This window comes from Taurulus bubalis (assembly GCF_910589615.1).
Source record: "Taurulus bubalis genome assembly, chromosome: 11".
Lineage (NCBI taxonomy): Eukaryota > Metazoa > Chordata > Actinopteri > Perciformes > Cottidae > Taurulus > Taurulus bubalis.
In genome coordinates, this window is record NC_136599.1 from 15,247,065 (window position 1) to 15,319,153 (window position 72,089).

At 41.1% G+C, this 72,089-nt stretch overlaps 6 protein-coding genes across 6 annotated transcripts; 2 read left to right on the plus strand and 4 right to left on the minus strand.

Moving 5' to 3' along the window:
* Nucleotides 1-9,493: 9,493 nt before the first annotated feature.
* LOC306743305 (putative E3 ubiquitin-protein ligase DTX3) lies at nt 9,494-16,117 on the minus strand (the record flags this gene model as incomplete). The annotated part of the gene is made up of 4 exons (XM_079225809.1): nt 9,494-10,625; nt 11,337-11,554; nt 12,692-12,861; nt 16,078-16,117. 4 exons carry the CDS (start codon nt 16,115-16,117, stop codon nt 10,547-10,549), a joined length of 507 nt encoding a protein of 168 aa, XP_079081935.1. The 3' UTR covers nt 9,494-10,546.
* On the minus strand, nt 16,011-19,490 carry dtx3 (deltex E3 ubiquitin ligase 3). Its single transcript, XM_079226167.1, has 4 exons — nt 19,445-19,490; nt 18,111-18,913; nt 16,493-16,710; nt 16,011-16,253 (listed from the first exon to the last, which is right to left on the minus strand). Exons 1-4 carry the CDS (start codon nt 19,455-19,457, stop codon nt 16,178-16,180), a joined length of 1,110 nt encoding a protein of 369 aa, XP_079082293.1. The 5' UTR covers nt 19,458-19,490; the 3' UTR covers nt 16,011-16,177.
* Nucleotides 19,491-25,356: 5,866 nt separating this feature from the next.
* On the plus strand, nt 25,357-29,165 carry ptges3a (prostaglandin E synthase 3a (cytosolic)). Its single transcript, XM_079225650.1, has 8 exons — nt 25,357-25,472; nt 26,346-26,459; nt 26,659-26,728; nt 26,818-26,916; nt 27,457-27,546; nt 27,642-27,698; nt 28,015-28,042; nt 28,439-29,165. Coding segments are annotated over exons 1-8 (480 nt in total). The 5' UTR covers nt 25,357-25,470; the 3' UTR covers nt 28,459-29,165.
* Nucleotides 29,166-32,288: 3,123 nt separating this feature from the next.
* Nucleotides 32,289-33,501, plus strand: mipa (major intrinsic protein of lens fiber a; the record flags this gene model as incomplete). The annotated part of the gene is made up of 4 exons (XM_079225782.1): nt 32,289-32,648; nt 32,830-32,994; nt 33,120-33,200; nt 33,316-33,501. 4 exons carry the CDS (start codon nt 32,289-32,291, stop codon nt 33,499-33,501), a joined length of 792 nt encoding a protein of 263 aa, XP_079081908.1.
* Nucleotides 33,502-36,091: 2,590 nt separating this feature from the next.
* Nucleotides 36,092-47,452, minus strand: stat6 (signal transducer and activator of transcription 6, interleukin-4 induced). The gene is made up of 19 exons (XM_079225641.1): nt 47,239-47,452; nt 46,382-46,527; nt 46,089-46,233; nt 45,618-45,698; nt 45,071-45,254; nt 43,744-43,844; nt 43,397-43,545; nt 43,186-43,302; nt 42,827-42,994; nt 42,221-42,308; nt 42,017-42,139; nt 41,687-41,779; nt 40,495-40,698; nt 40,320-40,414; nt 40,101-40,234; nt 39,323-39,472; nt 39,165-39,225; nt 38,911-38,985; nt 36,092-37,910 (listed from the first exon to the last, which is right to left on the minus strand). Exons 2-19 carry the CDS (start codon nt 46,513-46,515, stop codon nt 37,850-37,852), a joined length of 2,163 nt encoding a protein of 720 aa, XP_079081767.1. The 5' UTR covers nt 46,516-46,527; nt 47,239-47,452; the 3' UTR covers nt 36,092-37,849.
* An 8,310-nt stretch (nt 47,453-55,762) lies between these two features.
* fignl2 (fidgetin like 2) lies at nt 55,763-67,698 on the minus strand (the record flags this gene model as incomplete). The annotated part of the gene is made up of 2 exons (XM_079226658.1): nt 67,665-67,698; nt 55,763-57,822 (listed from the first exon to the last, which is right to left on the minus strand). Exons 1-2 carry the CDS (start codon nt 67,687-67,689, stop codon nt 55,763-55,765), a joined length of 2,085 nt encoding a protein of 694 aa, XP_079082784.1. The 5' UTR covers nt 67,690-67,698.
* Nucleotides 67,699-72,089: the final 4,391 nt, after the last annotated feature.

Sequence of the window (72,089 nt, forward strand, 5' to 3'; positions counted from 1 at the left end):
CTTAGAAAAGTTCTTTGTCTCCTATACAAACAGTGGGTCATTTTGACGAAGGATTACTGTGTTGCCATGGACAAAAGCCGGGAGAGGGAGGGCATTTTACCAACACAAAGCCAGTTTAATGGGCTGTAAAACACAGTGGATTAATTCTGATTCCCACACATGTTTGATTAATCAAAATATCAATCCACATCACAAAATGTAATTCATAAAAGTGCGAACATCATTATCTATCTTTCGTGACATTTAAATCGATCAATTAACATTTAGATTGATGATGGACAATGCACCAACAGGCATTCTCCTATTTGTTGTAGTTGTAGTGATTGTGTATAGTTAAAAAGTATGCGCAACCAAAACACAAATAGGATTTAGACCTGGCAGCGTAGTACAATGAGTCAGTGTTCAAGCTGGACAGTTTTCTGCTGGTCTGGACGGTGGTGTACAAAGGGTGATCTGAGGCAGCACTGAGTGGACAGCCCTTAGTGCTGTTGTGTACTATTTACAGCTTGTTCCGGGTCCGCACGTAACTCTGCAAGGACGCGACAACCCAACAAGCACGTTCCAGAAGTAACCAGTCACTTCATGTTTCCTTTTTGTGTGTAGGCAGATTCAACTCCTCCATGTTGTCATCTTGAAAAAAGAAAAAATATTTGTGCAGATGTGTGCAGATCTGTGATTACTGATGAGGTGTTGAGTCCTGCAGTGCTCTCTCTCTCTCTCTCTCTCTCTCTCTCCCTCTCTCTCTCTCTCTCTCTACCTCTCTCTCTCTCTCTCTAGCTCTCTTTCTGTCTCTCTCTAGCTCTCTTTCTGTCTCTCTCTAGCTCTCTTTCTGTCTCTCTCTAGCTCTCTTTCTCTCTCTCTCTAGCTCTCTTTCTGTCTCTCTCTAGCTCTCTTTCTCTCTCTCTCTAGCTCTCTCTCTCTCTCTCTCTCTCTCGCTCTCAATGAGACACACAGACACCAGATTCTCTGCCTCTGCCGCAGTGCAGGGCAGGGCCGGAGTATCCAAACCCATCCATTTCCAATTCAGCCAGTATGCTCTCAAAAAGGGGTGGTACAACAGGATTTAGCAGGACATGATCACAAAGTATCCCTTTTATCCTCACTATCTCTAGAGAAGCTCCTAAAGCTTGCAAATGTAGTTCAAGAGATATCATGTTTTAGATCTCAGAGAAAATATTGTATAAACTCCTTCTTTTTTTTAAATGGTCTATTATTCTTTTTCTTGTTGGTTACTTTAACAAAATCCTCATCCTACGAACACATCCTCAGCATCATCCTTTTACACGCACAGCACCAGTAGCCGTCAACCCGAACAGTTCTTTATTCTGTTTCAGGCTCATTGAAGACCACCACCACCACCTCTCTGTGTGACCCCTGACCCCAAACTCCCTCCTGTGGTTTAAACCTACGGCTCCCTCGAGCTCTCTCTCTTGACCTTGTGTTTCCCTGGCAGCACCACCAATGAGCTCAGTCAAATGTGAGCAATTGTTTAATGTTCCCTGTGGCCAAAGTGGGTAAGCACAAGTTGTGCTTCTGAAACTGGATGCTGTTTTTCAAAGAAATCGAGAAATCGGGGTGTTGTTTTTAGGACACATCGTTGTGCATCAACTGTGATGAACCAGAAACATGTCTGTGGCACAAGTCATGCAAACTGAACAGATGTGGGCTGGATGAGTATTCATCGGTTTATTCTAATCCCTATACGCTGTTTGTGTGTGAGCATTCGCTCTGGTATGTTTACTCACTTTTATTTGCCAGAGGAGCACATTTCCTCAATCTTGTTTCCGTGAAATGACAGATATTTGTTGGTAGAAAATAAAAATACATACATTTTAGTCTTGTTCACATCATACAAAGGTTGTTATGTTGTGCATGCAGTTTTAATGTTGATATAAAAAGGACGGCAGATGAAAACGCTGGTGTTATACATCAAATAATAATGTTTAATTTTCTACATATTTTCATCATGAAAAAAAAGATTGTGATGTATATTCAAGGACATTTCGTTTCTTAGGTTGTGTTTGGAGACTCTTTTGTGCGTGTTTTATACAGAGGATGTTCCCCATAGTGAGTGGACCAATCCAAAACTTACATCCAAAACATAATCACAGCAGGCAAGCACACACACACACACACACAAACACACACACACACACACACACACACACACACACACACACACACACACACAATGTGCACATGCTCTATGCCCTTCTTTGTGATCACTGGGCAACCGCACACAAAGGCAAAGGCGTGCTCTTCTGTGCACGGTGAGGATGAGGATGAGGAGGAACATTGGGCCGTACACTTAACACACACAAACACACACACAGTGGATTTGGCAATGGGCCACATCCCGCGTGTGTCTGCACAAGCCAAAATAACATAGAGACATCCAGTACATCACGGATAAGCGCCGTTCCCTCAGCTGCGCCAGTTCAGGGTCCGACGCTTTGTCCTTCATGCTGATTAAAACGTTAGATTAGGTCAGCTGCGGCAGACTGAGAGCACAGCAGTGATAATTACTCCATAATTACACCATATTGTGTCTCTGCTGTGTTTCACCACCATCATTTTACTTTTTACTCAGTAGGCAAAAGCCTGACATCAAAGTACTGAATCCAAATGTGGCTGCCTAAGTAGATGCTCTTTAACATCAGCAGCCATTAAACATCAGCAGCCATTGAAAGGACCAATGCATTCCTCCAAACAGAGCACGTCTCTATCAGTGATCAGAGTGCATGCATGTGCGTGCATGTGTGCAACTGTTATCCCGAAGGTCCCTGCAGCTATGAGAGAAGTATTAGCAGTGGGGGGAAGCATGTGAGAGAGACAACAGGGAGGCCGAGGCTACTACAGACAGCACTCTGCTCATTTTTGTCTTTGCCACTCCTCTTTAAGGAACCATGGCTACAGGCGGGAGCATGTGCCTTTAGTGGTTTGAGGGAGTGTGAGGTGTGTGTTCGGCTTAGTCCAAGATGCATGTGGGTGCAGAGGGCACTCCCACTGAGCATTAACTCTCCTGCTCTTTCCTGGGGGGTTGGGCTGTAAGAAACAAGGAGTATAGGCTGAGGGGGAGGGTGTGCGAGAAGATTGGCGGATATCTTCAATAGCCTAATGTCTTTAAGTCTAAACCTAATTTCTACCTTATCTCCAAATGAAGTGGATTTAAAAAGGGAAATGCTTTATGTTCGCCGTGCTGCAACATATACGAACACTGGAGTGTTAAAGAGAAACACTACAGCCGAGCAATGACATTGATCCTTTGTGACAGGGGAGCTGTAAAGCACTGAGAATACACACAGTTGGGATGTTCTCGCATGTACATACTCAAAGGGGGAGCTGAAGCATAGAGCCAATGCAGATTACATAAGCACTGCATTGGGAAGAGGTCTTTGCTGTCAGGCAGCATCAACAGGAAGCTGAAATGAGCTAAGTTGCTACGAGCAACGATGCTACGATGTGAAGATCAAACAGAGGAAACATACGAGAGGCTTATATGGTCACTCTTTCTAGCGCAGCTTTATTTCAGTGTAACTATTTGTAATTCAATGTGCTGATCTTAAACAATTTCATTGCAGGGATTTGTTGTCATGACAACAACAGGTAGCTGTTTTATCTGTGATAAAAAAGCTTTTTTTGCGTAAAGTAAAGGAAGGGGCAGATGTAAAATGCATGCATTTTTTTGAGGGAAACAGTTGAGCTGCACAGGTGCCTTTTTAACAGAAAATGTACCAGTTCTGTTTGACATTCTAACTGCAGAGCATCCGCTTGTCTTACAGTATAACAGAGGTGTCAAGAGCCTGGAGTAGATTTACAATATAAGCCTCAGTCACTGACTCACAGCAGTATTTTCCGCAGCACGTGAAGTGCAGATACTGAAGCAACATTATGATGCATATGAGACAGTTGAACTCAGTCAACATATCCTGCATGCCAGAGTCTGCCAATCCAACGAGGGAGAGGCACATTGAAGACGTTCTGGCTCTCATCTTTTAGCTGAAATGTGGAAGGTCACGACATTTGTCTGTGGAATTTTCCCACTTCTGCAAGTATTCACTTTATTTCTCAACTATGAAGATTATGCAAATTAGAAAGAGAAAAAGAAGTCTCACACAACAATAAAACTTGACCTCCTGCAGATTTACAGGTCAAAGTTCGCATTTGTCAGACCAGCAGCTGCAGCATCACTATCAAGCAGCGTGGTTTAGTTTTAGAATCTGAATCTGAATCATTTGTTGCCACATATGTTTTCACATACAAGGAATTTGTCATGGCGGGTGATGCATAACATTAAACAATAAACAGAGTGCAAGAAATGGGAGAATGTTTAAATTTACAGCAGTGGTGCATGGTTTCATATTTGAAATCACATGCCACATGTTTTAGTTTGGCATTCTATATTTAAGTCACGGCCCTGTTTGGGCATGCATCATCACCTGTAAAAAGGTGGAAAATAAAGTACTTTGGTAAAAGAGAAGTTTTTAATCAATGCTTGGTCTAGATACTTGTATGCAGACTGTTACTATGCAACACATCAGCTCCAAAGATATTCCCGTGGAGGATATTCATCCGCCCTCGGTCTGTGTCCTCCCTCCCAAAACTGTTTCTTCTTTACCTCTGTTTCTGCTTTCCCGTCTTTTTGACTCACATATTCAAGGTTTTTGATTCACAGCTGCTTTGGAGGCGTCTTTGTAAATATGCATCTCTTCCCCCCCCCCTCTAGACGGCTTAGAGGCACCTCAGTGACAGGAATCAGTATGCCACACTGGCTATATTTAAATGCTCTCTCTCCCTCTTTCCCTCTCTCTCTAATAACTGAGATGGCTTTTGATGTTTAAAGGCGCTCTTGAGTGGAGACGAAATATTCCGAGCTATACATTGAGTTTGAAACATCCTATTACGTTATACACTCATAATTGTTTAGTGATATTTAAAACACTTTTTCATGAAATGAAGTAGGCAATTTGGGACTTTAATTATGTCTGCAGTTGATTTAAATAAATACAGTATGTATGTCAGGAACTTAACAGAATGTTGATTATGAAAACATTTTTCCTCAAAGATAAACCCCCAGCTTCTTTTAATATGTCCTGATTATTTTTCATATAACCTAATCAATCTTAATTTTGTTGGGCTATGAATATGAAAACGTAGCTTATGACTCACTCTGATTTATGTATAATACGAGGACACACAATAGCAGGAAGGGTACTCACACAACATCTACAACTCCTGCTCTAATTATCTGACATGATTAAGCTTTTTGATCACTCTTATTATTCATCGGCTGAACTGCAACGTGAGCTATTTGTTGCCATAAGGTGCAGCTGCTCCATTTACTAATTGTAAGAGGCCCTGCTTGGCCCTCTGGAAGTGTGACGTCTTTACATCAACAAACCGCAGGTGAAGCAAGGTACCCACTTCATAACCGCAGGGATTCTCTCGTCTTCTCCACACTTAACCTTGGTTTAGCCTGAATTTCTTATGGATGCTTAACCTGAAACATAGTACAAAAAATAGTGACAACATCAAGGGTAAACTAAATCTTTGTGTGTCAGCAGGTCAGCTGCAGTAGAGAATGTGTTTTCAGTCAACACTATAGCACAAATAAAAAAATAAATATATAAAAATATATAGTGTCTTGCAAAAGTCCCCCACCCCCTACTTGCTAAAAGAAAAGAAAAAAGAAATCACACGTGTAGTTTGCCAAAAGGTATAAGGAAGACTCCAAATGTGTTTTCATACTTTTTTCTTTCAGTAACTTTTTTCTGGGGACTCTGTTAAAGTCCAGCTCTGGGGAGTGTTCGACTTAAAGTGGTCATATCGACAGATACTCCAATCTACGCTGTGTAGCTTTTCAGCTCCTTCAGGGTCTCTTTAATCTGTTGTTGCCTCTCTGATTGATGTCTTCCTTGCCTGCTCCATGGTGCTGCTTTTTTTGGCAGGTTGGTTGTGGTGCCATAATATTTACATTTTATCATAATATATTTAATGATGCTCCGTTAGATTATGTGACAGGTCATCTAACACTTAAATTGCACACAGGTGGACTTTATTTAAATAGCTATGTGACTTCTGAAGGTAATTAGTAACATCATATCTCATTTGGGGAGCTTCATAAAGGCGGTGAATACATATGCATGTACCACACTTTATTTTTACTTAAAACAAGTTAGTTTATTTTAATGTTACACCTATTCTGACTATTTTGTGTTGGTTGGTCCATTAGATAAAATCTCAATAGAAATCTATTTTACTTCTATGCCACAAAAATGTTTGTGCTTGAACAAATCCCGTTAATGCTTGTTCACAGGATTGTGTCTGAGCCCAAGTCTTTATATAATTATGATGCTTTCCCTGTGGCATCTGCAATTTTTCATAAAACAACAAATTACATTAGCCCTCCCTAGTCGACAGGTTTAAATAAAAGAGGATGAAATCCAAACACAGGATATCATATATCATATGTAGTTGTGAGCAAACTGTACTTTCTATTCACTTCGATACGGTTTGCTGCTCTATATGAATGAGGTAAAAGGAGTAATTGCTATTCAAGCAGTATCACAACTGGTGCCTACAAAGTCTCAATTGGGCTCACATACAGTAGGGGCCACTTGATACAACCTTCCTAATGTAACATGCTGCATTAATACTCCTTGAAATCCACAGCTGATTATGGATAAATGATTTGTCCAGTGTCTTCAGAGGGACACATTTCTGCCAGCATTTTGTCATAAAAAGAAACACATGATCCACTAATGTAAAAAAAAGAAGCTCCAGACAACTGTTGCAGTTGCTCAAAAGAAAGATGGGCCTTGGTTGAGATTCCCGTGACAGAAAGGTCATGCTAGTTGCCATGACAGCCACAGCTAATTGCTCTTAGATGAAGCAGTTTGAGAGTGGATGGCCAAGGCTGAGGATGCAGACGGGAAAGACAACAAAAGAGTTTGGCCTTCCTCAATGCACCCAGAAAATATGTCCTGAAAAGTTTCTTTTAGAAAATATGTCCTAAAATGTTTCTTCTATTAGAAAATATGTCCTAAAATCTTTCTTGTACGTCCTTTCTTTTGCAGGGGATTTTGTTTAGCTTTTGTTCAAAAGTATCATGTTTCACACACATTAGATTTATAAAGGTTAGGTATTTTGTGTGATGTAAACAAAAACACTTGATTTAACTGATTTAAGTGTTGGTGATTACAGAACATTTTAATCTTGCTTACAGAGGACAGATGATGGAGCTGCTATTCTCATCTATCGGCTGTCGCTAATGGAGAACAGCTTGAGCAGAGCATTCAATCTGTGACGTTGACAAGCCAGCCAAAGACCCCAACAGTTGCCAGCTCTGCTGTTGTGTCCTGTCTGTAAGGTAAGTCAGTAAATCTGTCAGCATCACTAAGAAAAGCAGAGGGTCTGTTCTGCTAAATCAGGCAGACAAAAAGTTGTGTAGACCCGGCTATGAAACAGAGAATAGAATGTAAGAAACTGCCTCAATAAACACACACACAAGTATTCACTAGTGCATATCCGTACATACTGTATGCACAGACGCAGTCAAGGGCATCAGACAAAAGCCACAGAAGCACAAGAGCCCACACACCCACCTTCACTTTGCTCTTCATACGCAAACAGCCTCAGGCTCAGTGAATGAGCATGTCGGTGGTGGGCTGACATTCTGTCACACAGTGTGTATGGAAACAGATGCCTCCTCCTGTACATTTACCTCACATACAAACACAGCCTGAAATAGCCTTGTGCGTTTTTCAGGATTCGGATATGGATACTTTGAATCCAGAGTAGACCGAGAATCTCGAGACCGAGAATTTTTGTCAACTTTGGAATTAAAACAGGAAACTGTGTTAAAATATAAAAAACATATACCTTCAAAGGTATGCAAAAGTAGGCTACACCTGGTGAGTTGATTCTCATTACAGTGAAGGTAGACAAAGAGGAGCGTGCTCTGCACCCACATAGACAGGTATCTTTGTGATAGGGTGGCTTTACCACCAGAGGATGAGAGGATGAGGAGGCAGGCAGGCAATGTGCCAGGGTTCTCCCCGCAGCCAGAGACACTCTAATTAAGGAGCGCAGTGGGGAGAGGGAGCGAGAACAACAGCTCTGCATTGTCACATAATGATTTTCTTATCATCTCTAGTACAGGAAATGCTGCACATCTCTTATCTGAAGGGGATGCACGTCTGTGTGTTCGTTGGGAGCCCCTCCTGAGTGGCCGTCTATATAGTCACACCTAGAAAATGCAATCCCCACAGCCTTGGTGCTATTTCCAGTGCCTGACGGAGAAAATATTCCAGTCATCTACCACAACAAAGCAGAGCGACGTTTGATGGGAATGAATGTAAGCAGATACAGATGCATCGATCTAAATCCATAGACTGAGGGCTTATTTTCAGTCTGTCATCAATCCATTTTATTGAGGAGGCTTGTCACCAGCCATTTACATTGATGCATGTTGAATCCACCCACAATGTTGCTCTGCATAATCAGTGATACATATTTATATCTCTGGTTACATTTGTGTAATTCGTTGCCCCTATTCAGGTGTCCAGATGGACAATGACAGGAAAGGGAAATGCCTGCAGAGAAGGGCAAAGAGTCATTCAATTTCAATGTAAATTCTGAAGGCAAAGTCTTTATAAGTGAGAGTGCAAACATAATGTCAATGATATTTTCTTTAAGTTTAAGCAATATAATTTGCACTTTTTTTGGGAAATGTTTTCAGCATTTCAAATGGAATATTGTGTGTTCAAATGTAGGTTACATTTCCAGAGTACCTCTCTACTCGACTACTTACAGAGACAGTTTTCCCATCTATCCCTTTAAGTCATCCTTGTGGTGAAATGTCTAAAACATAATATGCAAATAAGTAATGAAATGTTCATGAAGTTTTATCAGGTGTGTCCTACAGCAGAAAGGAAAATAATTAGTAGATACAAAAAAAACACAGAGACAACAGTTAATAAAAAACAGGGACGAGACAGGAAAAAGAATGATAAGAAATAAGCGGAGTAGTGGACTGATGAATTATGGGCGAAAAGGAAAGTGTGTGTGTGTGTGTGTGTGTGTGTGTGTGTGTGTGTGTGTGTGTGTGTGTGTGTGTGGAGGGGGGGTTCCATTTGACCAGATGGGTCCTGGTCTGCTTTGTGAGAGCAGCAGATGCCCTGAGATCCTGGGCCACAGAAATGCCTCCAGCCACTGAACACCAGAGTGCTAAAGAGGCCGAGCCCAGTCACTCCGCCTTTTCGCATGTGCACTCTTTCTGATATAGAAATATAGGTTAAAAGGTAGTTCCTCTTCCCATAACTCTGTACTGTTGCCACTAAGAAGAAGATAATCTGGATATACTTCTTTTCAGTTTCAGATAGCCTGTTGAAAAGCAAAAACAGAGCGTGTGCGTCCTGCATTGCTGCATGAAAAAGAAATACAAATACAAATGTTTTTTTTCTTCTGTTTTATTTGTGTTAGTGATGACAAGAAGCATGTGACTACCACAAGTCAGCGTTAAACCGTGTTTGCACTGCAATCAGACAGACAGAGACAGTGGTCAAACACAAGGCGATGAGTGTCACACAGTGTGAGCACGCTGCTGCTAAATCTCCCCCAAGCACCTTAGAAACACATGACTCATCATCTATAGCAGATGCTCTGCTCCTCTCACTGACTTTGGGCGATGAGGTTTGGGAGGTGCTGCAGGACTTTGGCTTTTTGATGAAGATACAGCTGCATACCAAGCAGACGCCATCACATGGTCTTCCTGTGGGAGAGCAACGCCCTCTAGTGGACCAGACAGGGAAAAGACAGGACTGGAAAATATCTAAGATGTTTTTGGACTAATAAACTTTGATAGATACATGACTGGACTTCAGATAACTAATTTTGCTCAGCCTGTCTCTGTCACTCATCGCTGAGCCAATTATTTATTACTGGAGATATACATCTTTAAATATGTGTGTATCTGTATATATCTTTATTTTAAAATATCGTTAAAGTATCCCCTACAACAGCTGGATACTATAATTTGGAACTAATGCTACTCAAACTGAAGTAAATGGTACATTTGTTGGGGACTGTTTTCAGCCAGGGGTGTGGTGCATTAGTGAATATTAACAGCAGCAGAACTGTGTATGTGGGATCACCTTGATACAAATTACAGTGTCCGTGTTCATGGTAGTCCCCTACACATTTATTGTCTGCTTTCAGGCACCAGACCTGTGATCCAATGTTACAAAAGATACTTATATGATTACAATCTGATGATTGGTAGTATAATCCGCTTTATTAACACACTGTGATCTTTGTTTTGTTGGATCACATACTGTTCGGACTCAATTCTTTTTTCTTTGTTATTTTTTCATAGTTGGTTGACAGTTTAAAACTTTTTGGGAAAAGCCATGAACCTTCATAGAATAAAAACATCTCAGTGATGATGATCCCTGCTTGAGGACTGCAAAACATGTAGATCAGAGCCTTTGTACCAATACAAAGAGTCAAATCTATTTGAAGATTGTCTTCTGATTGTCTTCACCCATCAGTCATCCTGTGTTACTCCTTTAAGACGAAGCTCCTCTTGAACCCTGAACAAATATTCTGGATCTGGATATCCAAAACTGGAATGGAGAAAGACAAACAAATGTAAAAATGTAGTAAGTACATCTCTGGAACAAGGATAAAAAAAAAAGTTTACTGAACCTGTATTTTTTTTATGTATTCAATGACATTACATTTGGAAATCCTTTGCAAGACTTACGGTTGTGGAATTAACTCCTCCCACAGAGAACTACCAAATGTAAAACTTAGACATCTTAATTTTTCTTTTTAACTTCCCATTACTTTTAACGTAGCGCCATCAGCAGGTCAAAATACATTTTTTTACAATACTCTGGTTTATGACCAAATTATTGTGACGAGTAGGTCTGGAGGTAGAGCTGTCTGAGGAGGACCAGCAAGTGGGAAGGACCTGGCTTGATCAGAGCATGTGTATATATATATATATATATATATATATATATATATATATATATATATATGGGATTGATTTAAGCGTGAGCCCTTTGCACTATACAGCAGAACACTGGACTCACTGTTTGTCTGAGGGGAAATGTGAGATTCCCTGCTCTTACTATATTTGTTTGCAGTACATTGATGCTTGAGTTATTTGTTAAGTAGGAATTATGTTTATTCTTGTCAGTTATAGAGTAGCTAATTTGCTTTGAAAATAGTTGTATGGGGATAATACATACAACATTTTCTCCGTTTAGAAAAAAACAGCATTGAATGTGTGTGTAAATATATATTCTACACAGCAATGATGAGCATACCATTGTGGACCACCAGTCATGCTGGTCTTGTGGTGAATGTCGTTCCAGGTGATGACGTTATTGAGGCCTGTGGTGACAGATCGTCCGATGGTGAAGGTGACTCTCCTGTCGAAGGCTTTCCTCAGCAGCTTCAGGACTTTTTCACCCTCCTCGCTGGCTGGCAGAAAGGCCGTACGAGAGGTGCTGCTGTACCCCACCCCAGGGTTTGGGTGTTCAGGCTGTAATATGGTAAACAGCAGCATTATTGTAACATACACTGAACAGTTGTGATAACACTTAACTATTGTGATTAGGAATTGGGGCAATACAGTTTTACATGACCAATACATTGATGCATTATTGTATTAGATTATGTGGTGAGCTCATCCTCACATCTCCCGATAAGGAACTAAACAAGGACATATTTTGGGATTGTTCCTACACTCCCAACCCTCTCCGTTGCTTTCCCTCTCCTAATGCGCGCACGTGCCTACACACACACACACACACACACACACACACACACATACACACACACACACATACACCTCTTCCTTTTATATGCCTGTAACCTGTAGAAAATGTTGAATACAGGGTTGTTAATGAGATGTTCATCGTTGTAGTTTTTTTTTGTGCACCCAAAATGAAACAGTTAAAGTAGAGGTTGACTGATTTAAACTGCGTCAACAGGATGTTTTAAAAACGACGGCACGAGGTCACAGGTGGCAGCCATCTCCATTCCCATGATGCTCACAATATATGTGTGCATGTGATTAATCTCGTATAGTAAATCAAACAACTGTTAAAGAACACAGAACTTGTACTTTGAGACCAGGAGAAAAAAGTTATCACTATCATCTTTTAATCAGTATCAGCCATTTAATCCAAACTATCGTTATATCAGACTGTATACATCCAATATCGGCCAACTTCTAATTTGAGGACCTCAATTTGGACTCGATGAAACTCGGGCCGACATTTGTTTACAATTATTTGATTCATAGACTGAACAAATATAAATAATTCAAGAAAATAATCAGCAGATTAACTGCTAATAAATTAGTTGCAGCCCCAGTTGACTTTTGGCTTTATCTTAAATGTTTTTTCATGTAACAGAAAAGTGTCTGCTCATTGTTATATTTGTCAGTATGTGGAAGGAGGTGCTCTTCAATTTATTGAATACCCCAAACTGAATTGGCCGCCATTTCATCAATCACTAATCCATGCTTTAACGTGCACATGCATATCTATCGACTTGTAATCAAAAACGAAGCGCGCCCTCTGGTGGACAGATGTAATATCTAGATATAGAGATGAGAGACGCTCTGTTGACATGTTGCCTCCTCGAGTGGCTTCTAGCTTCCGTTAGAGCTCACCCCTTGTGTCCCTGCTGGAAAACTGTACTGTATGACAATAGATCCGCAGTGCTCGAAGCCCGGCAGGCGCTGCCAGCTGTGCATCGCCGTCATGGTGCCCTCGGGCTGCGTCCCCGTGTACTCTCCGTGGTAGCTGTTGCATATCGGACAAGCGGGCTTAAACTTGAAAACTGAGTCGATACACGCAGAGCAGAAAGAGTGAGAGCACGGTAGTGTTTTCTTCTCCTGAATTGTGTCCAAACAAATGGCGCAGTCGTTCGTACTTTTACAGACTCGTGTGTTTTCCATTATTTCCGGGTATGTGACGAGTGTTTTCTTTTCCGCATGTGTGTGCAAATGGGTTGGTTTATCCCTGAGCGATGCGTGACGTCAAAATAACAAAAGTACACGCACGTCCATGTGGTGTAAACAAACACTGACCCCTGATCGGTTTGCATTTGGTATTGGTGGACAGCAGCACATTTCATGAAGCAAATGTAAACACAAAGGTAACCCCCAGCGGGGGAACATTTTCTATACAATTCTGAGGTACTTGTACATTGCTTGAGTATTTTCATCTTATGATGCTGCCATACTTCTACAGCACTGTGGAGATAGTTATGTCTATGCGAGACTATACTAGAGGGACATTTTGTAGGCATACTCTTACAACACTACTATATATATGACAGCTACTTTGTTATAAGCTATACTTTATTATATTACAGTGTGCTTTTGCTACGTAATGGTCGACAAGTTAACCTAAAATGTGCAAATAATGCTCAGGTTTTGTGTATATCTGTAATGTTTTCAATTACATGAGACACACAATGCAAAAAATTCTTCTGTAACTCAAACTCTTTTTCATTATAAATGACGATACCTGGAATTTATTTGGCCCAAGAATACTGAATGGTTCCTAAGAATCTGAATGTGCAATAGGCTACTAGTAAGCAGGCAGCAGGGGGAGAGTAGGTGCAGGTGAGAGGTCACCTCAGCCACGAGCACCACCTTTACCTTCACCACCAGGGGAGGAGCTCTGGCAGTTGCAGCACACTTGTGCATCAGTGTTGAATTAGTTTTTTTCATGGTTAGCTGAAGGATTGGGGAAGGTCGATGTAGAATCTGGATGGGACATATTGCATCAGTGGGACACCATTAATTGTTAGTTTTGCCGACCCTTTGTCTGCGAAAGTAAGTGCCCTGGCATAGTTTGTGCGCTCCAACACATTACCAGGATGCACGGCCTGTAGTGTGTTGTTGGATACCATCCAAGCTGTAACAACCTTTTTAAGGCTGGTTTTAAACATGAAGTTAATCTTATTAAAAGACCAATTTGAATGATTCGTATGAAATAAGGTACACATTTAGGATTCGTACGAAATAAGGTACACATTTAGGATACAGTACAAGGTATTTCTGAGCACTGTTCACTTTGCAGTCATGATCCACTAGATGGCACAAAGTGCATTTGCAGAGTTAAGAATCTTGAATGAAGAATCTTTGATACCAAAGGAAAGCAGCTCAGATCAAATCTTGATTAGAGGCCACAACCCCAACTCATTCCAAATGGACACAAGTTTGATATTCAGTTGCTTATGGAGCACCTGGTTTATTCAGGACCTACATTGAATATCCAACACAAACCCAAACATAACTTTTTATTCAAGTATTAAAATGTAAAGCACATTATTTGGAATATCAACAAAGTACGAATCAACACAATTAGAAAAAGCAAAACTCCAACTTTTCCTTGACAATCAATTTGTAATATGTGAAATCTCTACTATTCGTTCTCCTGGCTCCTCCTCAGACATGTAATGCATAGAAATGTTTGCACAGTAGCTTTAGTGAACTACAATCCTGTGTCCCAAAAATATTTCAGTTGGTCCCTAACTAAAATACAAAGGGGATGAAAACATAATAAAAGGGTATTTGATGTATGGATCTGACCACTCAAATTAAGGACAAATGTCCCACTCGCCAAGCAGGTTACTGCACTCAGCAAAGCACTTTCACACATACAGCTGTATCAGTCTGAGTGGTTTTCAGCTAATGGACAAGAGAATATTCATGAAGGAGAAGTTAATTTAACACATATGTTCATGAACTGTGTAGTATTTGTACTTAAAGCCAGATAGTACAGCTACATAAACATAATGTCGTTTAGCTATGAAATAACACCGAAATATGTCCAAACTGCTGACCGTTCATTAATAACATCATGCTTGATTTTATCAAAAGGGAATATAAGAAAAGGCACAACAAAATGAGATCAACACCCCAACCTAAATCAGATCAATTGTTCCTACAACATGTTCTTTAGTTATTTTTTTCTATGTGTATCGTAGATTATCCATTTAGATAAACAAATTCACAACAGTTACCTCATTTTAAATGAGAACATTAGTAGGCAAATCTCCCAGTTTGACAGGGACAGAGGCATAGATATTTAAAGAGCTTTGTGCCTTTGATTTGGTTTAAGTGGTCTATATGCCCTTTTATATTTGACATCGTTATAAATCTGGTAATTAGATGAGCTCATTACCAACAACTGAGGTAATGGCCTCAACACCTGGGAGACATCTTGAAATAACAGGACTGACCAATGAATGAAAAAAACTAAACCCAGGGGAATGTCCTAATGCATGTAGAAGAAAAAAAAGTGCTGCAGTGAGCCATAGTTTAACATTCTTCCTATTTAGGTAACATGGAGGAACAAAAAAAGATTGCACGCAAAAGAAGAGTTCCAAGCAATTGACATCAACTTGTAGCCACCAAGCTAATAGCTGATAGCTGCACGAACCTGTTTGCTTCGAGCGCTCTTCCACACAGAGGAACCAAAAACCATGACTCTGACTTCACTGAGGAAAAAAAAACTCCCTTACAAAAGTGCCTGCGAGTGCTTTAGATTGCAATAACTTCGAAAATGAATACTTTCTACTTAAGCAGTGCTATTTTGTCATATAACCCAAATAATATCCTTACAACAGGTAATTTAAAATCAAATTAGAAACTTACTTAAACGTTACTGGGGAGATAAAACCAAGAATGTGTGCTTGTAAGAAATAAAGTAATCCCCACAATAGAAATAAACATTAATATAACTGTCTTTATAAGATATAACTTAGATTTTCTAAATAATATTTTAGTAACATGAATTGCAACACGATGCTCTTAAATAAGTGCATCAGATATAGGCCCTGTTGCCAACAGTGACAGGTAGAGGATTGTGTAATACAAGAGTGCACTGCACTCAAAGTATTTTCTTCCACATGTAGCACAGGAATATGCTGAACTATGCAGGAAAACGGAACAAACAGAGGAACAAGTACTGGAGTGAAGTGGGCTATGCTGCAGCATTAGACGCCTGTCTGCCGAGGGCCTCGTCTTCAGCCATCCCTTACGGGACGGGCAGTCTCGGAGCACAGCCTGGAGCCGAGTCATGTCCACTGTAAGGACACTCGGAAAGTCCTACAAAGTCTTGAAAGAGTCATTGAGATGCTGTCAGTCCGCCGTGATGCCTTTTTCTCTGAGCTCCTCTGTCACTCGCACCAGGTAAGTGGGGTCTGGGTAGCCAAAACTGTCAGGAGAAATAAAAAAAGCCATCACTGCATCTGTATGAGCTCAGGCAGCAACAGTGCCATCAAGTCAAGGACATCGACTGACAGCACTTCCTTGTCAGGAATTTGAATTACAGCGGTCAGTCTTTACTGAGCCACTCTCTAAGCTACCACATCTGTTAGGGAAGTTGTTAAGGCTAATAAATCAAGACTCCCTGGCCATTTGCCTCCAGCTAAAAGGCCATACATACATACATACCAGCGGGGCCCGCCCCATATTGAGGTCTTGTGGTGAATGTCATTCCAGGTGATGACATTTTGCATGCCCGTAGTCATGGAGGTACCGATGGTGAAGATAAGGCGCTGTTCAAAGGCCCGGTGCAGCAGTCCCAGCACACGGTTCCCCTCAGGGCTGTCAGGGAGGTAGGCCACGCGGTCAGTTCCTGGGTACCGAACACCTGGGTTGGGGTGCTCTGGCTGTTAAGGAGTTAAAAGAGGATATGGTTTTAAAAGGGGTATTAATGGGTTTATAGCTATTTTTTCGGTCTACTGGGGCCTGGGACTCTTTGCTACTACAGGGATCGTGTCGACATGGTCATGTCTCGTATTTATTATTTATCGGTTTTGAGAGTATGATCGAAAGTGTGTTTTTCATTTTTTTGTTGAATGTCTGTGTGACATGTCTGAATTAATGCAGCAGTTCCTTAAATTCAAATAAATGTGTCAAAAACTATTTCCTGGGAATGGGGAACTCAGTTTACAGTATGTCTCAGGGGAAAGCCTGTAAAAATAAGTCTTCTCGGGTAGGAGCGTTGAAAAGTAAAAATAAAATAAAATGCTGATGTCATCAGGGGTTATCTCGATCTGGATGACACATTTTATAACAGGAAGCCTGCATTATAAACTGGAGTCATGGAGTTTGAAAAATGGCATTTACCAGGCAGGGACTAAAGAAAAGATACTATTAGTTCCATTATGGGACATGTAGGATCAATCAAATGGACAAAAAGTAATGGACGATACAATAATAAAGAACACGTGAAGATGCATAGTCCACACTGATCAACAAATGGCAGTAATGTACCATTGCCAGCGAAAATACTTTTTTTTTTTAATTCTGCTTTTTATGAGGAAGGAATTAACTCTCTTACTTACTTTAACTCTACACATTTGTTAGACTTCGGAGATACATGCAGTGTATGTTGGTGAGTAACACTGAAAGTAAATGTCGCTTTTACTTGTTTACAAGAAAACACAAGTATGCCTTTAAAAAGGTAAACGTTCCTGTGAAGCAATTGGAGGAACACCTTGCGTCCTTGAATCTCTGAACAGCCCTACAGGTCTTTCCAGTTAATATTGTTGTTTAAATTAGAGCTCAGATTTAAAAACAAAAGCATTAAAAAAAAACTATATTGTGTAATTGTCTCGCGTCCCTCCCTGCATTAAAAGATCTGTCAATTAATTTGAGAGCGACAGCTAGTTCAGGTCATGTGTTTTGAGTTGCCCACTTTGTTTACAGTTGGATCAGAAATTGTACCTTTAAGTAATGTATTTAGTTTTTGGGTGTAAAAAAGAAGGGGCCAGAGCCTTTAAAAATAGATTGTGGTTTAATGTAATACATGATTGGATAAAATACATGATAGTACATTTAATTAGATTTTATTCCAACTTAGACTCGTGCCTGAATGTTTAGTTTTTTTTTATATTCTATGAATTTCTAACATTTCACAATCTTTTATGATTTGTATTATTCATCCAAAAAAACTGTGAGTTAGGTTTTGATTACACCCCTAGATGGTTATCAAAAGTAACAGTTATCCCAGTAAGAATGAGTGTCACTTACAGTCTGCCTCTGCACATGTTCTTGGTCTACTCACCGCCTGTAGGCCAGGAGGGAAGCTGTAGATGATGCAGATGCACCCGTTGCCTTCATGGCCAGGAAGCTCCAGATCAGAATCTCGCTCTACGATCATTGTACCATTAGCAGGCTGGTTCCCAATCAGCTGGCCGTAAACTAGCCGACACACAGGACACGCCTTCTTCACCTTAAAGGCTTGATCCAGACAAGAGTGACAGAACGAATGGCCACACCTCTCCAAGGTAGTCTTCTCCACTATGTCCCCCATGCAGATTGAACAAGTGCTGTTGTCCTCTGCCTCATTGTGGGAAGCCAAGCTGGATTCCATGTCCTTCCTCTGGGCGGCCTCGTGGAGCACGGCGCAGGCCTCCTCATCGGCAGGCTTCCTGAACCTCTGCTGCTGTCTCTGGGAGCGCCGAGGCTGAGGAGGTGGAGGCTGAAGCAGGCTCCCCTCTCCGTTTGGCTCCAGGACTCCGACACAGGGCAGCAGCGCCCTCTTCCTCTTGGGTCCCCCGTCCTGTTTGATCATTTCTTTGCGGGCACAGCGGCATAAGTCAATGAAAGCCTTCCGTGTCTCGCCAGAGATGGGTCCATCCATCACCCCAGCTCCACCGTTCCTGGATCCCTCCACCGGCTGCAGCCTCACGGCGCAGCAGCCCCCCCTCTCCCCTCGCCTAATGATACCAGCACTCATCCCCTGCTTGTGCTGGAAGTCAATGAGCCAGGGCCGCCCAGCTGCAGCCAGGTAATCCCACACCGCCTGTGAAACCAGCACCTCATCACTGCCCTGGCCAGCACGCACACTCATCTCATCAGAGGAAACTGCATGGAGGGGCAAACAAGAGTCATTAGCACATTATTGTATTAACAACCATATTCAAACAAACATCATTTGCACTTGTGTTTATGGAAATCCAGTTAGAGAAGTTGTTTTGCACTAGTCCCAATTGCTATTTTCAAATGCATTATGGAGGAATAACTATGTTTTGCTCAGACTCTACAAGAGAGTTTTTGTTTCAGATTGATGTGGTGGCTTTACTTTTTCCTTTTTTTCTACGTGGGCATAGCTCAAGCAATGCAAATGCAAATAATTATATATTTCAGTAGTTTGGTTTGAAGTGTATCGGTGCATGACAAAGTAAACCTAACATCTCAACATGAGCAGCTCTTCGCGGTGGCTGCAGCACGTCAGATAAATACACAACAGGCAGCATCGCTGAGGACGTATCAGCTGTTCAGAGATTCAGACTGTAAACAAAGGAAACTAAACCCCGTCATCCGCGGAAAACATGAAAGCCCACCGACAGCCACATGCAAACACAACGGTGACACTTCTTCGGGATGAAATATTACCTTGTGATCCCATAAATCCCTTCAATTGTGAATAAAGCGTCCTGTTGAACAGAGAAAGGAGAGGAAGAGAAACTGAAGGACTGGAACAAACGTTATCACAGCTGCTCGGCGATATTTTGACTGAGCCAGCTTCCGCAAGGAGAGAAGGGAAATTCAGCGATTTCGCAACATTAGCTCAGACTTTGGTACATTTCGCGTCAACATTGAGCTAAGTGGTTTCCCCGCTGATTACTTCGGTACCTCACCCTTTGCCGTAGCTCGTCGCTGCCCGTCGGGGAGGTTTCCGGCTGGATTAAAGAGCACAGCGCTCCATCAGAGGAGGCCTTTATTCTGACGTGCCGCTGCAGTTTATCCGCGGATAATTAGTCTTCTGTAGTCAAGACATGATATCCAAACGTATTCCCAGCTCATGTCTCTTTAGGTTTTCAACAGCCCCTTTCCTGGCTCTGACGAATGCCATCCAAGTCCTGCACCTCGTCCCCAGTCTCGCTTGTGTTTGCCTGCCTCGCACGTCCTTGGGCTAGGCGGAACACAGAGTAAATAGCATTTGGAGTTACTCTTCTTATCTGGCTCAGACCACGCTAGCTGTGTGACAGCTTTCTCCGGGCCAATAATTTGCTCCTTCTTCTCATTTTGAGTGTGTGTGCGTGTGTGTGTGTGTGTCTGCGCCTGCAGCCCGCGTCCTCCCTGTTGACTGTGAGGAGCGAGCACGAGCACAGCCTGCCCATTAACAAGGGGACTGGGACCTGCGAGAAAGTGTAACCAGGAAGTTCGTCACTAAGCTGCCATGATTGGCTGACAAATGGTGGTTTGTGTTTTTCACTTCTCTTCGTGCTGAGTGATTCATACTTTTGTCGTGATTAACAGCTTTATTGACAACGCAGCGCTCCATACAGTACAGCCCTCGCGCCATCCAGGGGATACCCACTCGTTCAGTTATAATGCAAATGAAGCTGTCTCTCAGGGTACACCGACTTATTGACAGCAATTATGGAATTGTTGACACTTTTGACAGAATGTATTGTTTGGGGGATAAGCTTTTTTTATTCGAGCACACACACACACACACACACATTATATATATATATATATATATATATATATATATATATATATATATATATATATATATATATATATATATATATATGTATATATATATATATATATATATATATATATGTATATATATATATATATATATATATATATATATATATATATATATATATATATATATAGTACACTATTCCACTGTATATACTTTATATACACTTCATATACACTGTATATACTTTCCATTTTTGCATTTTCTATTTAATTTTCTTAAATTGAATATGCTCTGCTATTTTATTGTATTGTATAAATTGAGAGTATTTTTCATACTTAATATTTGTCTGTCTCCTATGTAACTTTGCTTGCTGCTGCAGCTACAAACAAAGTTCCACCGGGAGATGAATAAAGTATATCTATCTATCTATCTATCTATCTATCTATATTTCTCATTTTAGTACAGGTTGAATTAGTCCTAGCTTTTCATTTACGTTCTCAGTTTATTGTATTCCAGTTGATTCATGACTTTTGTTTCTTACCTACCTTCACAAGTATCTTTGTTTCTTTTGTTTTATGATTTGTGACTTTCTTACAATTTCCCATTGGAATTTCTAAAGTATATATTAATCCATCTATCTATCCATTACTGAATCAAACTGGCTGAAGAGATTTGTGTTGTTGATTATCATTTAACTGAGCACCGAGTCTATGAAACATCAATATGAATGCCAGTGAGTCCAGTAAGTTCGTAAATTCCTATTTCGTTCGACCAAGAATCAGGAAGACGTATAAAGCATTCAGAATCAAACTTAGATAAGCAGAATATTAGCACCTATGAGGTGTTGTAACCAACACATTAGACAATGACCTATTGTTTTCACTTGTTTTGCAATCCAGGTTGTTGTTTGAGTGCTCTTAGCTATGAAATATCATGATTAAGAGATAGAACATGTTTACTTTCTCAATTTCTGTATACATACTATTGAAAAGAGAGCATAATATAGTAATAATAATAATTCAGGGAGGGAGAAATTCATTTGGGTGTCCAAATAAAATATGGGAAACACGGAGATTGTCCCTAAATCAGCACAGTCTGCGTTGCGATGCTTTTCACTTATAATGCAGGGCTGTACACGTAAGTTTCCCTCCAACATGAGACAGTGGTTGTATCAAAGAGAGCTCGTATGACAAGACACGTGTTATTTGCCTAAAACTGAGTCACAGATCTACTAATGCAATATATTTCCAAAGAAACTGACTTCATGACAATATTTCACACCTAATGATTGCAAGAATGTCTTAAGCCTCATTCATGTACACGTCTGTAATGAGTAAGCCTTTATTAATCTTGTAGAAATCAGTGATTTCTTGTTATTCTTGTTTTAGGTGTCTTAAGTGTTGATTAGTTTTTCCTTTTCTAATTAAAAAATATTGCTGACACAGCGGCATGCAAATATTTTAGAAATCCCCAACAGTCTGCAGCTGGAGCAAAATGTAGCTGCAAGGCTTTCTCTGAAACCCTGCTAAGATCGGACTCCCTTTCTATTTGGGTTTTCGGTTAGATTTAGGAGGTGACAGTTGGCCCTGCTGTCAAGGTCCATAGAAGTTGGATCACCCCGCTATAGAGCTTTAGGCCGGCAACATCACACAATATATTTCACACAATTTCACAAAACACATTTCATACTTTCATTTTATTGTTTCTTAATTTCATTTTAATAAAACTTGGCATTCAGCTCAACGTCTTCCACTAATAACTGGGGGTTTCACTCATCATATAATAATTAGATTAACACTGCTGAGGCATTTGACTCATTTCCCTGTTGAACACTTACTTTACTTGCTGTAGTTGGATCAACTCAACATTAGCTAAAACATAATATCTAAATGCAATTTATTGTGATTGTAGTTCATTTGAGGTTATCATACATTTCACTTCATTTTTCTGACAGCACTTCAAGTGACTCACTTCTTTCATTGCAGCCATATACACCTTAAAACACATTCTTCATGTGCTATTCTATTTATAGCGGTGGATAAAGTCAAAAGCTTCATACACGGACAACTTTGTCCCGAAGCTGGAGATCAGGGCAAAGGATGTGCCATAACGTGACACTATTTGGAGTCAGTCCATTAAAACTGAATTAGTGGCCGACCATGTAGGCCTTTTTTTTTTTTGTATTACATCAGATGAGTGTTACATGAATCCAGGACATCCAGCTGTGAATCAGACTCCGTGGCTGAGGGGTTGTTAAATTATTCATTGTATATGGAGCAGCTCTCGGATTTGTGTGTGCTGTTTGCTGACGTCAACTTGTCTGTTTGCTGAAGAAAAGGTATCACAAATGCAACCTTGTAAAGTAAAGAGTCGCAAAGTCCTATTGTAATAATATGTATTAGGTGGATGTTTTGTTATTTTCTTGAAATTCTGGGAAATTGAGGAGTTTCCTTATAATTTCCTAAGATGCAAACATTTTAAATCATCAAATGTTGTTATTGTAATTTGTTTGCAATCAGTAAATTTGTATTTCTTTTGTTTTTAGTTTGAGTTTACATTACATTTTACAGAATTTACAATCAATACGAGCATGTGAATAAAACTCTCTAAGACAATCTGACATGTGACATATGACATTATCACCGAACAACGCAAAGTAAAATCAGTTATAATAAAAAATGTCTTTTGTTTGCAGTTATGTTATCTGAAGCTATAAAGCGTTTTATTTCCCACAGCCAGAGTTTCAACAGTGACACACTTTATAAATGGTGTCATTACTATCAGGCAAGTGGGGAGACCACACGCAGAAGAAAAATAGATTTTAAGATCACAATAATGCATCCAAACTATGGCTCGGGACTGATAGAAAAGACGGCCGTTCCCCATTGAAATCACATTGTAGCTGCAGAGAGGTCCTGGAGGTAATTACGGTTTCACTGATGTCTATTTTCTTTCATGATGACTAATTCATGAGAGTTAATTGTGAAGTTACTGTCTTCAGTGGCTTTATGGTACAGGTTGAATCTTTTGATGGAAATAAAACAGCTACAGTACACCTACTGTATCTGGGGGAATAATATTATAAAAAGGTAAATAATGTTGATATACAACTTAAATTTTGAGATTACTGACAGAAATACATGTTTGAGATTTATACTGCTATGGTTTGCTTTACAGAGGTTATATATCCAGTTTTATAAGGATTACATATTCATAGCTTACATGGCTTATGAGCTTGAAAACGTGTATTTAGCTCTTGTCTGGGCTCCATGTCCCCTCCTCTATGGGCTAAAATTGGGACTGAGCAGTTATACTGTGCGCTCCAACTATAGCATTTCTTGCCAACAAAAACTCCCGTCTGCCAACTACCTCCAGCCTCTCATCTAAATGTTTTTTTTCACCGCCATAAGGCCTGCCATTGTTTTAGCTCCACCCGTAGTCCTTGAACGGTACAAGGTGTTCAGAGGTGGAAAGAAAGATGGACTTCATTGTCACTAGTTACCAATACCTATCCACGGACTAAACCATCCTCTGTGTAATGTGCCAAACGCTTATTATTTCAGATATTTTCATCCCATCCCCCTTACATTATTGGTTGTGTTCCACACATTCAGAAACTCCCCAATGTTTTGATTCTAGCTGCTCTCTTTTCTCCTGCCTTCTCACTATTGTTCATTGCTCTATCGACTGCTGCCAAGCCTCAAATTGGTGACACTGCCTCTCAGGCTATCTTCTCTCTCGTCCAAGTCCAACTGTTTGAAGAAGCTCCCAAAGTGATCCTGATCGTTTCAAAGTCATCCGTCGGTCTCTATGTCTTTCTCTGCTGCTTGAGTGCTTTGGCCCACTAAGAAAATTACTTGAAGTCAAAAACCTTGACAGCAGGTGCATCAGACAACTCCACTCCTACGGGGGACCTAAACTGATATCGCTAAGTTTGAGCTTCACTCTGAAATCATGGCTAAGAGCGAGAAAGCGGCATCTGTTGATAAACCGATTGAGAAGCAAGCTGTGAAAGGAAATGCTTTGGCTTCCACCACTGCATGTGTAATCTCTGTTGAGAAGCCAAAGTCTAGTGTTTTTCATCATCTCTAAAGGCTGAATTGCCCAAAGTCCTCTGCTGTGCCCATGATACTGTCAATGTAGGCAATATTTTCTAAGTCAGTAGAATCAGTTTGAGGGGAATTGGTGACCTGCAGCAACTCTGAACCTTCACTCATGTATTTTCTCTTTATGACATGCTCACACTACGAGCGTCAAAACGGCCAATCGTGGCCATCTTCGAGGAGTAATCGTTGCTCAAGCGCTTGTTGACATAATTATGTTGCTCATCAGCACTGGGAACTAACTGCCTAACAGCATTTTTTTTAGATGGAACGGAATCGGGCGAAACAAAACGCAGCCACTAATTAGCAAACACTCTTGTATGAGAAACGTTTCTTGATGTCCCTTGTCCTGCCTTACTAACAAAAGGAACATTATATCTAGATGAATTTGCATGCGAGTGTAATGTATGATTTAAACTCCTGAGACGTATGCTTTGTGTGCCTTTTTGTGCCCTCAACCATGTAATGATCCAATAATATATAATAGTAGACAACACACACAATGGCCATGTATCTGCATTGAGTAGCATTGATGAGTGCATTTAGCTCATAATACTTTTGAAGGCTACATTCCCTTTTTAATGCATTTCGATGCTTTCCAGTGTGGCTCTGGAAGACATGCAGCTCACTCTCTTTCTAGAATTATCTCTGACGTCTTTGGCCTGTGGCACACGTGCACACCCCCGTAGCAGGCGGGTGAAACCACGTCACGAGAATCAAAATCACGCGATATTTGGTCAGACACCAAACGCGTCTATCTTGGACGAGAGTTAACTATTTAGGTTTCACTTCTCATCGTTTTGCCGGGCACTACAGCTTTATAACACGTTTATATATCGTGGAACGACGAGGGAATTGCTGAAACAGTAGAGATGTAAGTCTTGGGTTTACTATGTAGTCGTGTCCGGTCAGAGCTGCCGAGCTACACGTCTTCGTAGTGTGCCAACCGGCAACACAAGCTAACTTAGCTCAGCGCGCGAGTTAGCCGCAGCGGTTAATACTTACACGGCTGTCAAGAGTGAAGGACGCAGCACATTGTTGACTGCTCCTCCTCAGTCTGGTATACAGGTGCACCACGACGTCCCACAGGATGACGCTATAGTTTACCCTATTTGCATAGACGTTACTCGGTCCAGCTCCTTTTTCGGCGGCTAACAGGCTAATGTCAAGCGACACAAGGGTACCGTTAATGTCAGCACTGAGGAAGTGTGGAGTCATGATCGGCTCGGAAGATTTCACTTTAGCTAATAAAAGCTGACGCAAATTCACACACGCTTGTCAGCGAGACACGTAACACATGTTGCCATACATATAGTTACTTTCCCTCTCAGCATGCTCAACTAATATTTGTTCTGATACACCGACAATATGCTATGTAATATGATCAGGTTCACCTGTTTGATTAAAGGGCTTATTCGAAAGTTTTTATTCGAGGAAAGAGGAAACGTCAGGGCCTTCGCTTTGAGGTAAAGATGTGAATAATACTAGGGAGGTTCTCGTGCTAATCTGGAATGAATGAGTGACACTTTCGCAACATCTTTCAACGTGACCTTAAATCTACTGCACCCTATACACGTCACGTGGGCCACCAGATAAGCACCCCACCCCCTTGGCTGTAAAAAATGCATGCCCAACTGATATTAATAAACGGGAACACTCTTGGCTCTTGGTTATTTACTGTCAGACTAGAATGAACATGGGAGATTGTATTAATGTCCTTATTACCTCTTTCTACTCTTTGTCATAGGCAGCCTGCAACAGCCAAATGGTATGACAGACGAGACGCTGTTTTTGTAGAGTTCTGCGTGGAGGACAGTAAACATGTGAAAGTAAATTTCGACAAGTCTAAATTTGATTTTGGGTAAGTTGCTTTAATATGACGTAAAATAGTAATGTTCCTGAGTATTCCTTATCATTCATCTCAAAGAAAATATGAGCGTTAAGATGCATTTTGGAATCAGGGCCCTCTCTGTGGTTTAGTGTGTTAACAAAATGATGACAACACAAAATGTTGGCAGTTGTGAAGGAAATATCACAGCCTCTTTTCTTTTTACCTACAGCTGTGTCACTGGAACAGATAATGTCAAACAACAGAATACAGTGGACCTTTTCGGGGAGATTAACCCCAAAGTATGTTTGTCACCTGTAGACATAATTGTAGTTTTGCCACATGTTTTATTCCTTTAAAGCTTTCATCAAACTCTCTTTGTTCCACTTAGGACTCAAAACACAGACGCACTGACAGGTCTGTATTGTTGTGTTTACGAAAAGCAGAGGCTGGGAAATCATGGCCGCGACTTACTAAAGACAAAACAAAGGTAATTTTCATTCTTTATAAAAAAAAAAGAAAAACCTAGTGCAATCCACAGGGTTCTTACGGTCGTGGAAAACCTGGAAAAGTCATGGATTTTTTAAATAGTTATTTCCAGGCCTGGAAAAATCCTTAAAAAAAAAATATCCCAAAAGTCATGGAAATGTGTTATATTCATATGTTCATGTCGTTCATTTACATTTTCTCACTTTTTCATGTATACATCGAGATTTCACAAAATGTTTGGTCATGCAAATTTGGTTTAAACTCATGGAAAAGTCATGGAAATCCATTGGTCAAAATGTGTATGAACCCTGAATCCAGATACTGAAAATGTAAGCCTATTTATGTATATTACTTATTAATAAAACTTGCATCTGACTGCCTAGTCCTACTGGTACATAGGATTAAAAGCATGAACATTCTTAGTTCTAAGACTGGTGATGATATGCTGAACAGCTAGGTTAATATCAACATTAGAAAACAGCTAAATTGTTAATTAATGTTAAATATTGCCTTTCTTTAACATTAATCTATTTTATCTCAGTGCAACTGGCTGAGTGTAGACTTCAATAATTGGAAGGACTGGGAGGATGACTCAGATGAGGACTTGTCAAGTTTTGACAAATTCTCAGAGGTAAACATATTGCACATGCACAATGCTAAGGTGTGAGTATGTCCAGATACTGAAGTGCTGACACATTGATCTTTGTCACCTGTGCATTTCCCCAGATGATGAACACAATTGGAAGGGAGGAGGTGCCTGATTTAGATGGTGCAGAAGAAGAGGTATGACCTTATTCCGCCACTGGCAACAGCCGTTGCAGGGGGCTTTATGTTTTTAGGTTCACACGATATCTCAGCAACTCCTGGAAGGAAGTTTTTATTTCATATTTGGCACAAAAGTCCACTGCACGCAATTTTGAACTGATTCAATTTTGGTGATTCAAGGTCAAGGTCTTTGTGACCTCACAAACATGTTTTGCGCCATGAAATGAGGAAGTGATGACATTTTGGACAGACATGAATGTAAACCGCAACATGACTAGTTTGCAGAGGAATACAACGGCGAGGTGGTAACTCTAGTTTCTGCTTTCTTTTGCAGCATGAATCTGCAGACAATGATAATGAACGTAAGTACTATTCTAAAAGAGCTGTCCGATAATTTGGAATCAGTAGTCACTAGTCCCATGGGGTGAGGATGTGATACTAGGCAATGCTAAGTTTATACAAATATAATGAAACCTATACAATGTTTGGGGAAAAGATGATCATCCCATGTAGTGGTGATGATATGTTAGGAAGGGCTTGATTGTAAAAGTCTGTTATTGAAGGAGAATTCATTTAATCAGTGGTGTAACTTTTAAAATCACAAAGGGGTATGTTTGGTATTAGTTTGGATATGGATGCCTGTAAATGTGTTTTTTTGGTGCGTTCATTTTTATGTTAATATTAAAAAGTGAACTATTAGGTTCAGATCTAATCACATTCTCACAAGTCTCAAATTTTCCATTTTGTCTTTCTTCCAGAAATGCCCGACCTTGAGTAAATGATCGTGGATGCCACCTCAGTAGTAAAGAAAGTGTGTTAAAATCAATTGGAGTGAGACAACATGAGTTGTGCAGCCATGTTGGAGAAGAGACCTCATCTCCACATTTTCCAAAGCAAAACCCGTCAAGGGAGTGCCAGGGAGTGACTGTTGAATACAGACATGCACAAAGATCCATAGCGACTCACAATGCTGTGCTTGGCTGTTCTGTTCTGCATGGACAATTCTGTTCAAATGAAAATGTTCTTGTTCATTGACTTAAATGACTGTAATGGGATGTGCTGGTGTCTTACACCTTCTCTCTGTTTGTTGTTGCAATGTCAGGTTATGTATTTAACATTGTGATTTCTAATGAAGAAAAAAAAAACTTCAAATGCCTATTTTTCAAAAAAGTAGAATTTTTTAATGAACATTTCCCCCTTTTAATGTTCGTATTGTAAAATACGCTTATGTTTGTTAATTTAAAAAGCAGGAGTTCTGCTTGAAATGGGTTTTATAATGTATGCCAACATCTGCACATATTTAATGATTTCATTTTGTTAACATATTTCACCATTTAAAATAAACAGATATGCTTGTGTTTATAATTTACAGCTTGTGTTGAGATTATGGTGGAGTGGTACACACTTGGCATATAATTATACCTTTGCAAAGGTGAGTAAATTTCTCTATGCCAGAGTACAAAACATTGTAGCACGTACAATTAGGTATACATTTTAAATATACTTTCAGACTGTTGAATGCAAAGCCTAAGTATTGAAGCATCACTTCAACTCAATTAAGTTAAACAGTAAGGAAGGACTTATTATTTGTTATTGTTGTTGGAATGTGGTCTGATAAAATCATCTATCTTTTTAGAAAATAATCTGTTTCCATTCAAAGTGCTTCTTTGCTGAGCTGCAACAGTGACCCAACGGGAATTTCTCTCCAAAAAGACTCAACTTTGCTAAATACCCACCTGATTTGTCTATCTCAGTCTGCTAAATCCTCATATATTTACTTTGATTGAATATATTTTGTCTCATTTTCTACATTGAAACATGTTCAGGAAGGAATCTCTTCAACGCCCGTATAGAAAGGGCGGGACAACTACACATTAATACCAATATGGATTACGTATGACCCTATGAAATATGACAGACTTTAAAAACTCCCCTTCCTCAGACCAATTCCTGTAAAATGTGAAGTGTTACTCTGTTACCACTGTGTAGTGCTAATGTTTCACAGCACTCTGCTCTCACTTCTCTAACGTCACTGGGGTTTTCAGGGGATTCCCATCTCCTCTGTCCTTATACTGAGAAAGAAAATGGACACCTTTAATTCCTTCCTGAAAAGCTATAGATTTTCTTTTTTGTGTTCCTGATTTTTCATAACATGGTAACTGCAGTACAAACTTCCCTTACAAATAATTAGCAAAGATGCCACTTCCTAATTGTGTGATGCTCATTGGATCTAGTATTAAGAGAAATGATCAGTCTGTAAAGGCCATATATTATTCATGGGAATAAGAATGTTATGAATAGTTGTCATAAATGGATAATTTTAAGGAAGAAGAATACAATTAATCCCTGCTGAGGATTTTAATCAGCACCTTTTAAGTCTAGCATAGTTAATTCATCATGTTTGAGTCCTTCATCTCGTGCCCTGCAATACATGGTCTCACCACTATGTGGTGAGGGCAGGCCAGAGCTTCTACTGTGAGATGTTTAGAGCTGCATGTTATTATGTATGTGTCAGCAGTCTGGACCTAGGGAACAGGAAAATACAATGCAAGCACCTTTTTAACATCCTCCCCTAAAACTAAACTGTGGTCTTAATTTAACAAAAGGTGGCTTACCACTGACAGGGGGAGTCATGAGAGGGACATAATACTCCTCGCAATAGAGGTGCACCAACTGGCAAACTAATAAACTGTCAGAATCGGGACAACTGGATAAACACTGATATCCCAAAAGTGTTTTATTCTCTAGCAACAACCATTATTGTTCATCATATAATGGTGGTACATTTTGCTCACCATGTTTTTCATGTTTTGAAGTGGAAAAAAACTTCCAAACGTCAGGCTGCTGTGACATTGATAACGAGAATCACAACTTCCAAAGTGACCTACATATTTTGAGAGATAAAAGTGTCTGCTGGATATATTTGTACATTCTTCATCTAACACAACTCTCTGGAGAGTGAATGTAGAGGCAAATATATATATATATATATATATATATATATATATATATATATATATATATATATATATATATATATATATATATATATATATATATATATAGCCACTCTGGCCCATGGACAAGGGAGCTCACAGATTCAACAGTGATGGCAAGACAAACAGATCATAGAAACCAGCAGAAACTGTTACTGCCAGCGATTTGTCTCTATGCATGAAAGGAGAAAAGCAGTGAGCTCAGCATAATCCTTTCAGAGGGCTGCGGCCGTCCCTCTGGCTGCCCTGGTCAGCATGATGCTCCAGTGCAGAAGCTCAATGCTAGGCCTGCTCTCCCCTCTTCCTCTCCAACCGTGGATTTTCCACCGCTTTATCTGACCTGAGCCTCCAAACCCGCCCATCACACACACACACACACACACACACACACACACACACACACACACACACACACACACACACACACACACACACACACAAAAAACTGTGCCTAATCAGTTCTGCTGCCACAAACCTAATTTGTACCAATCCGGAGCACAAGTGGCGACATTGCTCATGCTTTGGTGATCACAGCTTTGATTAGAATGAATATTATTCGTACAATGTAGAGACAACGAAAAGAAAATCACACAAAAATAGTGAAAGTTGGACAATTATATTATTCTGTGCATGAAATATTTAAAATGTAGTGGAATTCAAGCAGTACTCCCACTGCACTCTATCTTTACCAGCACGCAGGCTCTTCCTGCCACATGCCCACTGCCCACTTTTCTCAAGGTAGCTCATCAAACAGTTATGAATGATTAATTTTTGTTTGTATGAATGCTTCAACCAAACTGTTTGTGGTACAAGATCCCCACATCGTCCAGTAAAACCAGACTTGAAAGCCCTGAGCGGAAATAAAAGATGCTCCAAAGTATTATACATTTAGTTTACTTCACTCCTTGTACTTCAACCTCAAGTGTACGTTCAACTTCACGTCATGATTTCAAAAGTATCAGAGCCATCGCAGTATAAATGCAGTGGAGCTTTTCTACATGAACAAGTTAAAGTCATTATTAATGACCAGTTTCATTATTTCTAGGCCTTTTAAACTTCCATTAGTCCAGATTCAGAGATGATTTCTACAATGAGCAGACAGAGGCAGGTCCAGGCAGGAGAAGGTTAAATTATTTTGTTTTGATTTGTAGTATTGTTTGCTGGCCCCTCCCCTGGGCCCAGCCGGGCTGCTGTGGCCCCTGGGGTGTTATAAAAAGGCCTCTGAGCTCCCCCTGCTCTGGTAAAGAGGCTGAATGTCTGCAGGACATGCTTAACGTCTGTCTATCCATGTTCTTCGACTAACAACCAGCGGGGTTGGCACATAGATGCACAGAGACTGGCCTATTGCTCCACTCGGGAGCTCTCTATGACAGACATCAGAATTCAGAGCAGCAGATTGTTCACAGTTGCATGAGAGTTACATGTTAAGCAGTTTAGGTGTTGTTGCAGTTAGCTATAGAGAGGTATTTTCTGTTTGAGAGCTCTTTTTTTATCATTATCAACAGTCTTTTATTGCGGAGAAACAGAATCTCATTTTAGTTGCTTAGTTAGTTTTTTTGTTGACTTTTTATCCATCCATTGTTTAGAAGTTGCTTTTTGACCTTTTGCCATCATGTGGGAGTTCAGGTCCATGTCCTTCTGGCGGGCTGTGTTTGCCGAGTTCTATGGTACCATGTTCTTTGTCTTCTTTGGGCTGGGGGCAGCCCTCCGCTGGACCACTGGGCCACACAATGTTCTTCATGTTGCCTTTTGCTTTGGGCTGGCGGCTGCCACCCTCATCCAGTCCATTGGCCACATCAGTGGAGGACACATCAACCCAGCTGTTACCTTTGCCTACCTGATTGGCTCCCAGATGTCTCTGTTCCGGGCTTTCTTCTACATCGTGGCTCAGTGTCTTGGAGCACTGGCTGGTGCTGCCGTGCTGTATGGGGTCACGCCCACCAACATGAGAGGAAACCTAGCCCTCAACACGGTAAGATTACCTGTTTTGAAAATAAATTTAAATATTGAAATTAACAAGTTTTACATTCAGAAAGGTTACAAAAACTTACATTCCAATTTAATTTTGTGAGACAAAGCTTAAAATCATATCAATGTGTGTTTTTAATTTATGCACTCACATCATTAATTTCATCATGAATTTCATCTTTCAGCTGCAGCCAGGCATCAGCCTGGGCATGGCCACCACCATGGAGGTCTTCCTCACCCTGCAGCTTGTCGTCTGCATCTTTGCTGTGACTGATGAGAGGCGCAATGGACGCCTGGGCTCTGCTGCCCTTGCTATCGGTTTCTCTGTACTCATGGGGCATCTTCTCGGGGTAAAAACCGACTGGAAGAAATCTCAAACAGCCCACTGGGTCCATTCAAAAATCTCACCAAAATATCACGTCACATCTACACATTTACAGTCTTAACCCTGATCTACCTTCTGTCTTTCACATAGATGTACTACACTGGAGCAGGAATGAACCCAGCAAGGTCCTTCGCCCCTGCTGTCCTGGTCAGGAATTTTGTCAACCACTGGGTAAGATGATCAGATCTGTGAATCTTGTGACCCTTCAAAGTCTTGCAAACCATAGTAATGTGAGATCTTCAAACTTGAACGCATTCTGCTCTTCGTCTTTTTCTGTTTCTGGCAGGTGTACTGGGTGGGTCCCATGATTGGTGGTGCCTTGGGTGCTCTGCTGTATGACTTCATGCTGTTCCCCCGTGCGCGCGGCCTGTCTGAGAGGCTCGCCACACTGAAGGGCATCCGGACCCCAGAGGCTGAGGGCCAGCAGGAGACCAGGGGAGAGCCGATCGAGCTCAAGACACAGGCCCTATAAGCCTGGAGAAGAAGAGTGGCTTTCTGACGACCCCATCTCCCACCCACCACCCCTCAATCTGCACCCTCAGTTCCCAGTCCATCCTCAACCAACCCAGCCTTTTTGTGCTCATACCTCCTCCCCGCACCCACACATGCTAACACAGATTCCAAACACCTTGACCTGCATCCAGAACTGGACTAACCGAATTACAGGGAAGGGGAACACAGAGCCCCGACCATCTCGCCTGATTTCATTTTCTACCCAATCTTCATCCTCCTCCTCTTCCTCCACCTCCTCCCCCTTGGACTGCAGGATAAAGATGGAGGGTTAGAAGAAGACTTGCCACTGAAGGAAGCACCCTGTGCCCTGCGGTGTGGGGAGTCAGTCACTCCTGGCTGACCAGGTGGCTATAACTGCTCAGGACAGGGGCCTCTCTCGCTATCTTTCTTTCACTTTCTCTCTCTTTCTGTTTTCCTCCCTAATTTGTAGTCCGCTAGGAGTGAAACTACAGTAGAGCAGTGGACTTCTGCATGCTTTTCCATTTTGATCCAGTGTGATCTCACCCTTTGTTTAGTTTTGTTTAATGAACTTGGGTAAATTACATGTCCGTATTGTATTTTACCAGTGTTTATTTGGCTCACATTGTGAGTGTGTTTTTGTGTGAGACAGAGTGGGTATGCATGCATATCTCAGTGCATGTGTATGCGTGTGTGCTTGTTTTAATTCATCATTTTCATTTTTCTCTTTTCATTGCCACAATCCTTTGTCTGTATCATTACTTTTTATTAATCATACAAACATATTTTAGGAAAAGATGTGGCCTTTTCCCCACCCTTACCGGTACTGGAAAAGTTCAACAGACTCTATGTTTAGAGTGATCCCTCTTTTATATCAGATGAAAATAATGTCTGCCTTCGAGTCAAATCTTAAAGCCAAATTGATTCAGTTCAAAGATTGTGTCTCATATAGTAAAGCATACACACATTCATATTCATATTAAAATAAGCACAAAACTATCTGGTCTTTTCTGAGCTCAGTCTTCATTGAAGTCACAATTGAAAACACTTGAAATGGTATCTTTGCCACCAAAACTGTTTTTCTGCAGTTTAGACAACCTATACAGTATTTGTGTTGAGTTACATTTAAAATGACTTTTCTGGCATGAGCTTTGCTTTTAGAGCAGCGCTTATCACAGATTTATGTACAGGTGTGTGATAGTGTTTGCTTTTAGTTTTGCGTGTCTGCCATGGAAAAACAAAGTAAGCAAACCTGACAAGCTGTCATGAGGAACAAGCGTTTTCTAGTTGAATTGTGTTGTTTGACACGACTGAAGGGTCTTTGTAACAGCAACTCGAAGTTAGAAATGAAAGTGCATGAGGTGTGGTGGCTTGTTGCTGGTGTTGGCAAACACCTGGTGCCTTCTCTTTTCTGCACTGAGCTGGGTGGCTCTTTGGCAGTGAGATAGTTTTATTGGACAAGCCCCTCTCTGATATCTGGGGGAAGAGAGAAGGTCACCATGAGGTTTAGTGTGTTTGTACAGGGTGATAAATGTACACCTTTATTTTCATACAATCTACACAAGAGAGAATAAACTTTGAAGTTCTACATTAGCCTGGCGTCCCCTCTCTCTTCCATCCCTCCTTCATTCACCCTACCTCCTCCCTTTGTTTACGAGGCAGCCGTTTTGTTCTGCTCTAACGAGGGGACATCTAAAGCTGCTGGGATGGAAGGAAGGGGACGAGGCACTGAGATAAGTTAGCATTTCAAAAAATTCACGAGAGCAGTTATTGAACCAGACATGTTCGCTGATTCTCTTTCTGCTTCCTCTACATAATCTTTTTTTTCCAGTGTGATTTCCCTGGCAGTGGTTGAGTAGAATTTACATTTTAGTGACATGTTGAAATTAGAATTTGTGTTCTAATGGAAAACCTTTGTGATGTACAGTGTAAAGTTTTCTTTCTTTTTTTCTTTTTTTTAAATCATTTTATGATTGTTGAAACTGAATGGATAGGAAATATAATATGCTAGTTATGCAATGTCTCCTCTTTGGCTGATGGATTATGGAAGTGATGCCAATTATGCTATACACCAATTTGCTTTCTTTCAATGGACAGCCTTTATGGTACAAGACATACCTTCCCGATCACAATGCCATTGATTTATTATTTTTATATGTCAAAAAAATCAGAAAATTCCTATGTTTCCAATCATTTCTTTGTCTCTTTTCTTTAAGACTGATTGTAGAAACACATGATTTAATTAGATGGTTTAAAACAGGACAGTACATTTGCATATATCAAAAAGGATACAACACCTCTGAGAACTAAACCCTGTACATGTACATAAACATTTGCAAATCAAATAAGATCATTTCTGTGATAGCACAGGGGCAGTGAAAGATGCAATCCAGTCTGCAGCTGCTTGCAAGACATATTCATTTATCTGCAGTGTATAAAACATTGCCACAAAGAGCTGTGATACCAGTCATGGTTGGCTTAAGGAAGATAACTCACTTCTTGTAAATAAATTCACAAAAAAAGATTTTTGATATTTTGAAAAAAAAAGATTTTATTTGTCACCACAGTTTAAAGATATATGATTGTAGTAGTAGCCTCAGGGTGATTTATTCAAAAGAGATTCCACAAGATATAAAAGATTATCAACATAGATGCAACATGGTATGTCTAACACACTAATATATTTATTCATGCACAACACTGACAGTAGGTAGCGTCTCACAAAACCAAAAGTGGGTTAATTAGGAAGATTTATTTTGATATACATGCAGCTGTGAGTACAAGCTGCTAAAATCTGAGCAAAATTAGATTTAGAGCTCCCACAAAGCAAAGATACTCCATCTCCTGCCAGGAGGAGATTGTGCTTGACCTGTAATGTTTCCTATTAACTGCAAGGGTAATCACTCTATATCCTTTCCATGTTTTTTTTTCAAATGACACATTGATATTTTATGTGAGACTCCATACATATATAAAATGATGTACCTTTTGGTAATTTACATAGGAATAATGGTATGGAAATATACAGTTTATCATGTAGACTACTTTCTCTATATTTATGATTTGTATCAATCCAAAGGCTGGAGACAGATACCGATAATTTTTTTACATTTGGGGCAATTAGTTGGACTTGATGAATGCTTAAGAGAAGAGGACAACAAGCGAATGAAAGCTTTAAAAATATCAACATTTAACAGAAAATACACATCATTGAGTCTTTAAAGTAGCCTAATAATATCGCAGAATGAGGTAACACAATAGTGATTTCGCCCATTGCCCACTGATGAAACTATTGCAATATTTATGTATTTGCAGCATTACAAACTGGGTGTCTGTGGCGACATACCTGGAAAATGTGCTGCATTAAGTTACTGCCATTGCAAACCGAACATTTTCTACTGCTGTGGCTTCATATCAAAAGTATTTAACTTGCTAAAAACAAGTGAACTTTTAATATGAAGCAGTTAGAGGAAAATACAATGTTTTCGTCAGTGATTCATCAAAAATGCATCTGCAAAACAAGACTATCAATTTGGGGATTCTTTTTACAGCAATTAATAATACAATTATTAGTAATAGTAAATATTGCAGTAATGGAAGAAGAAGGAACAGCCACAATGAGCTGCTAGAAGAAGAAACCTGAAACCCCCAGCATTCTGACACCTGTACTATCAAACCGCATTTGCTATTACCACCAGTGGGGTGTCACAAATCAACCTGATATTTTTAAGAAATTGCCACTCTAAGTAGTCAAATATAATATAAGCATTCCCCACCACCATCACCATTTTGCCATCTGCGATATTGGCCATCAATATAGTATACTGTTAACAACAGGAATCAAAAAGCTTATGGTTCCTTTCATGTTCCTAATCCACACGATATACAAAACAGGTTAGGCCATTAATATTTGCTGAATTATGAAGTCTTTCCCATGCATACTGTGAGTTAATGTGAGATTGAGTGTATCATATATAGCTGAGGTTTAGCCATCATAAGGAAGGGTTATATACAAAATGGAGAACAACATCAACAAACCTACCACCAGGCGAGATAGTTTCTTTTGAAAGAGGTGCACAACAAGGATGATAGCACTTTTTTTTTGTTCTCAGTTTGACTTTGTCCTTAAAATAATGTCCTATGTAACATAGTGCCAGCTCGACAAGAGAAATCCCATTTGTTTTTACTCAAAGGTAGATGAATCCGTAGATGGATGATGAATGTGAAGGAAGAAAGTCTGTGCGAGCAATGGCGCTCCTTTCATATGAAGGTAAGACAGACGATTTGGGCTCTGGTCTCCATCCGATTTCAGCTTTGCACCCCGAAGCCAACTTTGATGGGAAATCCTCTTAATCCTCTTGATGCAGAGTCTCGAGGATTGTTTCAATATCTAGATCCATATCATCTGAACTAGAAGACAGAAACATACACATGTTGACCTCCGTGTGAAAACAACATGAGGGCTGAAAGGCTGCAGAAACTGATGCCTTAAAGAAATAGCAGTAACAGTTGTGTATCAAGAATAACTACAAACTATCAAATTACAAAAAAACAGTTTTGACATAAGAAGCTGAGACTGGTCAAATTATAAATCAAAAAGCCTTATTATTACACGTTACTTTTTGATGTCAGGGAATCACTAACAGTATCTCAAAACAGCACTACAATGCATCACATTGATGTTTCCTCTGACTGTAATTTTTAGGCCTTTTCCTTCGAGTTTTTTCTATTTCATGAGTTGATGCATAAGAATGATGAAACCCTGTAAATCTAATTAGGAGACTTAACCTCTGAAACACCTTTGCTGGTTCATCATTTTAAACTGTGTGCCGACTGCTGTGCAGACAAGCAATGTTAAAACCAGAATCTTATTTTAAATTTCGGTCAAGTTTTCTAAGATACCAAGTATTTCATGGTATGGAATGATATAGAATGGGTGCTTGTCATTTGATGAAATCTGTCCAAAATTGTAAACTTGGATTGGAATAAGGATTTTGATGCAAGTGTTATAAAGCTTTAGTGAGACTCTGGAAAAAAACACACAGAATACATGATGTTAGCAACTTTGAGGCTGCTTCAGGAGTAGCATTAGGGGTGGTTAAGAATAAAGGCTTTTACTTATAAACTTTTCATAATAACACAAATACTATTGGTATACTTTCATAGGTTTTACAGTTCTACTTTTTATATAGGCATATCATTTGAGTGTCTCTTATATTTTGGGCTTCATTTCCATTTAAAAAGTTGTCTAAATGGTAATCAAATATAAGTATAAATGTGCAGACACAAGTTGCTAGTGGTTGGGAATTGGTCGCTAGCTGGTAAAGTACAACACCAGGGAATACGAATGACAGTGAGTTGGTGTTAGAAGATAAAGTGAAAGAGAGAATTATGTCGACGTAACACTTACACAGAGAAGCCAACGGCACTCTGAGGGCTTTCAGCGAGGGGTGTTGGAGCTGGGCTGGTATCTGAGTTATCGTCCCTGCACACACAGACACACACACACACAAACACACACACACACACACACACACACACACAAACACACAAACACACACACACACACACACACAAACTAGCTCAAACATGACATGTTCCTTTACAATGATTGTACTTTAAGTGCATCAAATTACATTGTTTATTTGTAAAATAGTCCCTTACGTGCCGACTTTGGTAAGGAGAGACACAGGGATATAGCCCCCACCGGGTGATGCTTGAGGCTCTGTATCAAACAATAACAGGAAGAGAAATGACTCCATCTGTTTGTTGTCAGTTTTCACTTGAGCTTCAGGCCATAAATCTGACATGAACACAATTACCTGTGTAGAATTTTTTGAAAACTTCATGTTTAGGAAATTCAGGATACAGGTATGTTATGTGGTTTATGTCCCGGATGCGGTCTCCAAGGCTACGGATCTCAAGATCTCTCTTGGTGAAGGGCTGGATGTTTTGGATCTTCTGTCCTCCATCTAGTAGCATAAAAAAAGTTGGATGTGTCAGTGAACTGATATGCACAATCATGCCAATTCACTGCATTTACACAAACCTGCACGTAGGTTACACCAATTATAATCTAAGGTGTCACAGCAATAATCATAAAACACAATGGCTTTAGTCAGAATTACAGCTACAGTTTAACTCAATCTGCCTTGGCAGGTATTGTGCAAGTGAACTTATTTAACTTGTTCTGTAAGCCATTTGCCATTTGCACTGTGATCACAAACAGCAACAATCAACTTCATACAACTATATCTTATTACAGCTCAGCCTTTCTCTGTGGATGCAAAATGTATTGCAAAAGAGCGCACAAATATTTCTGAAACAAAATACCAAGTTTTAGAGGCCAAGTAAACATCCAACAATGTAATAAATTATTTCATGTCCATATTTATTTCAATGTTTGAATATACCCTACCTCACAAAATGGGTTATTATCCATTATCAATTATTACATGATGAAATGAAGTCTTGAAATTCCTTCACATAAAAATAACAAATGTAACAGATAGATGTATAATTGCCCTGTTCACTATGTCAACACTGAATTGACTCCGTGCACCTTTGCTTCATCACCGTTATGACCACACCAACACTTACTCTCACAAGCGGACACATATGCAATTGTGATGCCTCCGATCTCAGAGTCACTGAAGCGAAGCAAGAACGTCCCGTTGGGCCTCTCTTTGAGAATCAGGTGTAGATGCTGCTTCCCAATGAAACCAAATATCAGCCTAGTGGAACAAAACGTGTCATTATTAACAGACGGTAGCAGGTTGCTAACATTTAAAATAAAATATAGCAAGGCAGTCCCCTCACCCTTCGCTCCAGTAGGTGCTCAGGTGCTTCTTGGTCAGCTCCATAACTCCTTCAAACCACTGCCAGAAAGTGAAGGGTCGGCCCAGGAGAACCTCCTTTAAGATTGAAACTGCGCTGTGAGACTGGAGTGAATATGCCTGTGTACGTCTGCGATAGGACATGCACCTGTGTGTACCTTATTAAACTGGGCCCAGGAAACCAAAATGTTGCTGAAGTCGTCAGCAAAGTCAGGCTTATTGAATATCTTCTGGGCCAAGAAGTGCTGGTTGTACTGGTCCAGGTCGTGCTTTGTCCTGACCTCATCTGTGAATTTACTGTTGAGAGTGTTGTACATCATCTTCCACGGTACGCGCTCCGGCACCATGAATGGCACTCTGTCCTGATGACAACAACAAAGACGCTGACATGATGAGAATACTGATGTACATTTACAATGATGTCAGAGCCAGAGTGGAAAAAACCACATCAGACTATTTGCAGTCAACACTGAGATTGAAAAAGCAAAAAGAGCTAAGAGAGCCCTTCAAGGCCTGAAGAGCTTGAGTGCACATTAAACAGATACAGCTGCATACAATATAATGTCTGATGAATAAACCAGAAGACATTTGTTGGTACTGATGAAGTGTTATAAGTGTGGAATAGGGTGTGGAATTTTGTGAAAACTCAGGTCGGATGATATTCTCTATTGGCGTTAGGGATGTTGACATGGTCTTGGGTTTTGTTTAGTTTATTTTCAAGTTCCTTGCCTCTTGTTTCCTGTGTTTGGTTTTACTTCTTGTGTTTGTATTTGTATTTTTCCGGCCTGCTTTACACCAAACCTGTGTGTCATTAGTAGATTAATACCATGTGTATTTTGTCTGTGTGTTTACTGTGTCAGTGTCCAGTCGTCTGACTTTGTTTGCCACTTTCCTGCATCTTCTCTACATTTTGGGTCCACCCACACTTGTGACAGATGTAAACACCTTGCTCAGTGATACTTTTCCTATAATATTACCTTTATGGAAAACTAAATTGATTAAAAGGTTTTATAGCAGAAAAACTAAAGGGAAAAACCACTGCATACAATTTGCAGCTTAAGATGTGAGTTTGGAGTTGGAGTTGAGAGGCGATGTGCTGCTTTCTGAGTCTGTTGCTCTCCACTCGGACAGAGAAAGGAGCCAACGGACTCTGTGTTTACATCATGATGCTTGATGCATAAACATAAAAGTTGATGGACAATGCTTTCTATTACACATGAGTTTTCTGATTAAAATAGAGTTGCAGTGTTCACAATAGCACAGAGAGACAAACTGCATCAGTGATAGTAGAGACTTAAATGTGAAGGAACATGAAAGCAACAGCAGAGAAATTAATAATTTGACACTTACTGGTTTGGAAAAAGCACAGTCCCATATGATGGTGGCCAGAGCATTCTTGTCCTGACTACCATGAACAATGACGACCACCGGCAGTGAAATCATCTATAATAATGACATCATTTGTAAGTTGTATGACCACATACTTGTCAGCCCCAGTGTATCACTGCTGTTGCCATTTCACAAAACTCATGTGTGGAAGAATGGTAGGCAAGAACATTGAATGCATTAATTGTGGGAGGAGGCGGGGGGGCACTATCATCAAGCATAAACACCTTTTCATCAAGCAACAGGATACAACAATCAGTTTAAGAACAGCCAGAACAATTAACCGGAGCAGACCTGTATCCTGTAGGGAGTGTCACAGCCTGTGATGGTGATCTCTGTCGAGAAAAGGAGAGCGAATTTCTCTTCTGTCACAGACTCTGATCCCTTTCTGTCTGCTCTCTTGATCTTCTTGATAGACTGTAACACCAAAATAAGTTTAAATTGGTGAAGACTTAACAATTATCTCATATAGGCTGAGAAATCTAGAGCAGTACATACCATATTTCTGAAGGTGGCACATGTGCTTTTGCTGGGTGTGTTGTGTTCTAGGATGGCTGTATTGTTGATCAGTTCAGCAACATTATCACTGCAGGTTAGAAAACAGTTTCAATATCAATTTTTCTCTCGTATAAGTATACAGTAAGTACCTTAATTGCACCCCATCTGAAGTGTTAAACTTGATTTATTTCACAATTTTGACTTATCATACACTAAACAACAACCAAGATTGTCATGCATGATGTACAGTTTTATAAATTCACAAATAGATTTTAAAAGATTCAATTTAAATAACAGAAAAAAACATGTGGCACTTTGTCTTCAGTCTTCAGTTTCATGATGCTGGGCTGGTGTGGTCGAGGGTTTAACAGCTTAACATGGAGTTCTCTCTTTCTTGACTGACATTGCTGCTTTGACCCATGCTTACATCCCTGATTACTGCCATACCATGTTTGATCTGTTCTCTTTGGTTACTTTGTGAATAAATGTCTATTTTTCTATGTTTTACTACTACTTTCATAAAAACCAGTAAGCGATGTGCACTAATTGCTCTCCTCTTGCCTGACACTGTGCAGTCCTCAATGTTGTGTTGTGTATATGACTCACCCCGGTACACTGATCTGGTTCCTGGCCTGCAGTTCATTAATAATTTGCGCCTTCAGCACCACAGGCTTCCCAGGAGCGACTTTTTCCCCCAACAGATATTGCACTGTTGTTGAAAACTTTGACTGCGTCTTAATGACCTGAGGGGGCTGCTTGTCCACTACAAGAGAGCTGAAGGACACATCAGTTACACGAGTGAGGAAAACAATCTTTAAGTTTTAAAAGATGTATGAAAGTAAGTCATTTATAATGCTATTTGGGAGTGAAACGTTTGAGTTTAACACATTTGTTTTCTTTTACAGTTCTCCATTAAAAAATGTAAATATACTGTATATATAAAAGAAAACATTGTGCTGTGTTACCTTTGAATCAGAACCTGCAGAAGTGTCCCCAGACTTTCCTTAAGTTCTGGGATCGGTTCCCCTATCAGCACCAACTCCTGTCTCAGCTTTCCATTTACGCCAAGCAACTGCTCACACCTAACAGAGAAGATATGTAAAGACAGTGAGGGAGCAAGAAAGAAACAGACGCAGTCAATACAAAAGGTAATCAGTGGAGTGGGGTGCACCTCACCAGGTCTGCAGGAGGTTGAGGTTGTCATCAAATGGTTGTCCGATGGTGGCCTTGTACTGATCCCACCTCCACTCCTTCAGCTTGCTGATCAGTCGGGTCTGACACTGGTCCAGACAGTCCACACAGCCGTTCAGCAGCTGGAAACGCTTCTACAACAACCAACAGCCAAACATGTTACACGGACACACACAGATGCATGTGCATGTCAATTATGCACACAAAAACAGAAATATGAAATACCTCCACTATACCAAAGTTTCTTCAGGAATCTATGTATAGAAACAACTAATATCCCATATGGTCCCAGTAATGTTGGTACACACAGCTGAAACCTTTGCCAAGCTCACCGTGGCCATTGCTTTCACATTGTACTCAAGCTGCTGGATGTGATTCTGGAGTTTCTGAATTTCTGACTGTGTGGGATCTAGTCCGTTCTGTTGAATTGGCCCTGTTCAAACGATACATAACATCATATGGTTGAGTCCAAGAAATGAACAAGCAGACAAACAAATTGTGAGTGACAACTTTTCTTAACGCCTGACAAGGAAAGAATAAATACCATTGTTCTGACAAGAAAGAAAAACTAAAGGTAAGTCATCCATTTGACAGAATGGGTGTTATTTTACATTCGGAAACAATGCCAGTTTCGAGAAAAAGGGGAAAAGAACATTAAAACCTCGTAAGGAATCCGATAAAACAGTTCAACATGTGAGGATGTCAGACACAAAGGACAAGCCTGACAAGGCCGGACAGAAAATAAAATTACATAAAATACAGAAAGCTTGGCCAGATATACAGCTGTTATGGGCAGCACTACTTGCACTGTATATTGTGAAAGTATTCATTTTAATAGAAAGCCATGCATGTCTGTGACTGGAATGCAAAAATAAATGTTCTCTGACCTTTTTTAGACATATCTTATAATTTCAGGATTTCACTGTCCATAAATAGCATTTAGGAGGAACAAGGGTTTCCCAACTGAGCAGAATTAAGCAAAAAGGCAATTGACTCACATGAAGGGTAGAAGAGAAGAAGTAAAAAAGAAGCACCAAAAAAGGCTGTGGTCGTAGTAGTAGCACTGGTAGCTACAGAAATGAACCCACCACTGTTTACACTATATTAACATGTTGCCTCTCTGTCTTGCCGTTCAAAGTACACACTAGTGACTCACAGCTGTATCTGTCAATTGATCTCAACAATATTTTTCATCCTGATACTTTACACAACTGACTTTCTGACATTTAAAGCTCGATGTCACTGAATTTCCTGCATTCTAAATTCAGAAGTCTAAAATCAGAAGTCAATATAAATAAGGTGTATTAGGGCTGCAACTAACAATTATTTTCACTATCGATTAATCTGCTGAATATTATCTTGATAAATCAATAAATAACAAATGTTTAAAACTGCATTCCAAAGTTAGCTCATGAATCGAAACTGAAAATATATGAAACGCAAAGTAATCATGAACAAAAATAACCTTTTACTGTAATTTCAGTTTCTATGGGTAATTTACTTGCTTAAGCTCCTACTGCGTCACCACAGCTCATTAGCATCTGCTACAATGTGGCAGTTCTTACTATTTTAGATATGTGAATGTCCAGCAGGGCGTTACTAAAGAGAGTCTTTGTGTTCAGGCTACCTTGTGTTTGTGTGTGTGTCTGTGTCTCATACCTTGTAAACCCTCATAGTTCTGCCTTTCCCAGTTGAGCTCTTCTTGCAGCTCGTGCATCGCTTGTCGGATGTCCTGGACCTCTAGCACCTTCAGAACAAGGTGGTCTACATCCTGCATGTTGTTGAACGAGGACTCTCTATTCGGGTACTGTTGGAACTGTGGAGAGCTGTGCATCTGAATGGGCTAAAAACATGGAACAGCACTAAATACACATTATTGGCGCTTCTTCTTCTGATCTTCACGGATCTCAGATCCTTGAACACACACGCCACAAAAGAGATATTTCAAACTAGTGTCTGTTAACATAGCATACTTTGATTAAATAGTCATAACTTTCTCAGACAACTTTAAAGTTTCAATGTCTCCAAATCTGGAAGTATACTCTTGTAAGACTTTGTAAGTAGTACGCATGCTTTTTCACTGTGTGTCTATGTAATTGTAATGATATCAACTATATACACTCTGAGATCATGCCTCACTAGGTCGTACAAAAAGATAAGACAGTTTATTTGGTTAAGGGCAGACTATATTGTTAAAAGATCTTACCGTGTCCAGCAGAACCCTCTCCTTTGCGAGGATGTCCCTGACCATCACTGCAAATTGTAGAGGCTGCTGGTGAAACATGGCCTGTGAATCAAGAACGTATCTTATCACATTTTTAAAACAATCCATGTCACTGTGTAGTAACTAGTATGCAGTGGTTTATTCAGTTAATAACAATACAATGCATATAATTGGTATCTTGTGTTCAGTGGAACGTATGTAGGCTTTTGTTTTGTATTTGGAAGCACTTGTAGGTTGTGGGCACCTCTCACCCTCTCTACAGCTCCACAGACGCTTTGAATTTCTCATGAGAAGCACAATGTTTTCCTACATATGAAAACACTATCTTCCTGTCTTTGGTTTCAGCGGTTGCAGTCACTTAAACCTGCTGCGACCACCAACAGCTGCTTAGCCTTATAATGCTTATTATGCAGGGTGGAACTTAAATCCTACTCTGTGACACAGTTCCCTTACCATGTTCCTGCTGATATGCATTAGCTTCATCTGGTCCAGCACGTTGGTGTTCTGCTGAGCGATCAATTGCAGCATGCTGATGGTCTGGTCCAACAGAGCCTGTGCTTGGCTCTCTTGCTCCACTTTTTCCAGCACAAAGTTGTCCCTGTGAGCACACACACACACACACACATACATACTTGCCCGTGCATCGACAGTATGTGCATATAAATTGATCTCTGTGTCACTCTTTGTGTGCACATGATGTCTATGTCTATGTAAAATATATGTGTGCACATGTGTTTGTGTCATACCATATTTGTCTCTCAATCCACTCAGCTAAGAAATGTCTGACTTCAATAGGGAAGCTGTTTGACGGATAGAGGTTGTTGACAGTGTCACTAGGCAGGCACTGTAACATCTGGGACATGTGTTTCCACTGGGCCATGATCAGAGAGGGCTGCACAAGTTAAAGGAGTAAAATAACACAATGTATGATTATTCAATGTAACTGGGTTATTTATTTACAGTGGAAACAAATCCACTCTTTTTAAGCAAACACCACACTGGCATTTACAATATTCTATTTGTGTCTTTTTATCAACAAATCTCATGAAAAGACCAAAACATACAACAGAACAAATACGACATCTTAAGGCAAGCAAACCTACAATCATGGGTAATTATACTACCTCGTCTCTGGAACTCTGTAAAATATCAGTATTTTTGTCGTATTGTATCATTATTGTGTTTTATTTTGCTGTACAGTGCTTGCTGCATTGTATTGATGATATCAGGCCACACATGTGTAATAACCTGCTCAAGGATCACAGACAGTACATGAGTTCTCTAGCTAACTCTGACAAGTTGATTAATGTGCACTATCCCTGGTAAATAAAAACTTAAGTAAGTAAAGAGCACAACTTAAGCGGTAGGTGAAAGTTAAAAACTGGACATGATCATATATGTGGGTTTTGCATAACTGGAGAATATAAGGCTGTATTTCAGGCCGACATGAATCCTGCAACAGTTGTTTTTCTGTAAGCAAAACATGATAGAGAACAGACTACACTAATTTACTGAGCACCGTTCTCTCAACTGACAATGCCTCCTCAGCTGCAGGATGCAGTATTTAACATAATCATATATGAACTGTAAAACAAACACTTACCTTCTGTTAAATATAAATTTAAAACATTGAAAAATGCTCTGGTGTCCTCTGTCTCACAAGTACTCCGCCAGTCCGAATAACCGCCTTTTTAATGTATTTACCGAGGAGAAATCCACGTAGAGCACCGAGCAGTTCAGCCCGAACAACTTTTAAACAACGGAGAAAACGGGTTTACTTCCCTGTTACGCACGATGTGCCTGAAGCGGTGGAGCGCGATTTATTTCCTGCCTTCAAGTTCCCACATGCTGACAATATGACGTTCAGACGACCATCAGGGCTTCCGTTTAGTTATTGATGTGACAACAGAGACTGAGCATGTTTGGGGGCTCGAGCGCAATAGCATAAATAAGTTGGTCCAAATGTCTCCCTTGTCTGGTCGAGCCTACTTTCTGTTTGTTACAGCGCTGAAGGCATGCACTCCGCATGCGGATATTGCCTCAGGACTGTAATAATAATACATAATAATAACAATCACAATAATAATAATAATAATAATAGATAGGCTAACGATAAACAGGGAAGTACACAGGCATTTAACTGCCACCGTTAACACAGAAACTACCGCCGATTAGTACGCTTAGTAAACTTCCACAGAACGAAACGTAGGCGGAGTAATGTTGAGTCATTTTACTAGATGCATAACTTCCCGTAAGACTGCTGAGACACATGATACCATATCTGATAATGGCAGTGGCTTCAAGTCGGACGTCTTCCCAACTGCACTCATTGTCGGAAAATCATCTGGCTTGTACTAATTAATGGCACTCAGGCATTCACTGTTCTCTGACCTCATACACGTATTATGTGACAGTGAGTTGACATTTAGGATAGAATGGGTACTGCGGTCAAGTGAGCCCACATCCGCCGAGTGAGCCGCAGTTGCAATTCTAAATGCACCTCTATTCAAGGTGTTACGGTACGGGGGCCAGCTCAATATCACAATATTCAAACAGCTATAAAAACAGTTTCATAGACTTGTACATAAATATTCCACTGCAGGATTGTTCAGGATTACCTCTGCTATGTCCATGTACATGGCCTCAAAATATTACTGTACAGTTTTTGAGAAAATTGAATTCAAAGTCTGCTTGAATTTCATAATAATATTCAGAATTTCACAATATTCAAACAGCTATAAAAACAGATGTTTACTTTTCTCACGGATCGGCTTCCTGGTAAAGATTTATCAACACACAGAGTTCACAAAATAGAATGTGAAGTGGATTTGATATACCAGCACAGCAGCACACATACGAAGACACAGAAGAAAACAGGAAGTAGATGACTTGGCAAAGAATACTAAATTTGAGAATACCATACTAATTACCCTCCACTAGGGACCATTATAATGCATTCAATCATAAACAAGTCAGTAAGAGAAATGTGACAGAATACATGTGGAACATAAAAAGAGGAGGTTTAACTTTTGCTTACAACAGGAAACAGTGGAATGAACAAAAAGCATTTTTGCCTGCAACAAAAACATGTAGTAGCCTCATTAGAGGCTGAGGCTTGGGCCTTGTGGGCAAACACCAAGGAGTACATGGAAGGGAAATGTGAGTGTTGAGATTCAGAGACAGTATAAGACACATCCTCAAACAATGCTACAATTACTAATTTTAAAGACGCTGTTCGGAGACTTGTGAGCAGCTGGAGGAACACTTAACACAATCTGGAAATCGGTACTGAAATTGAAAAGCGGATGGAATATCTGCGCAGGATTGGACTAATAGGCTGTATACAAATATAAATAACTCTTCAGAGGCCGTGTATCAAACGCTAGAGTGCAGCAATGCGCCATTAAATCATCTAGTCGGCCGAATCCAAAGAAGAAGGACGACTTCTGTGACACACTTCCTAAAGTTCGGTCGTTTCCTGATGTGAATTATATCTGCTTTTGATGTGCCATGCTACTCTTTTTATTCCTTACACCTGTAACACTCTGTTACAGGTGCTGCTGAGATCACATCATCCCTTGTTATAAACCACTTAGGGTAATGTTGGCAACCAACAGTTAAACATTAGTTTTGAAGGTTTTACTTATAGTAAAATAAATTAAGATTCTTTCATCTGTAAATTTACTTGCAGTGTTTCCCAAATAATATCAGAAGTGTACAGTCATTAATTCACACTTTTGGCAACTATTCTAATGGATACTTGAAGACAGGTAGAGTCAGACTAATTAGGATATTGCCACCTACCAAATATGCAAATATAGCCACAAGAAAAGAAACATGCTGAACATTCGCCATTATTTTGTCGGTAAACCACAAAAAGGTACAATGCAATTTCTGCCTTCCCGCTGTGGAAATGCTGTCATCAGTCAAAGACTAATTTGACACATTTGACACATCCCAGATTTGAACTTGGAGCAGCAGCAGTATATACATCAGGTTATGTAATGTATAGGGTTGTACAAAATGTCATTTTTTTCATTCAAAGCTTCTATTGTTTTTTTTAATGAAGCTTCAAATGTCTGTCGTCATAGTTTCTGATCTCATCATCACCTTTAAAAACGGGTAAAATAATAATTTATTGTTATTGTCGTTATATACATACTCATTACTTGTATCTGTAAAGATGTTCAGCCACCTGAGGCAAATCTATGCTTTGTTTTACTGTATTATGTGGATATAATTGACTTGACTTTTCTGTGTTTCCATGTAGATCCACTCGGGGGCGCTAATGTGTTTCAGTATAGCTACTTGGCTGTGTGAGGTTCTGAAGTTGTAATATTGTATATTTGTAGATATTTTATGACTGTGAAAATATATGTTGAGTTTTATAACATTATATATAACATTGTACACCCTGTTTCATTATGGTTTTGCACTTGGTCATTTTTAAATCCCATTAGCTGGGTTTAATGCCGTATGCTCTTTAAGAGTTAAATATATACACATGACTTTGGCTAAATCTGTATATTTCGATGAATTTTACAACAAAATGAATGCCACAAAAGTAATCTAATTGTGGCCTTATCAGTTGGCACAATCAGGTAAAATGTAAGGTTTAATATCTTCTTGACTGGCCACATGAGGGAGGTATAAACCTGCATTAAAGCTGCTTCCTCGTCGTGTTGAATAGTCTGTTTGGAATTAGGTGCCATCATGGCAAGATCACACATGATCTTCTGCAGACTACCCAACAAGAATAAAACTACCCAAACATGAAGTTTCATGTTAAGTCCTCCATCTGATTTTATAAATATCTGATTCTGCTGCTGTTCTCACAGTGACCCTTTTGTTTCTTTTGTTGTCCTTTATACATATTTACTATTTATTTATTCAGTAATCACATTTTAGTCATGTGAGAGGGGGCAAGCCAAGATGTTTGACCAGGACATTCCATCTGTCAAACCTAATTTCCTGAGTTTTGATTGACCTGTCCAACACAGAAACAATGCAGCTGCAAAGATTGGACCGTTTCCTTTCAAACAACTTGAGCAGTTTCCATTGTGCCATTCGTTCCTCACTTTATCAGGTTTCACATTAGTTTATTTGTCTCTCTTGGAGCTGCAGACTTCATCTGATGGTTGTGATTATTTGTTTCTGCTTTTCTCATTAGGTCTTGCTACTCTGTACAAAACTGCCAAATGTTGCAGAGCTGATGGACTCGGACCCAGTTACCATCAAGATCAGACTCTTCAGTACTCAGGCCAATATTTGTGATGAGAAAACAGCCAATGTCTCATGTTAAATGATATTGATCCCGAACTCTAAACGCAGTCTGCAATGGTAGTGTTTTCTCCCGAAACAATATGCAGCATCACCTCTGTCGAGGGCGAGAGTTTGATAATATTATATTATTTAAAACCATACACATTAAATTTGTAAAGCTTGTTTGCTGTCTGCTGGTTGCAGGTTTGGTGTTAAAACATATTCTTCATATCATTGTATTACTATTGTTTGCTGCATTATCACTCTGTGCAGGTTGGCCATCATTGTTTGGGGTCCTTTTAGGTAAAGGGCCCTTACTGCAGCTTTTCAACATCTGGAACCAATACATCTGGGCTGGCTATCTTTGGGACCAGGGGGCTCGGAGGTTGTAGGCTGTGTTGGGGGGGTTGCGAGGGGTTGGGCTAGTTGCTGCTTTGGCCCTGGGGGTCCATGTGTCCCTGACTTCAAAATAGACTTGATTGCTAACAGCTGGCAGTCCTAACTCACCCGGTGTCAGAGCTCTCCTCTGATGTCAACCTTGTCAGTATCAAGGCCCGAACAATGGAAGACCAGCAGCATGGCACAGGTAGAGAGAGGGGCTGTGTCTGTGTGAAATTAGATTCAGAGAATGACCTTTTTTATGAAGGTTGTTTCCATAAATAACTGTATAACATGAACTCTGTAATAAAACATAATATAGAGATTTAATTTGAGTGCATGGGGGAAAATATAGTTTTTACGCTCAGCAGAAAACAAATAAATAAACACTAAACAAACAAAAAAGTCATAAATGCATCCATGAGCACAAAAGCTTTGGTTTCTATTACAATTACACCTTTGACATCGTCAAATTATGTAAGATGTGCTATCCAATAAACCCAACTATAAACAGCTAATTATTCTGATCAATATAATTTATTTTGATTGTTGTGAAATGTTCTTACACTATCAGTTTTTATTCCAGCTGTATCACAGTGAGGAAAGTGTGGCAGAGCTATGTCCTGCTACTCACGGCCACAGTATGAGTAAATAGGACAGCAGCTCATTAGCATCTTTTATTATCCAATTACAAACTCTCCTCGCCTAATTACCTCCAATCAGCAGAGAAGAAAATGATTGACTTCCTGCAGGACAGGAATCACTCAGAACAAAAAGGACAAACTGGTGATCAGTTGCTTACTGGATGGAAAGTGACTCACAGACTGTGAAAGTATATATAAGGCAGGATTTTTTGTGTGAGCACTGTCTTTGTCCAACTATCACAAATGTACAACTGTGTGAGTGCTGGCAGTACAAAAACATCTAGAAAAACTCTAGCAAAGTCAATGCTTGATAACGTGTCATACCTGTCGTGTGAATTTAGTATTGAAGATGTAAATATGTTTCACCTCATATACCAATGTCACATATCAACATGGCCTATTCTCCTTTTGCAAGGTTATTTTGTTCTGTGGATTGTGTTGATTGAGTTTGTGACAAGAAAAGTAGGAAATCATTTTTAAACTGCTGCAGAAACGATTATCCTTCATCAGAGGATGAAGGGCAGCCTCAGCACAAGGTGTTGCTTATAACAGAGCTATGCATCATTATTAGACTGTTAATTACTCTGGCATCAACACCACCAGCATTACTGCTCTACTGGGATTCAATCGCAGAGGTTTCAAACTCAGCTTTGACACCACTATCCATAACTAGGAATCCTGAGTCATCCCTCGACTAAACTTTCAATTCTTGGCACAGAGTTTCACAGATTTACTTCTTCTCTTAGTTAGTTTTGAGTCTTTGAAATATGTCAGGCAAGACCAGGAATAGCACAGGACGGGCCGCTGGGACGAGCAGTTGTTTACAGACAGTGACAGGGATGAAGGACCTCTGTGCTCTGGCGCTGGGCCTAAAGCCTCAGGGGTGTGCTAGCACTGCTTCTGTTGCTGTTCTGGACGCCGCAACACATAAAAACACACGCACGTGCAGGTTGGCAAACTTATGTGCATGTAGACACAAAACACACATGTATAGCATTCATTCTAATCTTTCAACCCCACACAGAAAAACAATCACAACACATGGCCTCAACTGCAAAAATGCTTGTTTCAAATCTAACAGCATTAACCCACGATGTACCTATTTATTTTGTCCATTGACTTCACCTGCTAATGTGTGAAGTCAAATCCAAAATCTTTTGACGTAGTTCTTTGTGTTTCTATTTGTGAATTTTGCAATCAGTTTAAGTAACTGTGTTGACCTTAACATTGGGGTCAAGCCAGGCTACAGATACAGATATATGGAAAGCACCACCATCATGTAATGTCTGCACTCTGGTCAATTGCAGTCCTTCAATTGCTGTGGGGGTGGGGGGGGGGGAGGGGAAGAAATAACCGCAGTACAATATGGACAAATTCTGTTTAATATTGTGTAATACTCTTCTCTTAAAATACAGTCTTTTCTGAGGTAGACCATTACAGTTAAAGAACATTATCATGTTTAAAACAGACATCAAAAAAGACATGAAATAAATACTTTCATGTACAATATGCCGCAAAAATGAGGTAGAAATGGTTACAGAAAATGTACAATAACCATGAACAAAGTTACCGCCAGAACGGATCAAGACATGTAAAAAATAAAAGCTTGTTTTATTGGACAAACTGTCTGGAGTGGTGGGCATAACAACCATCAACATGTGCGCTATACTTGTACTTTTAAGTCATCATTAATATTTAATTACATGTGAATAATCGCGAACATTATCTAGACCATGCCGCTTGAGGCAGGGGTTGCTCTGTAAATTGTAAATGTGTTTTCAGTTTCTAAAACTGTGATCAGTATGCACAGCGGGGGTCACTCTAATTGATCTGGCTGTATGGCATGACTGAAGCCACCAGCTGGAGAGGGACGGCTGTGCTGTGATATAGGGTTGCTGGACATCAATCAGACCACTTCCACTCCAGAGGAATCGGTATAAGGGAAGGGGAGGGAGAAGAGGGAAGGGGGGTGGGGAAAGGATGCAACGCCACATGGCCACTGGGGCTCGTGGCCAGGGGGCAATCCAATCTAATGAGATTGCACTGGGGAGAGAGAAAAATAATAATGAGGGAGAGACAGAGGGAGGAAAGGGCAGTGGGAAATATTACATCACTCTGTGTATACCTCCTCAGGACCATAGCAACAGTCTAACATGAACGACCTCTGTACCAGCATTCCAGTGACCAGCGTTTTCCAGCTTGTTAAAACAGAACTGGTGGAAAAGGAGAGATTTGTCTCGATTGTCTACATGTTGTATACACAAAAAGTGTGCATTCGTAGACTTTGGGATTTGCTGAAAGATACACATAGAATTCATCTTTAAACTGATTCTGCATCTGTGTTTTCTTGTGCTGTGCTCAGATGTTCACAGTGTGTGCACATGTATGATTGTGTGCATTGTATTTACATTCATAAATGGTATTTTGCAGCCATAAAACTATTAACAGCAGACATGCATATACAGGATATGTAAACACTAAACAATACAGGGATTAGCAGTGAACAGTTTGCCCAACAAAAAAAGGAATATTTTCTGTATTCTACATAGCATTTCTTGAAGACAATCATCACTCCACCATAAACTACAATAAAAATAAAGGGTTAAAGAAAAGAAAAGAAAACATGTTTATATATTCATATATAATAATACATGGATTTATGGCATCAAATATCCTTTGAAATACCTGAATTACATTCAATGTTACTCTTTGTAGCATATTCAAGTTTCTCTCCCGAGGTAAAAGCCCAGCGGTAGTGGGTATTACAAGACTGTCAGGTTTCTCCTCGCTTCTTTCTCTCGCTTCACGCCACTCTCTACTAAGACCCTAAGATTACATACATTCTTTATTTCATATTTCTGAGGTAAAGAAATTCTTCCTGAGCATTTCAAACAAGACTACATACTAAGAAAACAAAAGGAATAAGTGAAAAGACAAAACAGACACGCTGTGGGTACACATTTTGTTCTGTTTAGGAGATTCTCAGGCAAGCTGCAGATTATGAGGAATGTGAGATCAAGAACATATATATGTATATGGAAGTTATGATGTCGGTGAAATGTAGTGCTATTGGCGACTTGAATAAAGATATGTGTGAAGTATTTCTACGACCAAAAATGTTGAGAGGCTGCAAGGTTTTACTTGCACAACTCAACTCCTGGGATAGACAGCAGCATGTTCGGATTTGAGAGAGATTAATATATTTATTGGGATTTTGGGTACCAGTCCATTTTGAGAAATATAGCAACACTGCCGAAACTTTTGGTTTGACATATTTTTGGTCAAAAACTGTGGTTTACTGAAAGCTTTCTGTCTGATCCCAAGCCCTTCTTACTCGATAATTAGTGACAATCCAATGACTAAATCAACATTAAGATAACATGAAGGTGGACCGGCAATAAATAGGATCCTGAGAGTAGCAGTCAAAGGGGGGATTTTCCAAACCCTGATTATCCATAATCTTGGACCACTTCACCTAGCAACAAACAATTGATTTTGTCCCGGACCAAGGCTAATCAGGATCTCTGAGAGTATCCAAATAGTATATAATCTGATTTTCCCATTAGCCAAAAGACTAATACACTACCCCACTCAACAAGGCCTATTCATCTCTCTTTTCTTTGGGAAAAACAAAACATTGTGGATATTCATACGAAAACAAAAACAGCACACCCTGGCATGCTTCTGCCAGTAAGACAACTTTGTCAGCTCTCCCGTATCGTTGAACTTCTCTGGCTCTTTTGGCTGCATAATCTGTAATTACAGAACAACAAGAAAACATTCCCATGGCCTTCCATGTCAAAGCAAAGAGGAAGAGTCCAAGGACAGTGACTGGCTGCTTTCTCAGTGGTTATACATCTTGCTCCACTCTATACACGTGTCCAGTTCTTTTGTGGTGGTGTGTGGGCGCACCTTGCAGAAGGCATTCTCAAAGTCTGTGAAGGCTGGGAGTTTGGAGGCTGAGGGGTGGCCATGCATGGCCCCAGAGGGGGAGGATGCTGAGGAGAGGGCCTGCTGGCAGAGCTGCAGCAGCTCCCACACTGAGAAGCCGTCTGTGCGCTGCAGCACAGCACTCAGCTCCCTCTCGCTTAAGCTGCAGCCCTGGGGCGACAGCGCCTGCAGCAGCACCTGCCTGCGCATACCCACATCTGGCAGCCCAACGTGATAGCGTTTGGCAAAGCTCCGATGAACTGCATCTTGCAGCAGATCTGGCCTTCCGGTGGCACATACAAGAATCAACAGACCTGTGCTCCCCACCTGGGCCTTCTCCAGGGTGGTCAAGAGTGTCTGCCTCAGCCCCTCCTCTTCCATGGCCTCCACCTGGCTGAGCAGCACTACTGAGGGCTGCCGTGCCCCTGCCACCTGCAAAAGAGACCCCAGAATGTGCTCCGCCTCAGCCTTCCCTTTAGAGGCGAGCATGGCTCCACTTAATCGGTAGAAGGAAGCCCCCAACTGTGAGGCCAAAGAACGGGTCAGTGTCGTCTTACCACCTCCTCGGGGGCCAAAGAGCAGGACGGTTCTTGGTGCCCGCATCACTGGACTGGGCCTCAACACGGGCCACAGCAGGTCCTCCTCCAGGGCAGCCTTGACATGGGTGAGCCCAGCCAGCTCGCCCCAGCCCAGTGCTGGGCTGCAGTCCAGTAACTCCCCATTGACAAGGTCCAACAGTCTGGGGTCTGGGCTCTTCATAGTCTCAACAGTTGGAGCACACAATGGGGAGCGTTTGTGGGCCTGGGAGCGGTGCTGCTGCTGCTGCTGCTGCTGCTGCTGCTGCTGCTGCTGGATGAAGCCCTGCTCTGCCACGCCATTTTCCCCCGTCATGCCTGCTGGAGGGCTGTACTCCCCAGCTGCCCCATATTGAGGAGACACTAGGGGCTGGGAGGAGGGCTTACTGGCCTTGAAGGTATGAGGGTCTGTGCTGCCTGAATTGCTGAAGCCGTTTCCCCGGCACTCTGTTTTGTCATTCACACTGTAGGGTGAGTGTCCCCCAGCCTTCAAGGGGTCATAGCTGTATTTCCTGTAACGAGACCCATCTGTGCTCTCATCCTCTTCTATACTCATCGCAAATGCTTTTCTTTTTAATGTCCCTTCTGACTCAGATGTCCCAAGGTTGGTGATCTGGTAACTATAGCTGCCACCTACCACTGTGGGCCTCGAAGGAACTGGAGTAAGGGCTGGTAGACCGGAGGGAAGGTAAGTTGCAGAGGGGTGGCTGTAGCTGGTCTGGGGAGGGTATGGGCTAGGAGGGTAGTTATAGACAGGTGTGGTAGGGCTATAGCTGGGCACTAGGGTGGGGGTGGATTGGAGAGTGTGGAGGGAAGCAGGGGGAAGTGCTGCACTGGGTTGGGGACAGTACCCTGAGGAAAGATAGGTGCCATTGTAGCTAGAGGGGTACTCACTGGAGCCACTGCAGGAGCTGCTGCCACTGTAGCCCGAGTCTGAAAGGTTACTGTTAACCACCGAAACACTACCAACCCCTGGAGGGCCTGCAGATGTGGCTAGGGCCTTTGAACCTGAGAGGCTGTCATGGCCTCCAGGGGGCACCAGGGAATAGGAGGCATCAGCACCGTGCGTCAGTGGCCAGGGCTCGAGCTCAGTCTTTGGGGGGTTGAGGCCCCCAAAGGCCCCTGGCTCTGGGTAAGTGCCCACAGTAGGTGGCCGGTCATATGGTGAGTCCAGCACGCCAGAATATTTATCAGCATAGCGCTTCAATAGGTTGGAGGCTGTGAGAGCAGAGATGTCATCATTGGCCCAGGCGTGGTTGTAGCCGCTACGACCGCGGGCAGAGTATAATTCCGACTTGTGGGCTGGAGAGGAGGTGGTGGAGGAGACGTCCAGGTGCTGCTCAGGCCACTGGCTGAGAGGCTGGGCATGCTCTGGGTTCCAGTGCATCTTTAACAGGCCTGTCAAAAGAAACACACAGGGGAACCAGGTCATGATTTTCCTATAATTACAAGTATGTCAGAAAATAGTATATTGTGCAGCTTTGAGATGGATATGAATACATCTGGTTCAATTTAGCATCTTTATCAATTGATTCCTTTCCTGTGAGAAGTGTGTCGCTCCATTTGCTTTGATTGACGAGTGAAATGTTTAGTTAGTAAAACTAAAGTAAAACTTTTAGTTCCAAGATTGCCAATATATAAAATGTCACGTTACTTGTGTGTTTTAAATTTGAAATGGCTCTTTCAATGTTACAATACTCACTAACACACACACACTGGAATACCTGAGATATCGCAGAGACTTCTTTTTTTTTAATATAGTTTGTGTTTCTTCTTTGTTAAAGATCTGTTCAATATGCTGTGTCACCTGTACCCTCTGTTTAGTCCTCACAGAGACAAGACATACTGTTATTCTTACCCAGAATAGTCAAAATAACAGTCTACATTCGGTTGAAATTAATTTGTAAACTAGACGGTGCAAAGCATTATTAGCAATAGTAAATTGTCACAGTGACACATGGTTTGAGCCCCTCATCTTCAAGCAGCCAGTGAAAAGAAATTGCCTTTCTTCTGTTTGGAAAGAATTTTTTTTCAGTGTTACCATCATGTATGCTAGCAGAGGGGGCTCCCATTTCTCAGAGAGGGATAGGAAGGTTAAGGGGAGGTGAATAAGTAAGAAAAATAGTGAAAGCAGATCAGTCGGTTGGATCTGTTGTTTTGCAGTTTACCATGTTGGAGTAGCAATAAGATCCCACTACTATTCCCTGTACTATTAACATCTGCAGGTCTCCCAGAGGACCTATTGTTATCTCCCCGTGCATGTTGCTCTGAATGCCTGCTCTCTTCGGCCTGCACGCCCACCCACCGTACATCAGAGCTCCAAAGGCCCATTGGCCGGCTGGACATAAGGAGGAAGGGGGCAGGGAGGAAAGAAGGGAGGGAGAAGGGAAAGAGAGAGTGTGTGTGTTTGTGTGTGTGTGTGTGTGTGTGTGTGTGTGTGTGTGTGTGTGTGTGTGTGTGTGTGTGTGTGCGTGTGTGTGTGTGCGTGTGTGTGTGCACGGACAGTGGTGTGGAGAGAGTGAGAAAGACAGAAAAAACGAAAAAGAGAGAAAGCAAGAGGGGGGTTGGGTTTTGCAGCATAGTGTGCTATTCATCAGCACAGTCTCCCATGGAACATTGGGAAAGTGGAATGTCTGTTCCTCTGGCTGACTTCAGCACTGGCTGAGCTCTGATTGATCATGGCTGCTACGCACCGAGCACATCGCTGAGCTAACAACAGAGAGGGCAGTCGAAAAAGAGATTTTGTTCCATGAAATGGTTTTTTTTTAGTCAAACATTCAACTGACATTGCATCTGAAATAAGTTAAACAATGATATGTTTCGGGTCGAACAACTCTAAATTTCTGTTTGCATACTATTCTGTTTTTTTGTGTGTCTGTATGTTCAACAGTGAATTTTCACATTTGAAAAATATATATGTTTATGTGTGTATTTTATGACTAATACAATCATGGATTTCATGAAGACAGACGCTACCTCTTGCTGAGGCATTAGCTTGACATTCCATACATAGCTTGGCATTATTGAAGTGTCATGATTTACCCTGAGGTGAGGACGACTCCAGCCATAGACAGGAAGGTAAAAAGGAGTAGAGCAAAACGCTGTCATTACTGGCCTCTCAGCCTTTCCTTCAGTGGACGGCTGATAATTCATTATTCATGGGTGTCTGCGTGTGTGGAGCCAGGCTTCTTATTGCCATTTAAATCAAATCTCAATATCCATAGCCTGCAATTCTGCTGCTGCCCTCTCTAGCTCACTCCTTAACTTTGCCTTCTTTCTTTACCCGCTTTCCAAACCTCCCCATGTGTGTTTTCAGATTACACCCGTTATTTATTCAGTCAGATGAGACCAGCAGACCAGATGGCCGTTGGATTATCATGTCCTTCATATTCAAATCCACTGCCTTAAATTCCCAATGGCCAAACCAGTTTAAGTACTTCCCTAAGCTTCAGTCAACCCACACACCCCTCCCACAGTAAGAGGTAAAGGAACATTCTCACACTCTGTTCACTTTTTTACAAACATGCTGAAGACATTGTCTTGTCCACACCCAGATGACCACATATTTCTGTGGTCGGACTCGCAGGCCTTTGTCCGGGCTGCAGAAACCATATATATCCTGCAGGCCCTTCCCATCTGCAGCCCAACCAGTGAGCAGCCTCAATAATGGGGCCTGTGTGTGACAGAGATGGATGAGAGCCCAGGGGAGCTCATAAAACCTGCAGCGGGGAGGTAGGGATGGAAGAGGGAGGGGAAGGAGTGGACAGCAGGCGCTTCGTCCTCTCTAAGCAGACTGGAGCGGACATTAGAGGACTCAGTGAGGCAGGCTAACTGCTGTCCACTCCATCATCACAGTAGCACCAATACAGAATGGACTTTTCTCACACTACCCCCTTGACCAACGTAATGACCAGCTGCGCACAACTGAAGAATCATATCACTGTTAAATCTGAGAGTAATTACTTTCTAAACAAAAGTGTATTTTACTCAATAATTCTTACTGCATGTACACAGTGAGTTAGGTGAGTGATAGGCTGCCGTTTACTCCCCTGATGAACACAGCAGGGTTGCAGAACAGTTTAGCCCTCTCCATGTAATTAGATCCTGGCCTTGGCTGGATTGTGGTTTTTAGAGCAGTAGCGCTCCACAATAAACTGAGCAAGCTCCAATCTACACTTCTGCTTAAATCAGAGCAATCATGTAAATTAATTCACTGGAGGGGCTAGAAGAAAGCTAAGATTAGAAGCAGGAAATCAGGACAGTGTGGACATACTGTGGGTAGCAGTGCAAGCATTAGATTCATTTAAATACAGAGTTCACTGCCATGGTCGTGCTATTTGCCTTCATTCAATAAGTGTGTAGGCCTTTGTTGCTATCAATATAAGTAAAGCTGCTCTGTGATCCAGTCAGTAAGGAGTTTGTTAGAGTATTTAATATATTTGACCATTTATCAGTTGTGCTGTTAAACTTATGGTGAACAGAAATTGGTTAAAGTATACATAAAATAGTGAAGAGACTACTTTTCTATTGATAGAGCTTGATAAGAACCTTCTGTATATGCACATGAAACGTCCCACTATGTGTGGGTGTGTGTTCTCGGCCCCGGGAGAGACAGATGTTCTTCTGCTGACCGCCTTACTATCTTCGTGGCCATTGTGGTGGAAGTCCGTCCAGCAGACGTGCGCGGCTCTGCAATCCAGTTGGTCCTGAGACAAAGCCTAAAGGATCCTATTGTCAGGGGCCTATCTAATTATGGAAATCTTATTAAACTATTCAGCAGCAGTCCACTGACAGCTTTTGTGTCAGCCTGGGATTTATTGAGGGACCTGTGTGAGCTGCATCCTATTGTAGGAGTGCGTGATGAAGACAGTGGCATAGGTCCCTCAGCAGAAACCAGCTTTACTTTGAGGAGGCCCTAAAATCAAAATTAGACTACTTATGGCTCAGTGGGAGCGTGTTAGGTTCATTTGTAATTTCTGCCCTCAAATGCGCCAATCTGCCATCTACAAAGGCACTGAGTCTCATGTTGACACGGTGAAACCGGAGTAGTTTTTGGCCTATATAGGCTGGTAGAACTCTAGACTGTGTTGTGGTTTCCTATGAAATAAGCATTAGTGGGTGAGTTGAAACGTTATCTTGGCAGGAAGCCTGGAGACGGAGGGCTCCAGTGCCGTTTCACTGCTCCCCTGAGGTTGCTTTCATCCTTCTCCCTTCCCGGCACTTTTGTTTTCCCTGCCCCGAGGAACAAAACGGACACGGATGCAACAACCCTTCTGGGACAGTGTGCTATTAAACTGTGTCGATTGTGAAGAGGCCGCTTGTAAACAAGAGCGCCGTGGATCAATCAAATCAGGGCTTTATTCATGGCTGAGCTCTACCCCCACCCACCGAGAGAAAACTACCAACATCTCCAGTCCATCGTACAACCTCCACGCACAGGCACGAATTAGGGAGAGCAATGTGCTTGTACATATATCTATAAATCCTGTCATCCTCTGTTCCTAATCTCTTAGAAAACATGAAAACAAGAGCTATCATGCTGCAGACCTGCTTTGCTGGTCAACTTCACAATTACAAATATATTACACCAAGAAAAAGGTAAGAATTTACTGCAGGATTGCTTTGCATAATTTCTATTGGATGTTTATGTGTCCATGTACTTGTTTTAGCTCCTCACAAAATATATACATTTAAAAAAAGAATCAAAACGTCCTTGTAAGAGAAACTGTGCAGCCACACCTCGCTCTTTCTGCTCTAAATGAATCTGCTGACCCCAAAGACCTCCACAATAAAAGGGTAATTCTGTCTAGGGAGTGAATTCACTTTGCCAAAACCTAAATTCTTTCAATATTTCCAAACAGAAAGCTGCAGAGAGGGCAGTGTCAAATTGTTTTGTGAGTGCTGCTCCGGCTGTTGTGGCAGTATGTCAGGGGATTCAATTTAGAAACATCTCAGAAACAGACAATTTAAAAAGAAAAGCTTCAAATGAATGCAGTTACAATACAAAGAACAGAGCCGTCCTAAATGAAAATGACAGGCAGAAAGTGAAGACGAGGGCAGCGTGTGAAGACACTATATTTGTGCTGATAAATCACAAACTTGATGCTGTGATCACTGCATCAGTTGGTTTGTATTCAGCAAGCGCAAGCTAAAGGCTGCAACTCCTGCTTTGCTGGACCCATACATTTGAAGAAATTATGTCTTTCTTGAGAATTCTTTAAACTCTTCTGTGCATTTCAGCAAACATACCAATAAACTGCTTTGTACAATCATGAACTGAGTTTTGTGTGCGAAGGGAAAAGCACTTAGAATCTGTTATTTATTAGTGTTTGTTATCTTGATTTGTTGTTCACTCTTGAAGCCCCTTAAGTTGTCTGTTCTCAAGTTCACTTTGATTTATGACACTAATATCAGGCAGGACATTCTCACTAGTCTGCTGCCGTCCTGCTGCTGCATACTGCATACCTGGTCTGTCATAAAAACACCAATCTGATAGGTCGGCCACAATTCACGGTGTGGAAGGTTGAGACAGTAGAAAATTGTCTCTGGATGTTCTCTCACTTTGGTATGAAATACACCTTTTACAGCTCTTGCCATTTTGGCCAAAATACAAAAAAAGTATGAATTCCTTACATATATTGTGGAAATATGTATATTGTACAATACTGAAGCTACAAAAAGTTACCTCTAACAATATTCTCCCTACAGATGCTGAATAACCTTATCGTGTGAGGTTTGGTAAATAAAAAAACTGAAAGGAAGTTTGAGGTCAGTCCTAGAGGCCCCTCCCAAAGCGCCTTACGACAGGGATAATGCGCACACCGGACAACAAGGATCATAATTCATCAGACATGCATAATTGGGCATTGCTATAGAAAATTATTATAAATCTATGTGTTAGTCACAGGGCTATCAATCAAAAGAGACACAGTCCCTCTCTGCCTCTCGCTCCCTCTGGCTCATCTGCTCTCTCTTTCATGGCCCTAAAAAGATGTAATAACAGAAGAGTGCGGGAGCTCTGGTGGGGAGTTTTCACACCTGCTGCCCAGTGCACAAGCAGACGCAGCTCTTTTCAAACACGCCTCACCAGCCGAATCCCAGGAGGAAGGAGCCCATCTCCTGCAGTGGCATTGAGGGATGTCCTCTGTGGATGAAGCTATCGGTGCTCCATGTATCAGAATAACACCTTGACTTACTCTATTTTTTGTTTCATCCACCTTTGGGAATATTGTAAAGTCAGAATAGTTGCTCTTAATGGGGTTTTATTAGAATAAAACAGTCTGACAACAGTGTACTGAGTATTTTTATAAGATAATAGATAATAGTAAAGTCAAAACGCCCTCTGTTATAAAAAAAATAGATTGAATAAAAGACAATTATTGCTCAGAACCAGTCAATAAACTGAATAAAACAAGCTTCCATGTGGTGAATTCATTAGCGGTGAACGAATATTCAGAGTCATTAAAAGTTGTTGTTTTGCAGAGGAGATGGAGGGGAGCAGTAGCCAAACTACTTGATGGGATTTGTTAAACATTGATTAATTGACAAACGTGTTTAGAATTGCTAATGATAGTGCAGCAAAAAGCAAACTCCAATCTTAGAGCATGCTCATTTTACAGCCCTTTTCTCAGCACTCTCCAAAACTAGAAAGCCTCCAGATTAATTGCTGCATACGTCACTTCATACTCGCTCGTAATTTTAGAAACAACTCCCCCATCCCCCGTGCCTGCTAACGCACGTCCACAAATGGCAGAACCCTGTTCACCAACACCCCCGTACAACCCCCCTCCCCTTCATGAAAAACAGGGGCCCTATTTTCTGTGACTGCAGGCTGGCTTTAGGTCATTGTGTCCACTAATATATCAGAGAACAGCTGTCCAAAGGCTCTGTGATGACCAATCACCCCTTCCATCTGTCTCACTCGCCGAATCTCTGTTCTATCTCCCCCTCCTTAGCTCTTTTCCTTGCAATCTCCTTCTTGCCCCGATTCTCTGCATCTCCACCTCCCTTATTCTCCCCCCATTCCCAGTGACCATGTTGCACTCCTCTCTGTCCAAATCCCCTGGCCCCTCTGTGTTCCCATCTTACGCTCTCAGCACATGGACAGCTCTGGGATCTGTTGTTTTCTGTTCGTACACACCCAAATTAGAGGAAGCTCAATATATCAACAGCCACAATTCCCTCTGTGGCAGTGCATTTTATGATTCCTGCACTAGAAACACCTCATGGCATAACGATTAAAGTACGTTATTTCTCATGCGTGGTCATTTACTAATTAGCTCTGCTGGTGTGAAAGAAGTTGCGTCTCATTGTCGAGCTCTGAATTCTGCTGCCTCAGGAATCCAGTGAAGTGTTGCCATCCAAATGAGCCTCACCGTCTTGCTTCTTAATTGGGCCCTTAACGGGAGCGGAGGTCTCCTTAATGAGCTGATGAACCCTCAGAGAGACAGAGCCCAGGGCCAGTGGACTCACAGGGCCCTGGGTCCCTAACCTTCTTTTCTTGTGGACACAAACGCATGCACAACATACACACAGACATATACACACACAACCACACACACTGGGGGCTAATTAGAGCCCATTCACACCCTACACTAATAATCCCGGTGCTTATTCACACACACACACACACACACACACACACACACACACACACACACACACACACACACACACACACACACACACGCACACACTTTGGCAGGCTGTGTGTTTACTGAAGGGCCTCACAGGCCCCTCCACTGCAGCACTCACACCACTCTTCCTACAAAAGGAATATACGCTGGCACAGCCCTCCAACCTGCTCCTTCAGGATGAGCCAGGATGAGATCTACTTCTTTTTTTCTTCTATACAAACTACTCCATGACTTAGCCGAGTCATTCACAAAGACACTTGCACAAAACATAAAAACAGAGCCAGCGAGAGAAAGGAGAGGGGTCAGTCAGAGGAGAGCTATAAAAACTGCCAGATTTGGACTGTGTGTGTGTGTGTGTGTGTGTGTGTTGTTTTAAAAGAAAAGGTATCGCCACACCAGCGGGGGCCCCAGCAACAAGAGTTAGGGCACTCTTGGGTTGGCGGCCTGGGACTGATTTAAGAGTGTGTTTGAAGTGCAGATTACAGATTCTTTGCACCAAATCCCACCAGGAGTATCCATGGCCCCTGGAATCTCTCTCAGGTTTCTTCTCAGGTCCGGCCGTAGATGCTTGCCCCAGCTTGAAGTCCTCTGGACTGGCCGGAGACAAGGGCCAAGAGCCATGGACCGGACACACCAGCAAACAACAGGACACACACACTGGCTTAAAGATGGATCCAAATCATTGAGATTAAATTTGTCGGGCAGTCCTGATGTCAAAGAGTGAAGCATGTTTGTGGGTGTACCTGTCCTAACCATTTGTCACCATGTGTGCATCTACACACTGGGACCCATCTATGTGCAGGGGCAGAAATGCTGACAGCAGGAGTCAGAAATAGCATTAGAAAGTGGGAATGCTCAACAATCCCACAAAGGGGATTCCAACACAGAGGTGAGAGTCTTCGCATGTCCGGCACATACGAAAAGTGGCTCACAGTTGTATTTTTTACTCAGCAGACTCATGACTACAGTCTTTAAGGAAAAGACAGTGTGCTGCAGTGTCAACAGCGAGCACAGAGGTGTGTTTGTGTGTCACTGGTCTGAGAGTAAACAAAGAGACGACATAACACTGCTGTTAGCGCTCATACGGAACGTTCCCTCTGTCTACATAAACGCACACTAGCAGGCTGTTCTGAAACAATCTCACCGCTGCACAAGCTCTGCAGAACAGAGATACTCTGTACTTGAAAAACTGTGAAACTTCTGGACAGAGCCAATGAGAACCACCATTGTGCATCCTGAACGTAAAAGCAAAATACACACAAAGGCAAGAACGTAGAGTACTAGAAGATTCCCATGAAGGACAAGCCCTATGCAGGCGCTGAAAGAATGCTAACTATTCTACCAGCAGTTTGTGACATTCTTGGTCTTCTTTAGCAGCAGGGAGAGCGTGTTCAGTCAGTATGGACTAGCAGGGTGCAGGGAGCTGATGGGACAACCACCTAAACAGACCTTGATGGGAAGCAAAATAAGTATGCATGTTCTTGCAAATTATTTGGTTTATCAGTTACATTTGAGCAAATTAGCTGGATTTAAAGCTATAAACATCTTTAAAAGGGAGGGAAAAAAGCATGACATGTTCTGGGAGAACAGGCATTAAACCTGTTGATGTTCATCAAGAGCCACTTGTGAAAGGACAAGTTTCATAACAACAGATAAGGTCAACTACTTATTCCGCTGGCAACAATTTGAAATGTCACTCATCTGTGAATGAGTGGGTGAATAATAACATTTGCTATTTTAAGGGGGAAAAAACAAACAAAGTGTCATGTCTACTGTCAAACATCCGCTCATGATGCTTTAATCAGGCTGTTTTGTCTCATACGCCCCACTTGCCTTACACAGACTGTAATACATTTTTTGGGATGCTAAAAAAAACTAATCAAATGTTTTTACCCTCAATTATGAAGTAATACTTTTTTTAATTTAACCATTCTGTTGGATTTTTCCTTACTTTATTTTAACTGTCATGCCAATAATGCTCCTTTGAGGCAAGTTAAAGAGCTGGAAAAAGGGGCTCTTGAGGCTGAGGCCACGGAGGCAGCCCCATGCTGGCCGGCAAACAATGCTGTTTTGGAGAGCCAGAGCCCTGGACTCGAATGAAATCTGGTGAGAGGGTGCAAAGGGGGAGGCCAAAACTGGACACGTCAGTTATTAGGTCAGCATTGAAGGGAGGAAAGAGAGAACGGGAAAAAGGGGGGAGAGCATTGGTCAGCATGTGTGGTGTTAAGTCCTGAGCTGTATTGGTAAACTGACACTAGCAGAACCGAGGAGTTTCTATTGCTTAAACCGTCAGCCGTCCCTCTTCCTTCCCCACTGGTGTCTTCCGCCTGGTGATGAAACATTCAGAGAGGGTTGGTGCCTGGGGTTTAGTATTTCCACAGCGCACGTCAAGGAAAAAGTCAAGTTTCTGCAATGACGCGTGCACATTTTCAGAGTTACCTGTGCATTTTTCCCTTATGTTTGCAAAATACTAAACACAGTGTCTCCTCCCACTTATTTTTAGAAGTGGGGGTTAATTGATTCAGACAAAGTCCAACTAAGTGAAGTGAAGCTTTTCGATGACATGCCGTGCGGTCGAGAGAAAGAAGGTTGTAGTGTACTCACTATAGGGGACAATAGGACTCAGCATTCTGTGGAGCTGGTCTCAGTAAGGCGGAATGCAGTTTTGTGAAAGCCAGCTCAGGTTAGCGTCCGTCCGGCTGTAGTCCATCACTAGCATGAGCTCGTACTGACAACAGAACAGCTCTAAGAGAGAGGGAGAGTAAGAGAGAAAGAGAGGTGAAGCAGTTACAGGCTGCTGCACAATGTCTGGACAAACACTCACATGTCAACCAACCCTTTCGCACAAGCTCACACGGCAACACAAACCTAAACACACACCAACACACAGTCCAGAATTCACTCAGAGAATGATAGCATTACTGACCAACCTTAGAACCTTATCAGTGTAACACAAACAGAATACACACACACATACACACACACACACACACACACACACACACACACACACAAACACACACACACACACACACAGTCTGTCAAATTGACACACAGAAGGGTATTCATTATAGACAGGCATTAAGCTGATTGTGAAGCTGTGTTCAGCCTCTAAAGAGGGCTTTCTAAATCTGCCTCACAAAAAGAGTCATGCATACCATTGCTCTGTGCACTGGGGCAATAAAGACTGCATTCTTAGGAGACCGGACACTTTTGGAGCTGCATAAGCAAAATGCAGAGGAAAAATGTTTTCAAACAAAGTTTAAAAAGCATTTAAAAACTATGTTTGTCTAATTTTAAAGATCTCTCAAATTTAAATACAGTCTATCTATTCTGGTTTGTGTTGTAAATGTCATATTTTAATCATGCACAGATTAAAGACAGTTTAATCCTCCAGTTTCTATCATTTTATTCTGATATGAGGCACCTATCTGAGCAAACCCAGGAGATTAAAACAAATCTGGAAAAGTATTAATTATTTGAAAATCAATGCGTATTTTAAATCAATAGAGAGATGTCTGAAATAGTCTTCCAGTTTTTTTAATCTGTGAAAACATTTTTAACAACAAATAAAGATGTACATGTTTCTGTAAATATACAGTCCATCTATAACAAAACGTGAAGGTACTTTATCTATTGAAAAAACTAAATCTGCAGCAAAGCATAATACAAACTCAAATATATAAATAAAACAACTTAACAGTATCTAACGATGACATGCAACATTTTGATATGTATTGCTTTACATTATTACATTGTCACACCTGATCTCTTTCTTTGTATATATAAAAACAAAATAAGTTGGTAACCAGTTCATATTCAATCATATACCGTTTCACATGGAAGAAAAATTACGCAATGACCACACGGCTGTCCCTGGACACCAACAGGCTCTACGTACAACACTGCCTCCGACCACGACCCCTTCTGTTGAACAGTCAACTTTGAACACTCAGCCCAGAATAACTAACTGCACTCGAGCAGCAAACCACAACTTCCACTTAAAACAAACACAGCTCTGTCCTTGCACAGTTCAGAGAGAGGCAGATTTCAGAGGTTTGGTTTGCTCAGAGAAATGTCTCATGATCAGTGGCCAAAGAGGAGAGCTGCTATAAGACACTCAGCACCGGTCCTCCTCCAACTTCAGTCAGCCAGCGGAGCCAAGTCAAACAGCAGGGAGAGCAGCGGGCTATGACAGCAGATCAACACAGAGATGCAGAGAAGGCATGCAGCCTTACCTATTCATGCCTGCATGTCCTCCATCAGCTCTGAAAGCGCTACGATAATCCCTGGAGCACACCAGACTTGTGTGTACACTGCTATGCTTTTTTTTTCCACATATGGGACACAACTCCTCTCTATCTCCCTCCCTCCCTCTCCCTCTCCCTCTCTCTCTCTCTCTCTCTCTCTCTCTCTCTAGCCAGTGACAACAGAGTGAGTACTCAGCTCCCCTCCCCCATGGATCTCCCATCCCCCTATCCCTCCCTCTCTTTATGCTAAAAGCATTTAAGTAGGAAGAGAACGAGAATGAGGGGAAGGCAGCAGAGAGGGAGGGGGACTGACCAATCCTGCTCTGGAGGAGAGAGCGGGCGATCATGCTGAAGCTTGGACACAGAGGACAGGGGAACGAAAGAGTTTTTGGTTGGAGGAAAATGGCCAGGGTAAATTCAGTTAGCCCCAAGAGGAGTGGAGGGAACAGGGAACAGATTCTGGTGAAAACATAACAAGGAACAATCTCTTATTTCTTCTCTGACTAAACAGATGGTTAAGTCACAAATTAAAGTTCCTTATAGTATCTTATTCAATCACTCTACAGCAGAGAAATTGTGACATAACTTTTGTGTAACTCAGCTCAACTTTTCAAAAGGTGCCTTTCAACAATTCCACAGCTGCCACACCTACCCGTCACATCTTCTGTATGTAACCAAGCCCCAGATAGAGCGCCAGGCTTTGAAAGCAAATTTCACAGAGTGGCGTGGAATAACAACTTCCAGGTCCATCACGTGATGCCATTTGGACCAAAAATATGTTTTCCAATGGACTTACATTGGGTGAATAAGAGACGTCTCTAAATTAGTAGATTTGTTTTGTCTTTTTGGAAAATCAACTTCCCAGTATGAACATTTAAATACTCTACTCCTATTTAAATCATTAGGTCCTAAAAGTTGTCAAACATAGCCAAATAGAGATAATTTCCAGTTTGTGTGAATGGGGCTGGACTACGGGGCTGGGAGGCGGGGTTAAAGGAAATACTTGTTCTATGGACCCAGTGGCCAGATCGATGGAAGATCTGTGTCATTTTATCAGATTTTTATACTCTGAATTGGAACTTTTTTTAGCAACATATATCACTAAACAACTTTTGTAAGAATGAAAGGCCCCGTCTCTATCACTATATCTAGTTATTCTTCTATGTCCATGTCTGTAACACGTTTAGAGATAGAAAACAAGATGATGTGGATTTGAACGGAGTTACCCTATTGTTTGGAGATATTTAGTAACTAAGAGCTCGCTGAGGCCATGGTGAAAGCTCTTCAGTGACTAGCACTCCAGAAGTTCTGTCCTCACAAAGCATTGATCCAGGGCCGATATACTACATATCATGCTCCAGGGTGGTATTCTCTCAGAACCCAGTCATTTAAATTAATCAGCGGCTCATAAAATCCCAAACAAGGATGTTGAAATACAAACTATACAACGTTCAGCAATCTTCTTCACAACTCATAAATTGGGGGACAAAATATGTGTCAGACGAGAGCAAAGTAACAACAAAACATAATTGACTTGTTTCATAACTTGGACGACGTCCTGAACATATTTTGTTTCCTCCGCATTTTCTTTCTCCCTCTCTCCCACTTGATTACAGTAACTACGGGGGACCCTGCATAATCAGATCTTCCGAAGAGACAGCCCCCACTCGAGAGTCTACACTTTCCATTGGCCTCAATCAGACGATCAGCGGTTCAATCCCAAGCTCCTCTAGTCCATGTCAGTGTGTCCTTGGGCAAGACACTTAACCCCTAAATTGCCCCCGAAGGCTGTGTCATTGGTGTATGAATGGGTATGAATGTTTCGATAGTACCTTGCATGCACCTCTGCATATGAATGTGTCTCAGCGGTCCATCATTCCACGACCCTCTTTACCTTCCTCGCCCCTATACCCTACATCCCTTCATATATACATATATATGTATATATATATATATATATATATATATATATATATATATATATATATATATATATATATATATATATATAAAAATACAAAGTAACAAAGTTAGCCGCTAAAACGTGCTACAAAATGGAGGAGTGCATTAGGCAGTGCCTATCTCCAGAGAAAAATCCATCGTAAAGAAAAGGTTTGGCAATGTTGCTAGTTGCTAGTACATGTTCCATAGCAACAGCCGAATAAGAGCAACTGGGTTAGCATGCCCGTCTTTCAATCAGAGGATCAGAGGATCAGTGTTTCGAGCCCCGGCTCTGCTAGTCCATGTCGATGTGTCCTTGAGCAAGACAATTAACCCCTAATTGCTCCCCGTTGCTGTGTCTACGGTGTATAGAGCAAAACATTTAAGTTGCTTTAGCGACAGCTAAATGTAATGTATGTATGTGCTGGCAGCTAGCCAAAGAGTGAATATTGTATTGTTAACATTATCAATTATAAATAAAAAAAACTAGATACATTTGAATTTGTCCATAACTTTCATGTGTATGTGTATGTATAAAGGTATTCAAGTTCATCCTGTGAGACTCCTAGACTCATCCTACGTACTCAAGAATCAAAAATAGTTTTTGTTTTGTCTTCTGGTGTGTTCTAATGTATGTTAAAGGGACTCACATTATGTCACGCAAATCTGTGTCGAATGACACAGCTTTTATTCAGTAGTACTGTTGTAATATAGAGTCCGGCCACTTGAGGCAGCACTGCTGCTGAGCAGCACCCGAGTCTGCTATTAAGGACACAATTCAACTTATTTTTCTTTCTACAGTTTAAATGTTAGCATTGGCTTATCATGGAAGAGAGGT

What these genes read in the sequence shown, in the direction of transcription:
- dtx3 (XM_079226167.1), bottom strand. An exon ending in TCCCTCCTGGCCTACAGGCG is followed by an intron (nt 16,711 to 18,110) that starts GTGAGTAGACCA and finishes ACTCCTTAACAG; the next exon opens with CCAGAGCACCCCAACCCAGG. An exon ending in ATATGGGGCGGGCCCCGCTG is followed by an intron (nt 16,254 to 16,492) that starts GTATGTATGTAT and finishes TTCTCCTGACAG; the next exon opens with TTTTGGCTACCCAGACCCCA.
- stat6 (XM_079225641.1), bottom strand. Translation starts at nt 46,515, where the DNA reads ATGGCCCAGTGGAAACACATGTCCCAGATGTTACAGTGCCTGCCTAGT. An exon ending in TGGATTGAGAGACAAATATG is followed by an intron (nt 46,234 to 46,381) that starts GTATGACACAAA and finishes GTGTGCTCACAG; the next exon opens with GGACAACTTTGTGCTGGAAA. An exon ending in AGCACCTACTGGAGCGAAGG is followed by an intron (nt 40,235 to 40,319) that starts GTGAGGGGACTG and finishes TTGTTCCACTAG; the next exon opens with GCTGATATTTGGTTTCATTG.
- ptges3a (XM_079225650.1), top strand. An exon ending in TTACTAAAGACAAAACAAAG is followed by an intron (nt 26,917 to 27,456) that starts GTAATTTTCATT and finishes ATTTTATCTCAG; the next exon opens with TGCAACTGGCTGAGTGTAGA. An exon ending in GTTTTGACAAATTCTCAGAG is followed by an intron (nt 27,547 to 27,641) that starts GTAAACATATTG and finishes GCATTTCCCCAG; the next exon opens with ATGATGAACACAATTGGAAG.